At 44.5% G+C, this 72,089-nt stretch overlaps 1 protein-coding gene and 1 long non-coding RNA gene across 2 annotated transcripts; one reads left to right on the forward strand and one right to left on the reverse strand.

Moving 5' to 3' along the window:
• The first annotated feature begins 14,290 nt into the window (after positions 1 to 14,290).
• ARRDC4 (arrestin domain containing 4) lies at positions 14,291 to 23,298 on the forward strand. The gene is made up of 8 exons (XM_056499927.1): positions 14,291 to 14,688; positions 15,709 to 15,775; positions 16,050 to 16,197; positions 17,993 to 18,095; positions 18,795 to 19,051; positions 19,707 to 19,869; positions 20,349 to 20,503; positions 20,626 to 23,298. The coding sequence occupies exons 1-8, from the start codon at positions 14,343 to 14,345 to the stop codon at positions 20,680 to 20,682; spliced, it is 1,296 nt and encodes a 431-aa protein (XP_056355902.1). The 5' UTR covers positions 14,291 to 14,342; the 3' UTR covers positions 20,683 to 23,298.
• On the reverse strand, positions 22,902 to 33,562 carry LOC130257431 (uncharacterized). Its single transcript, XR_008841325.1, has 3 exons — positions 33,473 to 33,562; positions 25,763 to 25,943; positions 22,902 to 23,851 (listed from the first exon to the last, which is right to left on the reverse strand). It is a non-coding gene; the product is annotated as an uncharacterized LOC130257431 (long non-coding RNA).
• Positions 33,563 to 72,089: the final 38,527 nt, after the last annotated feature.

Below are 72,089 nucleotides of genomic sequence, written 5' to 3' on the forward strand. Positions count from 1 at the left end.
TGTGGTGCAGCTGCAGGGTGAGCCCTCCTGGTGCAAAGAGACCACAATGTTGTGACTTTAGAGGTTATGAAATCTCTGTCTGGACCTCTTAGACCCAACAACCTAACCTGATAAAAAGTAGTACAGAAATTCTGAAGGAAATGCTGCTAGATCTTTGACCTCCTTTCACTCCTGCTTCTCCTGACGTCAGCTGTAGTCGGCCACTGGAGGCAAAATGAGGCCTCTAGGGTTTTATGTCTCATCTAGAAGAGCCATATTCCAGAAAAACAAACCCATTAGCCCAAGCACCTTCCAAAAGAAGTATTTTATTATATGGAACAGCTCAGGGATTCAGCCTTCACCGAGGACTGTGCTTCGATCACAGATGGGATCTTGGGAACTGCACTAAATCACAGATGGTATATTTCTTCCTATAATTCACAAAATGGGCTATTTCCACTGCTTGCTGGGTTTTTTTTTTCCCTTCTCTGATTTTTATATTTTGCACATGGCAATTGCAAACATGGCTACAATTTTTTAAAAGGGCCCTTGAAAACATTTTATTTTAATGATGCCTGCAATCTTTTCCTGTTCAGTAAATCTAACACCAAAATATCAATCTTTTCAGAAATTAAAACATACTTAATTTTAATAGGATTGCATTTATGCTTTATATGCCTTGCTTATTTATCTTCTGTGTCATTTCTGTTTTCTTGGATAAGCTTGACATTCCCTTGTTATCTCTTGAAATACTGCATCAGGCACAAGCTACTGCCTAGACTGAGACAGAGCAGCTCCTGCTGCTGCCCACTCATGGGCCACAGACAACTGCTGGATTCCTACTCCTTACAGCCTGTGATATCTTAATCCTGATCCAGAGCCAGCTAAAGATAGCAGCATTGCCCAAATTCAACCCATCTCTTCTTGTGCTTGGCTGGGGTGATGTACTCCAGCACTTTCTAAAATCCCTGTGCAGTCAGGAAGAGGATGGAAGGAGGGAAGGGGGAGAAGGAGAGAAAGGAGCATCCCCTGGCACATCACATTCTTTGGAGAAACCTCCCTCTCTCTCTCTGGTATCTATGTAGGGAGCCTAAGGCAGGCAGGTACCTCACCAAAGTTGGAAAAGGAAAAGGAATTTGGACATCCTCCAAACAACTCAGTCTTAAAACAACAGATGGAAACAGAGAAATATGGGGGTCCACGAGCAGTCAATGGCATTGTGAGAGGAGTTTGCATAATGCATGCCCAGCTCTGCACATCAGTGCATCTCCTCTTTCTAGAGGCTAAGTGACAGCAAAAAAAAGCTAAAATTACATCTAATACTTTTCTGAAATTGCTTCATTGCTTTTCCATGCAAAGTGCTGCTGTAGCTGGCACAGTTTTTATTTGTTTGCTGGTAGGAGAGGAGGACAGCCTGTACAATCTGAGCAAAGGAAAAGGCAGCTGTAAGTAAACCTCTCTGTTCAGCCACGACCTAAAAAGACTTAGAGCTCCACATATTGATATCAGTACAGTAACAACTGGGCTCCTACCAGCATCACACTGAGATCCAACCTCTGAGGATCCTCTTCTACACCCATTTAACTTCTCCACCTCATTTGCTATCACAAGATGCTCAAATGCTGTTGTCATTTTGTTTCTGTTTTGTATTTACTGATGTTATCAAATATTACACTTCACTGGAGGGTAATCTAGAGAGCTTTGAATGCCCTCTTCAGTACTGAGCTGCTCAAACACTCATGTGCCAGCCGTGAAGCCAAACAGCAAATCAAACCAAGATTCCACACAAGACAAGGGAAATCTTTCTGAATCAGCCTTTTCAGGAGTATTTTTAATTCACACTAAATCAGGATTTAATAATCCTTCAGCACTGGTAAGAGATGGGGATGGCAATGACACCTAATCACACTCTGGCTGAGTAGGTGTTTGTGCCCTCTAGACTGTCAGTGTCTTGTGCCATCTTCCTGACCCTCAGGGAATGCCCCAGAAATCCCCTGGGATCTCAGATTATGACTTTGACCCAAACAAGAGCAGCTCCAAATCCCACCATCAACACTTGCACCTCAGACATGACCACACTTATTAGTATGATCTAGTTGTGCAAAATTCACAACCTCACTCCTCGCCAACACTCCCAGTGCATCTCAGTGAGTCTCTCACTGCCTTTTTCAGGGGAAAATTCATGTTTAACACAAGGTCCTGGAGGGGCGAGGCCATTTCAGATCCTGCAGCACTCACCCACACAAGCTCACAACACAACAAAAACCAACAAGGTCCCACCATGCAGGCTGGAGCAAAGACCCAGTGGCCCATCTTTGATGGATCCAGACAACTCATGAGTTCTCCTGCTTTCTATCAATCAGAAACAGGGACTACTTGGATTAGGAGCTGCCTCTGGATGAGCATGTTTTGTGGTCAGATCATCTTCCCTCCCCTCCCTTTGCTCCTCATTTAACATATTTCTCTTGTTTGCCTCAATTTTTTCCACAGCCTTCCACAGCTTGTTCTACTATTTAAATATACATGGTATGAAATAACATTTATTTGTGACAGGGTTTTTTGGACTCCATTGTATCCTGCTAAAGTGTCCCCTTCCCAAGTCTCCCTCAGGTAGAAGTGCTGCTGGACTACCAATCTGGTTGCCTTTTGGGTAACAAGGTGAGAAAAGACAGGAAGGTGCCCAGGCATCTCAATTTCCCACAGATCCAAGAGGAAAAGTTGCCAGTGAAAAGTGGTGGTGAATGGTATTCTTGTGACTCCATCTCTGAAACCTCCCCACAAGGGAGCTCCACAGCTGGAGTGGATACTGCTCTCAGAATTTAATGCCCAAACCCTCTCCCATTCAGCCTTTATGAGGGTGAAGTGGTTATGAGTCTAAATGTTTTAGATGCAGTGAGTTTGTAGTCATGCCACACATGATTTAGTGAATAACTGATGCAAGGCAAAAAGATGGCAGAGCTCTGGGATCTAACAGCTGTGCAAACAGGCTAGAGAATTTAAAATTCAGGAAGCTGTATCTCCAGGAAAGCATTTAAAGGAAAAAAAATCCCTAGTGCCACATCTGGTGGCATCAAATTGTCATTATGACATGGTATTTAAGATGATTTAATGGGTTTATTGCTGAGTAAGAACCTTGGAGTTTGCTTAAACTACTGTGCATTAAAAGGATGTAACTCTTTAAATGATATTCTGACAAAGTACTGCCTAAAGAGTTCATTATGTTTCAGGAACTCACTTGTATGTACATCAGTGTGTGTGTGTGTGTGGAAATAAAGAGATCAGTAGACAGAAATTTGATCAAGAGCTGCATATCTCTACCCATGTGTATTTCATGATACTCTACACAGCCTCACGTGTTGTGAGAGATATCTTAAAAAATTCATTCACCCCTTCTCTGCCTCTATCTCCTACACATCATACATCCATAGAGCAGGCAAGATTACTTCTCACTTAAGGCACTGAATCAATGGGTGTTTTTGAAACAAAGGATTCAGCTACTAAAAACAGCCTGGGAAAGTGCCTGGGAAAGGTTACCGATTATAGACAGCTTCTAAGAAAAAGTGTCCAGAAAAAGAAAAGGTATCTCTGTTCTTGCTGAATATTTTTTTATGTGACTTAGTGTTTCTCTCACCTTTAGTTCCCAGAACAGTTCTCATTTCCTCTGAATGTTCTGACTTCTTATCTCAAACCCCTTCAGCTTGTTGATTTTAAATTCACTCTGGTTAATTCAGATTCAGGGCACATTGCTCCTGAAGTCTTTCACCATTTCAGATTGCACAGAGTGGGGCTGTTAATGCTATGGGGGTCTGTCAGCCAGGAACAGTGCAAACCTCCTTTGACACTTCTTCCTTTCATGTTAGACTGACACCACACATCCTGGGCCAGTCAGGCCATCCTGTGTTGGGTGTCTTTGGCAGGGGGTTCTCTCTCCACTGAATCACAGAACCATAGAATGGTTTGGGTTCAAGGGGCCTTAGAGAGCATCCTGCTCCAACCTCCCTGCCATGGGCAGGGACACCTTCCACTATCCCAGGGTGCTCCAAACCCTGTCAAGTCCAGCCTTGGACACTTCCAGGGATGAGGCAGCCACAGCTTCTCTGGGCAACCTGTTCAGATGCCTCAAGTGAACAATGGGGACCAGCCCCTGTGAAATCGTATGATGGAGAACCTTTGTCCAATCAGACAAATTCTTGAATAATTCCATCAAGTCACCATGAGCTTTGCCATCATCTGTGGCAATTTTTAATCATCAGTGCATTTGTCTCTTTACACATGAGTAAACTGTCCAAGCACAGTTCTGCCTCTGGTAGTCAGCCCCACTATGTGCATGGAACAGGGAAATAAAAAAGGGCAGTTTTGCTCTGTTCCAGGCTGAATTCACTCTTTAGGCAGCAAAAGTGGCCCAGACAAAGTGACATCAGAGCTCTGCAGTGACCTGTGCTGCTGAGGAAGAGATGTCTCTGCTTCAAGGGAGGCTTCTGCTGCTGATCCCCTCCCTGTGACACCCCCAACAGATCAGGGCTCACCACTGCCAACAATGTGCCCTGTAACACTTGGCTACCTGTTCACAAATCTGGCTCCTATTTCTCTGTATCTATAACAACTTATCTTTATTTCTCTTTCTTTTTTTCCCTAGCAAAATCCACAAAGCAGGAGGGAAGCTGAAGTTTGTTCCATCTGAAAGCAAGTCAGTTTCCATTCAAAATCAGAAGGGGTCTTCAGCGGTCAAAGGGTCATTTTTTCTTGGGGTTTTTTTTTTTTTTTCAGGAAGAGTTTGATGGTGAATAATTGGAAGAGGAAAAAAATCACCTCAGGTTGTATATTGCCACTTCCTCTTGCATCGTGGTTAATGCAAACCTTTGATTAGCCTGCTGAAGAGACCACACATTCAATAATTTGAAGCAAAAGGTTAATGGTGTTATTACAACTATTATCCCTTTTAAAATCATTATCCTCTTGTTTTTTATGTCTATATTACCTTCACCTTTCCATGAACCCACTTTACCAGCTGTTTCCCTCCGTCATAAAGTTTGCTGAACATCATCCTAGGAATAGGATAAATGCCATGTTTTATCAATCAAGCCTAAGGGAATTCTCATCTTCTCATAACCCAAACTGTAAAGGAAGATTATTACAAAGTTTCTATTTTGATTTTTAAATTGGCCATGAGTGAAATACACGCTTAATGTCAAGGTGCACAGTGTTGCAGTTATGACACCATTTTTCTTGGGAAGTTTTACACATCAGCAAAGTACGACAACTGAAGACTTAGAAGCAACTAATCAATTATAATTAATTTTAAAAAGGTTTTTCACTTGAAGGACAAATAGTCTCTAGCAAAATATACAGAATGACTAAAACATAGATAATGAAAACATGATGGAGGTGATAACCAGCCTTATTTCTAAAGCATCTTCCCAACTCAGCACCAAAATCCTACTGACTTTCAGGCAGACTTTTATCCCACAAAGTGGAAAATGTGAATTCACTTCCTAAAAATTTTAGAGTGAGATTGATTTCTAAATCCATGGCAGTGTCTCAAACATATCTAAAAATTCTCCTTTTTTCTCCAGAGACACCAAGAGGATCCAGACTGCCTAACTTCAGTCTCCTCAAGTCAGTTGCTCCCTCAGCATCAGAACTAAATCTTTGCTCCCTCTAAGTGACTTCTTGGTGCAGCTGTTTTACAGCTGGTACCTCCTGTCTTATCCATTTCTCCATTTTCCAGATCCTGTGGGCACCAACAGTCAGTGTCCCCACGAGTTAGACACCAAGCCCAGGTGGGAACACTGGGCCTGGAAGAACTTCTATAAACAGAAGAAATTTCTAGTGAACCTAATTAAGTTTAAAAAAACGAAGTGTGTAGGAAAATTAAAGGCAGGCCTTAAAACAATCAAATTTTGTAACTGCTCAGACTTCATTATGGCAAATAAAATCATCACACTCTTCCTGGAATTTGTAAAGAATCTGTTAATGATAATGCCTCTACATGAAAATACATTCTTTACAGAATGGCAACAGTGCAGCAGTTACTGATCTCTTAGTAAAATAAATGAAGAGCTCTGTGATTGCATCCTTTGAACACAGGAAAACACAGGAAAACACAGGAAAACACAGGTAGTGTATACTGATGTTTTCCAATCATAGTGTCTATCAGAGAAAAACTGTGATCTATGCAGATATTTAAGCAGAACAAAATGTAGGTTCTGCCTATGCCATTTTTATAATCATGGATGCACAGCAGTTGTTAATGCCTGTATAACTTAGATCATTGGTGGAAGCACAAGCGAGACATTTTCTTTTTCTCTTTTTAAAATTTGGAACATTTTTGCAACCAACTTCTGAGAAGTAATTCGTGACAAAGAAAGGGGGAAATTTCCCACAAGAAAGATGTAATAAGAAGAAAATTCCTGCCACAAAAGTCCTGTGATTGACATGGTCTTGTCATTATCATTGAAAATAATCTTCTGGTGTGCTATAATGACAAGAGGATGTGTAATGTTATTCTGATACAAGAAAAGCCTGTGTACATTCATTGATCCAAAGAATTCTAATTCACCCCGCAGAGGAAGATAAGAATCACAACAGCAGGCAGTTAAATTCCATCTAGCCCCATATGCTGGCTCTGACAATGCCTAATATTTCATAATTCAGAAGAAACTGTAAAAATAGCTGCTTCATTGTGTGCATGTCTAAAAATGAACAGTATTAATGGTGTCTTCTTATCTCTCAGGCTTTTCACAGCCAGATGACCACTGGAGGCTTTCACAACAACAATTACCATGGCAAGTGAGTTTGATGTGTTCTTTTTTTCTTTTATACACTTATATTTATGCATATATGTATAGGTGCATGGGTATAACACACTGATGCATTCAATAACTGAAATTATAAAGTCCTAACCTTTTCTGACATCTAAGGATATGCTGTGTACTTCACTTCAAAAGGAAATACAGTTTTAATGAGCCATGACAAGTTCAGTTTTTTCATTTCTGTTTTAATCACAGCTTGAACTGGTTACTGAAACACTTCTCCAAGAAAGGTTGAAATACTTTTAAGTGTGGTTAAACCACTGTTTTAAAAAGTCACCATTTTAATCACAGACTCCTCTCCTGAGTTTTGGGAAATTGGCCTCATGATATGAGGTATAAAAGATTCCAGTTCTTCAGCTTATCAAAGGAAGGGTTGAGAGAGTGATAACTCTTGACAAGCATCTAGCAAAATTCTGTAGAGGGAATGATTCAACCACATATGAAGTAGCAAAAAAAAAAAAAAAAAAAAAAATACTATTTAGAAAATTTCTACCTTGAATGAAGACACCATTGCCTTGAGGTAAGATGGAAAACAACAGTAGGGACAAGAGACAATGTGTTGCCATGTCTTGGCACCTTTAGGGCAAGATTCTATATCTTTCTAGGATGCTCTGCTTCAGTGTTTGCGAGAGCCTTTGCTTTTAGGCACGTGAAGGAGGAGCAAGATGTGACTCAAAGAGTCCTGGTCTCCACAAGGCCAATGAAAAGATTTGAGAGAGATTCAGTTTCACTTCCACCGTGGCACACGCTCATGGAAGGTGCAGTTCTACCCTAAGACAATCCTTATAACCAGACCCTGTGCCTTGAAGCATCAGCTGTTTACCCATAAATGTAAGAGGATTTTTTCCACCCCACAGATGTGTCAGTGCCATCACTGGGGGTGTTCTACCTCCCCCCAAAGAACTGGAGCCAGGAGCTCCATGTCCTCTCTTGAACACCAAGAATTTCTTTGGTTGATCCAATTACAGGCCTTGCTTATGGGTCCAAGCTTATTCTGGTCACCAAATTTTAGGGAAAGGTTGTTAAAAAAGCAGGATTGTTTTGGGGTAGCCACACTTTTCCGCCTTCTTCTGCCATGCAGGGTTAATTTCCCTCTCCACACCCCTCAGCAGTGACAGTGCCCTGCTTTACTTGTTCCCTTCCTGTGCCAAGCACTGCTTATAATGGCTACAATACTGTCTTGTGGTTTGAGCTTGAGAAAAAGCATGCAAGGAAATCTAGTAGTTGTAGCAGCAGCTTGTCATCCTGGGTTAGCTTAACTAGATGGATTTAACTAAGCAGTTACTATGAAACTCCAAACCCTCTCACAGTGTTATGAGGAAAAGGATTCCACATCCTGGAGCGACTTTGGCTACTCCAGGCATAGGAGGTGCAGTATTTGAATGCATTTGTACAATTTCCCTAACATTTCCCTTTCTTTTCTTTATATCCCACAATCGGACATCAGGTTGGAGCACCTGACAACACACAGATCATAAGGACAGAATCACACTGTGACTACATCTCAAATCATGCTGAAATAGCAGTAAAAGCCAAATAACCCTGTTCCAAGTAAAAGCACACATTCCCATCAGCAAAGCTCCACTGCTGATCCTAAGCTGCTCTCAGTCCTGCCCATCACACGTGTTATCTCAGGCTGCTGACTCCACTTTCCATCCATTGTAGCTCTGCCTTTAAATTCCCTTTTGGCATAAAGCACTCCATTATCTCCATTTTCTGCTGAGGTAATACCTCTCCTAAGCCTGGGCAACAACAACAGCCCAGGTTGTGGAAAAAGGGCTTCATGTGGAGCACCTCTGCATCTGCAATTGCTGTGCTGCTGAACCATGTCACAAAGGTGATGGCTTCACCCAGATGCTTCCAGTAAATATCTCACTTGGAACAATCTTTACAAAGATCCTGGATATGCCACCTGTGTTTTCCCAGAGTTATGATCCACGTCATTGCTTGGTGTGAACTTGTATGGCTGAAGTGGCACCACAAGGTTCACATTCCTGTTTACAGGAATCCTCTGCCAAAAGGTGAGTTCAGATCCAGGCATGCATTTCCCTTCAGTGTGAGGTTTCCTGGTATGAGATTCAAGTTCATTCCAAGTTCAAATTTTTTCAGTTTAAATTTTTTCAAAAAAGTGCTTCACAAAGGCCTCAAACCCTCAAATTACAGCCCATACAAAGAACCAGCTAAAGCAGCACATAACTAAGAACCCAAATGAGTCTGTTAATTCCCCTTTTCCTTTCTGGCTTCATTCCCTTGAGCTGGAATACCAAACCACAATTCCCACATGAATAATGCAGCAGCTGTTTAAAAGTTGATTCAACAACAAAATTCGCATCCTCTCTCCATGTCAGATATTTACAGGAATATTCCTGACCACCTTGCTTTGAAGTCACTGAAATGCAGAGGGGTACATGATACAATTGTAGGAAGCTCTTCCTCCAGAGGAGCACTTCCAGGGGGCTACTTTAATTGTGCAGCAGCCACAACCCCAATAAATCTTTCTGTCCTCAGGGGACAGAAGAATGAAGAGATGTTCTAACCACATCCATTATTTTTCTCTACTCACACTCCTTGCAAAACCTATAGCAGCTGTAAACATCCAAAACCACCCTGGAGCAGTCCTCTGGTGCCCAGCTGAGGGCTGGATTTAGATCACTTTTATGTGCAGGAACAGGCTGTAACAGATCCTGCACTCTGAATCACTGTATAAATATTTAAGTAAACAACAGGTCACTCAAGTGTTTTCTCTGCCAGTGCATGAAACAACACAATGGTCCATCATGTGCTGGGATGCAATCCTAGAGCACAGAGCTGGCACACTGGGGACGTTTATCCTGAGAGCCAGCTTGGTGGCCATGAGGTGACAGAGAAGGTCCTGGCTCTGTGCTGCCACTGGAAGTAGAAAGGATGCCCTGCAGTTGGCACCAGCACCTCTCCCTCTGCCCCAGCCTCGTGAGGCAAGGGTGAGACACATCTCTCCCAGCCCTCTGAAGGTGAGGGTGGGATGTGTGGCAGCTCTGTGAGCCAATGACTCAGTGCACCAGCCTTGATGGTTTGGTTCTCTGTCATCAGCCCCGTGCAACCTACTCTGTCTTTCCTCTGCCTCAAATTTCTACACAGGCTCGATTTTCCATTTTCTAGACAAAAACCTTGAATTCAGATTGATCTTTTGGCCTTCAAAGCAATTGTGCCTTGTCAATCCAAGCTGTGTGAACTAACATCTGCCCAGATGCAAGTATCTCAGAATTTGTTTTTCTCGTTGTACCACATACAGCACATCCCTTAAAAACATCCATCCTGGTGTTTTACACACTGGCTGCAGAGACGTATCAGACTAGCTGGGCAGCATCACTTAGAAAAGCATCTCTGGCTGCTCTCATTCTCCCCTCTGTAAATGTCACTTAATTGTCTCAGAAAAATTTGGCTGACCTTTCAATTACTGGTAATAGAATAAAAGCAATAAAAGACTGTCCATGACAGCAAGTGTCACCAGCACCCATTCACTGCCTTCTCGTGCTGATTGGGAGGCCAGGGAGAATTCATGCTCCACTCAGGGCTGCATTTCTGGCACAGTGCTGATAAAGAAACTGCTGGTAAAAGGCCAGGAACTAGGGAAAGAAAGGAATTGTCTCTCATCCCTCCCTGTCCTGACTCCATAAACAACTCCAGAATGAGGATTTCTGGGTATCTGGGGGAAAAAAAGCCTTACATTCTGAGGGCTTTTGTGGAACTGCAGAGCCTGTAGTATCTGCTTTGAGAGGTAAACATTGCTCTCAGCCAACTGCTTCCTAACATCTGTGAGAACCACCGAGATAGTTGAAATTCCTTACAGATAAAGGAGGAGGTAAATGGACACATCCCCCCCTCCCATGCAGAAAAGTCAGGATGGGGTTTGCACACTGTTAACTCACACACATACTGGCTCATGGCTCTTCCACTGAACTCAGCTGAGCTCAGACACTGGGGTTTTGCCTGTTGAGTTTGCACTGCCTAAGAAAGATGCTTGAATGGATGTTATAGCACAACAATCTCAAATAAGAACTCCAATTTGTAAATTAGCTGTTAGCAGCTCTCATAAACACTTCCCCAAGTCCTCCTCCAGCAGCAGAAATAGCTCTTCACTCTCTAAACTGCCAGGCTATTAAGAACAGAAAGGCTTAGTTGGCAAACTCCTGGTGCCTGACTCATGATGAAGAGCTGTGTCTCAGCTCCCTTCAAGAAGGAAGAGGACAGCAAATACTCATCAAGTTTCTCACTTCCTTCCCAGTTACAGCTTGGATTCTTGGAAAACAGAAACCTTCTTGGCACAAAAAGCTGTTACTGAGACCATTTCTTATGTTACATCTTCCACCAAAACAAAGAATAAAAGGGTTATTTTACATATTGTGTGTCCATCCTGTTATGGAAAGTTGGAATTGACTCCATACTTTCCAAAACTCTTCTGGCATGTTCGAGCCCTTATAGCCCTATTTTCAACACGTGCACTAAAATTAGTTAAAATATAATTACTGCATGTAGAATCTATCCATCTAAATTCAGTGACCTGGCCACAGCAGTCATTTCTAAATTAACCAGCCAGGATATTACCAGTTACTGTAGGAAGACTTTTTCCTACTTCCTTTCCCTTCATGATAAGTCTGATTATTGCTAGAGCTGTTCACAACTTTGTGGATACTCTCCAATGAGACCTGTCTTTGTGTATTCTTTTCTCTTACAAGCTACTTTTTGCATTATCTAAGTTGTTCAGGCACCTCTTTCTTACACAGTCCTGAACAAAGCAGCAAAATGAGTGGAATGAAAATATAACCAAGCATGTTAATATATCTCTTGCTCTTTCACACCTACTCCCACCCTCAGATACCCAGTCACACACAAACACCCACACTGTGAGTGTTCATCTCCTCTTCCTTCCTCTGGCTTGCCAGAGACTAAAATAATGTGGTGGTTTCCACCATTCCTGCTACAACGTCACTGTTAAAATGCCTCAAACACCAGAAAGATGGGTAGATGAGAAAACCAATCGCTCCATAATTATAACAAGTCCTGGTTTTTGATTCTTGATGGGAAAAATGTATATATATTAAAGGGCAAACAAACATCTGGAACAAGTATCACCTGACTGTGACAGAATGTGCCTATTAACTGTGTCCTCTACAGGCTAATTGCTTGAGTTACTGAAGCCTCCCAGCTCTCTCTAATTCTGGGTAATGTTTTGTTTCATAAGCAATTTGCCATGTTTATTCATTTCCCTATCCAGCTCATTTGCACTTGCAAAGAATGAAAAGGAGGCAATGTTTGAATGGTCGCTCAAACCCATAAGAGAATTAATTACTTTATGCAGGATCTAATTCATGCAGGAAAAAGGGAGTTGGGGGATTTTATTATTTTTTTTTCCTCTATATCATACTTTCAAAATCAGTCTGCACACACACATATTGTACCTCATGAAATTCATCAAATAAGCAAATATTCAGTCTGCACATCCATGTCTCTTGGCTGACTATGAAACTAACCTGATACTTGTCCATGTGAAAAACTGCGTACAAGTAAAAGACTGATGCAAAACTAGCCATATCTGAGTTTAAATGAACTTTAAAAAATACCAAAATAGCACAATTTTATACACGACAATTCCCAACTGCAATGCAACATTTACAGTTTCTGTAAAGAGTTATTTCAGATGCACAAAGGGATGTGAATAGCTAACAATTTGTTAAATATTCAACCAACCATTATCATAACAGAGTTATTTTCTTTACATAATTCTCATCATGAGCTGGAGAATGCATGGCCAAAGGTTGAAATAAAGTCCATGAGCTCACCCCACCTGTAAGCACATTCCTTCTCCCCAGGTCACTATCGATTAACATGGATATGTGTATGAACCTGCAGCCAACAAAAGGGGTTCCAAAGGCCTACCTGGCTCTTGGCAGGCCCCTCACAGAAGGAACTCTCAACACAAGGCTACATTTCATGGGACACACAGGAGTTCCTGAGAAAACCTGGATTTATCTCATTGGTTATTTATTTAAAAGCCAAGGCTCTGAAGACAATTTAGCTAATTTCAGCAATTAACTGAGTCAGCTGGGAAGCCGGTGAAGCACCAGGCTGGTGTTTTGCAGCGCCCCAGAGGGATGGAGGAATGCAGGAAGATGTCAGAAGCTTCACACAGGGAGGTGACTCGGAGCGGGAAATGACTCCTCGGTCACCCGTGGAAATGCCAGCACATCCTCCAGCACAGCACACACCTGCTGGAGGATGCCCTGCTGCCATCACACACCACGGCAGGGCCAAGAGCAGCGTTAACTGCAGTACGTGTGCAGTGCAATCAAAGCACTTTGCTCTGCAGCACGTCTTGGGTCGGCTGTCGCAGCCTCAGCGCTGTGGGAATGATGATTCCGGCCCACCATCCACTCAGACATACTCACAACTCTCCCACTTTGCTGGGGTTTCCTAAGCTTCTGCTTCTAAACGTAACAGCAAAACTCTGCACTTATTGTTTAGTCTATCTCCCAAGCACTACCTACGGATGATGTGCTCAGGTTGACAGCACGCAGCGGGGTGAGCCCATTTCGCTGCCCAGGTACAAAATGGGGATGTAAGAGCAACTTCTTGAGCCAGGGCGCTTTTTTGTTTTACAAGGCACAGAAACGCACAATATCTGTGTGGACACGAGCTTTCCGCGCTTCCAGGATCTCTTATTTACAGCTAAACCCCTTCACCTCCTGCTCTTCAGTGGGGCGAGAAAGGGCTTCACACAGGCAAAGCGGGGGGTGAACAGCAGCACCACATCGTTTTTCCATATTTAAGAGTCCCAGCAAGCACGGCTGTCAGCGGGACAGGCTGAGACCGACCCAGCACGGCGCTGCCTCCCTCTCTCCCGCGGCAGCACCCAAGGGACACGACAGACAAGATTTGCTCTCAGCGCGGGGACACCGAGGGCACATGGCTTCCGCACAGCGCTGGGGACATGGGGAGGCGGCAAAGCGAGCACAGGAACCCCGAGCCGCCGCCGCCCGGGGACCCTCACGGAGGGGCGTGCGGAACTGGGGGCGTGCGGGGCTGAGGGGGCGTGCGGGGTTTAGGGGCGTGCGGGGCTGAGGGGGCGTGCGGGATTTAGGGGCGTGCGGAGCTGAGAGGCGTGCGGGGTTTAGGGGCGTGCGGAGCTGAGGGTGAAGGCCCCGCCCCCGGGCCCGCCCCGCTCCCTGTTTACCCACAGGCTGTGCACGTGGTGGCCGCGCCGCGCCATTGGCCCGCGCGCCGGGGCCCTGCCGCCGCCCCGCCAATCGCCGCGCTGTCCACGCGCGCTCGGCCGCCCGCGATTGGCCCCGCCGCGGCGATCACGCAGCGTGACGCACTCCGGGCGTGCGCCCGCCGAGTACCAATGAGGCGGGGGCGCAGGGGCGGCCCGCGGCGAATGGCGGCGCGCGGAGCCGCGGGGCGGCCAATGGGCAGCGCGCGGGGGCGGGACGCGGCGCCGCGGGCGCTGGCGGAGACGGGCGGGTTTAAAGCGCTCGGCGAGGGCGGGCGCGGTTCCCCCGCGGCCGGGGAGCGATGGCGGCGGCCGGGCCGGGCCCCGGGGCCGGCGGCGCGGTGAAGACGCTGGCCCTGGTGCTGGAGGACGAGGCCCGGCGCGGCGGAGGCGGCGGCGGCGGCTACTGCAGCGGGGACACAGTGTCCGGGCAGGTGCTGCTGGAGCTGGCGGGGCCGCTGCCGCTCCGCGGGCTGCGCCTGGAGGCCGCGGGCCGGGCGCGCGTCGCTTGGAGCGAGAGCCCCGGCGCGGTGGCCGGGGCGGGCACGTGGGGGGTGGCGGTGCGGGCCCCGGGGCCGGGGCCGCGGCGGGAGGCCGAGGTGCGGTACCTGGACATCCGGCAGAGCCTCCTGCGGGAGCCGCCCGAAGGTGAGGGCAGCGCGGGCCCGGCCGCTCCCGCAGCCGCGGCGGGGGTGGGACCGGGGCAGCGGCGCTGCGGGAGCGGGGCAGGGCCGCGGGGAAGCGCCCACGGCCGGCAGCGAGGGCAGGCGGAGGGGGGAGCGCTGCGGGTGGAAATGGGAGCCGGGACCCAAGAAACAGGCACGGCCGGGGTGGGTGCGGGGGCACGGGCGGGACAGCGCTGCCGCAGCCCTGGCCCCGCCGTTCCCTGTGGGGTGGCTGAGAAACGCGGAGCGGGGCTGGAATTAAACCCGCAGCCCGGCTCCCTGCGCTGTGCGGGTTTCCTGCGGAGGTTCGGCCCAGCTCTGGATCCCATCCGTGCCCTACGCGCTGGGTGTGCTCTACAAGCAGCTCCTGGGAGCTGCCGTGGAAGAGCCTGCAAGCAGTCAGGCTCATCCAGTGGATTACGGAGGCAGAGGAAGCTCGCTGTTGCAGAGCTCTGCCACACAGACACTGCAGCACTATGGCAGCGATGGAAAATTAAAGCTAGAACAACGACATTTAGTTCTGTAAGGGTGAAACGCAGCTCAGGCTGCTGATCTGTACAGAAAGCAGATTTAGGCCTTGTTAACTGTGTAACAGTAGGCCTGATATTAATACACTGGGAGCTCATATGTTTATAGTATTTCTTCATGCTGGCCTTAAATTGCAGTTTTTTCAGCATATAAATTAGTTTGTTAATTGAAAAGTAGATTAATTGCTGCCCTGATAAAAAGAAATTTACTTTATGATTTGCAGAAGCCATTTTGGATTAGAAATTGGCCAGAGTCCTGAACTGAATCTCAAGGTCTCCCATGTTTCCTTGATTTTTGTTTTTCATTGAAATCTCATCACAGCATAAATAAAGCATGGGCCACAGTCCAGAACCCACTGGGATCAATAAGAACTTCTTGCATCTGGGTGTTTTGTATGCATAAATAATTTATAAAAGTGTCTGCTTTGTTCTATTTCTGGAATAACTAAAACATACTATTCATTCTTATCCTACAGGTGAGGAAAACTTAATTCTTCTAGATGGAAGACATGAATTTCCGTTCAGCTTTCAGCTCCCTCAAGAGTAAGTTCAATAATCCAACCTGAAGGGATTGTGCTGGATGCTGCTTGTAGTGGAACATTAACTTAATGTAATTTGACTTGTGTTTTTTTTAGTATCAGCTTTATATATTTGTCTTAATAAAGCACTGCACAGACAGGCCTTGTTTGCTTCAGCTGCCCCAAGCCCCTAAAAGTACAAGCTGTAAATTGGGAAATGTTTACGTACGCAGAAAGTGTTAATGTTTGGAGCTGCATTATTAATTGAGGGTAATCGTTTTATGACTGCGTTTTTTCAGACCTCTGGTGACCTCTTTTACTGGGAAATATGGCAGTATCCAGTACTATGTGAAAGCAGTTCTGGAGAGGCCTGCTGTGCCTGACCAGAGTGTGCAGACAGAGCTCCAGATCATCAGCCATATCGACGTCAGCTCACCAGCTCTCTTGGTAAGAGGTCCCCCACTCCTCCTCCCCCCTGTAAAGCCAGCTGCAAATAAACCATTTCCAAGCAGCGTTCACATCCAGCCATAACCCTTCCCATGTTATTCCAGAGAGTCATTTTCTGACTTCTGAAAGCATGTAAGCTCCCTAAGCTTTTCTCTATAAATAGATGATCTTAGGTTGTGTGAATAGCAAACAGAGTGGCTTTTTTAATACCATTGATTATATCCCTGCTGGCAGAGATGCTCCTGCCAAAAAGTTAGGCAGCCTTCAGATGCATAAATAAGGCTTAATAATAGTAATGCACGAGTGCAGAGTAGTTACTCTTACCAGAGCAACTACATTCACAGGGCTGCAGTGTCCTAAACTCTACAATAATAGTAGGTTGAGGAACAGTAATTAGGGAAGAGTATTAATCATGCCCAGCCTGTCATTTAGGCTCTGGCCATTATGTTACGTATCCCTGCATTTTGCATGTCGTTTTCTAACATGAAGTGTGTGCACGCAGCTGCTCCAGAGATCCTTTCAGTTATTTCCCTATGACAGATTTGGCCGCATTAAAGCATTGAGTTTTTAATAATCACTGGAAATACTGTAGAGTAATAAGAAAGATCAGGCATTAAGTAATGAGTAAATAGGCAAGATGGAAGCTAATGAGCTGGATTCTTTTATCTCAACCCATATTATGAAAATAATATAAAATTATACCTTGCACTTTCATGATAGCAACTGGATCTAAATGGTTATTCATTTAAATATGAATGAGTAATTTCTATTTTGTTTTAAATGGTAGGATAATTTTAACATCATGACGTGAACGTAGAAAAGAGATGTTTTGAGCAGGCTTTTTTTCCCCCCTCATTACATGCTTACATTTTAATCCATTCTAGAGAGAACTTAGGGTATTTTGGCAGTGACATCTGTAAGCAGAATAGTCTTTATATTCAGCAGTTAGGAGTTTGAAGGCATCATACCCACATTCTGTAAGAACAGAGCAGACCACAGGTTATTGCACAGAGGAGTCCTGTGAGACACATCAGGAAGGCAGTGCCAGTCTTAATGGATTCCAAGGCTACCACCAAAAGTGCAAAACAACAGGGCTTTTTCACTGCAATAAAGAAAATACAAAACCAATTTGCATTATTGTACTGACTGGGTGCCACTGCCCAGTAAATCATTTTGAGTAGCTTTGATCCTGGCTTGGACCCTTGACAGTGTGTGCTTGTGAGTTTATTCTAAAGAAAATGTTACAGGCAGTGTAAATGTTACCCAATGCAACATCCTTCAATAATTAAGATGTTTTTTGTCTTGCCTGTACATTTCTGGGGAGGTTTTGTGGCTTGCAAGCAATGAAGGTGCATCCCCTTAGTCCAGTGTCTATATATGTTTTATCTTTTCTTAAAGATACAAAAGTTAAAAAAAATTACCTGCTTCACTGTTAGGTGTTTTCAGATAAAATGAATTCTGCACTAAGAAACATGGAGATAAACACCACAGTACTCCATGAAGCCTTTGAAAAGTTCATTTTGAAGACAAAGCACATGCAAAGACATATTTGTCGGTGTTGCTTAGTACAGTTTAAATACAGATTGGGATTTCAAAAGAGAAATGTTCACATTGCCAAACTTGGTTCCATTTCACACGGCAATGTCATGGCAAAACTAGAGTTGCACTGAGCAGTTCAAGGATTCAGGTCATGTGGATTTTAGAGCTGGGTTTCAATGACTGATATGCACAGCACTAAACTGCAAGTGATTGAGAGCTTAATCCCATAAAATGAAAAATACTCTATATTTTATAGACACCTGTTCTAAGAAGTCAGGAGAAGATGGTTGGCTGTTGGTTTTTCACCTCTGGGCCAGTGTCTCTCAGTGCCAAAATTGAGAGGAAGGGATACTGTAATGGTAAGAGTAGTTATCTTAAAAATTTAAATATTAAGCATCTAATAGGTTGGGTTTTGTTTCTTTAATCTCAGTGAAGCAAACACTTTGCAGTTCAAAGAATACTTCTGTTTAATAGAAGTAAATTAAGATCCATATGAATTTAAATTTTTAAAAAATCATTTTGCCTTTCCCTTTGGGACTACAAATTGAAAGGAAGTCCTCTTAATAATCTTACAGAAAATCCACATACATTTGAGTGTAAAGAACAAAATGTTTTTATCTGGGATAAAATACTTAGTTGGGATGTAATTAGGTTTTTGCATCCTATTTGTATAGGTTTACTCTTTGGTAAGAATGAGCTTTAGCAGCTTCTTCATCTTGATAACATTAGATACATGGAGAAAACAAAATAAAACATCCTGAAATTCATTTAGCCCTATATAAAAGGAAGATTGGGGCATAATTTGCAAATAAAGCTTTTATAGCTTGTTCATTATGCTTAATGTTTCTAAATGAATCATTGTTTATGTGTAAAACATAGTAGGTGGCTATAATTTTGCCTGGATACCACTCTGGAAAAAATAAACTGGCTGGAGGAAACTTAACAAGTATTGTTCTCATAACACTGCAGATGATGTACGTGCTGTGTAACATGCTTTGATACTCCCAGAGGAAAGTTGGTAAATACAAATTATTCATTGGACTTTTTCTGTCTCTAAGGGGAAGCCATCCCAATCTATGCAGAAATTGAGAACTGCTCTTCTCGTTTGATTGTTCCAAAAGCTGCCATTTTCCAAACACAAACTTACCTGGCCAGTGGGAAGACAAAAACCTTCCGTCAGATGGTTGCCAATGTCCGAGGAAACCACATTGCCTCTGGGAGTACAGATACCTGGAATGGGAAAACTCTGAAAATCCCACCTGTATCCCCATCTATACTTGACTGCTGCATTATTAGAGTAGAATATTCATTAGCTGTAAGTATTGGGTTTTCAAATGTACAAACTTCAGATACTGCGTTCAGTTGGGGACAGAATTTTCTGAGTAGCTGTTAGGTTTTTAACTTGGGAACTACAATAAATACAAATCTAGGAAAAGGTGTCCCAGCCCATGGCAGGGAGTTAGACCTAGATGGTCTTTAAGGTCCCTTCTAACCCAAACCATTCTGTGACTCTGAAAAATAAATATCATGAACCACATACTTGAGAGACTGAAGGTCATGAAGAGATTCTGAGATGGAAAGATGGGAATAATGTGGAAAAGGGAAAAATGTTTCTGAGGAAGAAGCAGCTTAGTTTCAGACATGTAGGGATTATTCTGGGAAAGCATTTCAGGCTGAATGGGGTCCTCAAGTGATCCTTTCCAGAAATGGGAAGATAAGACTGAAAGTCAAGTGTGTAATTATGTTTGTCAAGATGGTTTTTATTTTTTAATGCCACTTAGAGACAAGATACAGAAAGAAGGAAGCTGCTGAAAAATAAGGAAAGCTGCCAGGGTATCAGCTAAGAATATCTGGAATGACAAAGCTCTTAATTTTTAAATTTGCAGAGTAGGGAGTAGGGCAGCTTTTAAGAGCAGCATTCAATGGGGTCTCATGATGTTTTTTTCTTCTGTTTGGGGGTTGTCACATAGGTGTATATCCATATTCCTGGTGCTAAGAAATTGATGATTGAAATGCCTCTGGTGATTGGCACTATTCCATGTATTGGATTTTCAAGCAGAAACTCCAGCATTACCAGCCAGTTTAGTATGGATATGAGTTGGCTGGCATTGACCATGCCTGAACACCCTGAAGGTAATAAATACATATTGAACTCTCTCTAATCCAGCACAGCACTGTCTGCAGCAGATGGGTGCAGTGCCAGTTTAAGGGCACTGCCAGGGATCTAGGCAATGGAAGAAGGACTCAAAAAGTTTTAAATTGAGCTCCAAAATAATTGGTGAGGTTACCCCAACCCCAGCCTTCCTGAAGTCTCTCTGTACCCCATCTGACTGAAACAAGTAGCTTCTGATGGTGGGAATATTCTCCTCATTACTGAATGTATTTTGATACAGCACAGGTTTGCTGCTGGAGTTGTCCTAAAAGCACAGCACTCTCTGTATTCCTGCTGAATCACCTGAGTTTACTGAGAACATAATTTTAGCTACAGTGTTTATGAGTTCAGTGCACTTCCAGTACAGTTTTTGTGGTCCTGGCTATACTGTAATGCAGATGTTCTTGCTGTGAGTGAGTGAATAGTTTGAAATATGACAGAAGCATCTCTTGTGTTTCAGCACCACCAAATTATGCTGATGTAGTGTCTGAGGAAGAGTTTTCCAGACATGTTCCTGCTTATCCGCCACCCATTGACTGTGAGGAACAGTTGTGTTGTCCTGTCTTTGCTTACATACAAGAGTTCCGGTTTCAGCCTCCACCTCTTTATTCAGAGGTAAGAAAATAAATAGCAGGTGGTGTTTTTATTGTCAGATAGCAAAAAAAAAAAAAAAAAAGCCAAACATACCTAAATGCAGGAATTGCAGGCAGTAATAGTTGTGTTTCTTCTCTCCTTAGATTGATCCACATCCAACTGATGTAGAAGAAGTTCAGCCTGTTTCATTCATGATCTGAAGAGGATCTGTAACAAGCATCATTGTGATGAATGTCTTAATCTTTCTGCTGCTTAAGCTGGTAGTGCAGCTAAAAAGGAAACAGTTTTCTTTTTCAAAACTTCAGTCTGTGTACAAGAAAGGCAAAGGAAAATGGCGAAGGAGGTATGAGCACGTTTGGTGATAAAAGAGAACCTGCTGGATTAGTCTGCACAGAGGATAACAGGGGAGCAGCTAAACTTGGGATACTTGAGAAGTACCTGAAACTAAAATGCATCAAGGAAATACTGAATGCTTTCCAAAAAGTGGATACACTACACAAAGTACAAGGAGGAGATGTGTGGATCTTCTGAAAAGAAAAGAATTTCTATTTTGTTTGCAACACTCTGGAAGCATGTACATAGTGATGTGGAGAACTCCTGTAGTAGAACAGAATGTGGGGTAAGAAAACATTTCCAAAAGATTCCAGTGTTCAAGGGGCTTCAGCTTTGCACTGTCTGCATCTAAAAAAGGAACACTACTGCTACTCAGAGCAAAGTCTTTACTTCATATTTGATGGGAACCTGCCCTTCTCACGACTGCCACGTGGTACTATTGCCTCATCCATCATGATCCTGAGGACACCGTGGATGACAGAATGGCTGTTACGCAATATTGTAAAGGCAACCATTTCCTGAATGCAAGGCACAAGTGTGAAACAGAGCACTGAACTTTGAGATGAGCTTATGCACTATGCTTTCTTTCAAGGGATTCTTAAGGGAATTATTCTAACCTCTTCTACTGTGAGTTCTTCTTCTGCATCTTAAGCCTATGGATAGCATGATAAGGGGAAGCATGGCAAGGGAGAAGCCTTTTGCCAGCAGCAAAGGTATACTTAGCAAAATGGACAATATTTATTTATTCAAAAGCCTTTATAAGCCTACCTCTGTTTTGGATATTTACTTATGGTCAGATTTGAGACCAAAAAAAAGTCTTGTTAAAGCTCCAGTATACTTCAAGGTTCTAAAAGGGACCCTAAATGGTTTCTGTGGTTAGTGAATGAGATATGAGGTGTAGGGAGAGGTGTAAATATACCCAGAATAGACATAGCTTATAACTGAAGTGAAAGCAGACATCAGGGGAACAAAGTCCTCTGGTAATGGCACAAAGCTTTTCATTACTCCTGCATTTTTGTCTAAAGATCTATTGTCAGGGGCTGCACTGGTCATTTGCTATCCATACTATATTTGTTGGTGTGTTTCCTTGTTTGTTTTTTCTGTTTAATTTTGTTTTGGTGCAATATTTTAATGTTTTCTTCCTCAGGTCATTTAGAACAGTGAGAGTTTGTTGCTGCTAAGAGTGAAGGCACAGCATTTACTTGCCCTTCTGCTGCCTTCTTTAAAAAGTAGAATGTTTGCTTCCTGCCAGCCATCAATTGGGATCAGTAAACAATCACCAACAGATCACTTACAGGAGCAGAAAACAGCATTGTCAACATGCATGTTTACAGTCCTGTCTGAAATACAGGGGATTTTGGACTACTAGAAACACTCCATATGTCTTACAAAAGGGTTTGGGGTTAAACCCCGGTGCTTCATGTGGTAAAACAGTGTACTTTCTGATAACTACAGACATAGTAATTGAGTTTCCTTCATTTCATCAATAACTGCAGTTTAAACAAAGTCTAAATGGTTTTTTATGAAATCTGTCTTCACTTAAGAAGAAGGGATTTTTCTACAGGCATACATGGATATATATTTTTAGTCTTCTTTTAGTATAACTTCCTTACATTGTCTAATTTTCTAGCACTTCACCTCCAATCACTTTTGCATCAGTGATTGACATTTCCAAACTGCAGTTACTACTTTCATTTGCAACATTTAGTATTGTCTTCTATAGCAAATGCAACTTTAACCAAAATTTGAGTGCATGAATTAGAAAAGACATTCCAAAAGTTATTATTTAAGTCTCAAGGTGTGGCTCTCATGCCTTTTTATTTAAGTGAGGGCCTGCCCATACAATCAATGCAGGATTTTCATTCACATCATCTGGAAAGGGAACAAGAATCTTTTCCTTAAACAGATACCATTATAGTTACTTGAAAAATAATTTGGTCATGTGTTAACTTTCATGGTAATAATTCAAAATATTAGCTTAAAGAACATTAGGTGCTTTTTTGGACTGTAATACCTGACAGGTGATGTGTGCTACCTGGGTATAATCATGGTCAAGCAAACAGCAGTATGAAGGGTAAAGATGTGCTTTTTTTTTTTTTTTTTTTTTTTTTTTTTTTATTTCCTAAAATCTTTTGAGTTGTTTTTTATTCTTTGCAGATAAACTGTGGCCTTAGATTGTTTGCTGCAAAAAAAAGTCAACTATCATGTGTTTCTTAGGAAGCACACATGGCCCTTCAAAGGAAGGGTGAAAGCAAGATTAAGTTCTGCTCTCTGGCACTTGACTTAGTGCAGAAATTGATCCTTAAAAATAATTACTGTTTGCACAATAATAAGTTCAATATGCAGGGGCTTTGTTTTGATAACTGTGAAACAGTTTAAAAGAGACAAAATAAAAAAAGCTGTTTAACATACAGGAACATGATTGTATTTTGTACTAATGAATGAGCCCCATGGGTTCTTTGTTAATAAAAGTGTCAAATCTACATTGTGCTGTTCATCTCTGGTTTGGTGCTGTGTCAAAAAATACCTGTATCTACCCTACAGATCTCTAATTCTTCTCTGATCTGGGAATTATGTCACCATTTTAGTTTCCTGAACTATTCACAATCAGGGACTGGAACAAATTGATCAAACAGGGCCTACTCCCACCCATAGTTATTATGTAATAGAGGCTCTTACCCATAAGGATTGAAGGATGTGAGCTCTAATTGGATTTCTCATCTCATGTATTAATCTTAGAGGATATTTTATTGTTTCCTTTAGACAAGATTAGAGCAACAAGCTGAAGATAAATGCATCAGAACAACCTTGGAACCAGAGTGCAGAATGATTAAGCAGAGACCATGCTGCTGTGGGGAAAGAGGTGACAAACTACCTGCCCCACTGCTCACCTGAGCCAGGAGTGAGATGCTCAGTCTCACTGAGGTCCTGCCTCCCAAGGTTTTGAGGAACAGCAGCCAACAGTTGATTCCTTCTCCTCTTTCCACTTTTGAGGGAAGATGGCAAATTTCTCCATGGAAAGTTGAGGTGAAGATGCTGTTCAGAATCGTGGAATCACAGAATAGTTTGGGATGGGAAGGACCTTAAAGCCCCCTTCCATCCCACCTCCTGCCAGGGATACTTTCCACTATCCCAGGTGCTCCAAGTCCTGTCCAACCTGGCCCTGGACACAGGGATGGGGCAGCCACAGCTTCTCTGGGCCACCTGTGCCAGGGAGGAATTTCTTCTTGCACCTTGATAGCTAGCAGAGAACTAGCAGAGGAGTCATCATTCATGAAAAGAAAAATTCAAAACCTCAAATTCTGGTCTTAGATTATTTTAAAAGCTCTCTCACTAAATGATACTTAAATATCTTGCCACTAATTTCACAGTAGCAATTCCACTTCATCTACTGTTTGCTTTTATAGGGGAGCATGTCTGCTTGTGTGGAAGAAAGTGATCCTTATTGCTGAACTAATTAGACTAATCAATGCACAAATTATACAAGCTGCAATTGTCTATTAAAATATGTCTGGTGTTTAAACAGGTAGTAAAAAGCCAGGCAGAGATAGAGCAGATCCTGCAGGCTCATGTTTGCAGCTCTGACTCTTCTGATGTTTGCATGGAAACGCTCAGTTTACGTACAGAGCAAGAGAGATCATTTAATCAACTCCTGGGGCATGTTCCAAATTATCAAAATAGCATGTTCCATGACTTCACCACCCAATTTGGACAGCAAAAGGGAACATCTAACTAATTTTGTAAAATCTCTGCTGTTAAATAAAAACATGTTTGGAGAGCACAGTTTGCAAACAATGTTGATTTGGAGATAAACAGTTGTTCTACAACTCCTTACAAAACCCAGGCATTTGTGCTCTGTTTTCTAGTCAAATTCTGCTGATTTTCAGTGCTCTCCTCAGAGTGGTGACTTAGCACAGGGACACAGAGCCTGGCCTTCAGACTGCTGCCTTTTCTAAAGCTGATTATATAATATGTTAACATCAATATGGACAGTACAGGCTGCTGCACAAAGTAGATTCTCCAAAGAACTAATTAGGTCTAGGATGAGCCCAGTTCACTTTTAGTATTAACATTTTATATATGGCATAGACAAGGTGACAGTCTTGTTCCAAATTATGCTGTCATTATTTCTAAGCAATTAATAGGAAATTACAGAAAAGCTCTGCTAGAATATCACTGCGTTATTGACATTTAGAACAAGTGACTAATAATAATTTTCAGTAAAAAAAAACTGAAGGGTGGTTTTATGTGGAATGGAAAATGGCAACTCAGGTGGAACTTCACTGGAGTGAGGCTGTGGGCCTCTTTAGCCACACAGGGCAGATTCAGCTGTGCTACTGATAAATCTCCAAACACCCATCCCTTCAAAAAAAGGAGGAGATCCTTTTTAGTTTTGGCTTACATTCAGCCACCTGGCTGCCTGTAGGGTGAGGAGAAAAATGAAAGACAAGGTGAAAGTTGGAGCCAGCAGCCAGTTTTTGTCAGTGAAAAACTGATTATTTCACAGCACCTTGGAGCAGCATCAGCCTCCCCAAAAATGAGGTGCTGGGCACTGATAGAGGTGAGAACAGAAGCACAGGCAAAAGGGTAGTGTTTTGCAAGGTTTTAAACAGAATTGTTGCACACTCAGAAAGATCCCAAGTCTCTGTATAGGCCAGTCCTATTTGATGTCATGACTGGATTCAGGTTATGTTGGTCACAATTTGCCAGACCCCAGCTTGATTCTTACTGCTGAACTAATCAGACTAATCAATGCACAAAAGAGAGCACAAGTGACAAAAGTTAAAATTTCATTTATAAATTTAAAGCCTGAAGTGCTTTTTTCCTATGCCTTAATGAAATGTGACCAACTCAGTAGCCTTTACAAATTAGAAAGACACTAAGAAAGGAAATATTCTGGTGTCCTGAGTGTAAAATGAGAGCAGAAAGGGAAGAGCATCGACTGACCTGACAGATTCTCTTTCTACAGTGTCCTGGAGGTGTCTGAGAGGATTTAGTGTCCACACAGGCTGGTGAAGTTTGGCACACTGTGCCCCAAAAGTGGCATTTTGGTGTGAGCACATCTGCCCCTCGCTCAGGTCCTGGAGCAGGTTGGCCTCAGCCAGTACCTGCCACGCAGCACTCAGACCTGCTTAGCACAAGGGAGCAAGATCAGAAAGGCTGAAAGGAATTCCAAGGAGCCCTCCCAAGCTGCAGCCAGAGCTTCTCCCGTGTCAGGGCTGGAGCAGCTGTGCTGTCACCTGCAGGGATGTGAGTGACACAGGGAGCTCCTCCGGCCAGTCTCACGCCTCGGGGCAGAGGCTGGCGGTGCTGTTTGCAGAGTGTGAAATGGAAAGGTCTCCAGGAAGGGCAGCTCTGCAGACTTTCCCTCATGTGATCCCACCTGCCGTCGCTGCGAGAGGACTTTACTCTCATCCAAACAAATTAACAATTCATTTCCAACCCTGACATGAAGATTAACCCTGCCAATTAATTCCTTAATCTCTTGCTGCTGACAAGGCTCGCAGTTGCCATGTGGATGCTCGTCCACTGGGGCCTGGAGCAGGGCCATTCTGTTTAATTAATGCTGCATCCAGGAGACTGTGGAGCTGATGCTCAAACATATTCCAGCAGTACAAACCAGAGCTGCACCTCACACACCCCCAGCAGCCTGTGATGGGGACCTGCACAAGGGCAGGCACCATCTCACTGTGGCAGATTTTGCTGCATAAGGGGTGCTTTAACCAATCCAGAGATGTTTAGCCATGGTTTACTTGTCGAAAAATGCTTCTTGGTCATCTTTTTTGCACATTTCTGTTAGCAGCAGGGAAAACAACAACCCACAGAGCAATGTCAGTCTCCTTGCTCCTGCCTCAGACAGCTGACAAGATGTTGGGTTTGGGCTTGGGGCTGCAGGGAGGAGGGGCAGCCACGCTGAGGCTGCTTCAGAGGGACAGGTTAGATGAGAACTGAACTGACATGGGCTTGGAAATGTGTGAAGAACAGTAAAAAGGAAAAGTGATGCTCAGTCACCTTAGAGAGTCTTTGTAAACCTGCTGTAACAAATTGGGTCAATTTTCCTTTGTTTTTCCTAGGTTTTGCCATATATAATTAAATATACACTGCCCATTAAGGTGCTTTACAAAGTGAACTAATACTCAGTAAAATCTATGAATAATATTAAATTAAAGACTAAAACCTCTGGACATACAAACCAGGAAATTGCAGGTGTATAAACTAAGCAAGCAACAAAACCCCCATAATTTAGTGCTTGTTACAACTAGCCCGGTGGGTGGAAGGAGTGAAGGGATCCCAGAACTGCAGGGAACACATGGATTGTATAAACACACACGTAAATGGTGTTTACAGAGAAGTACAAGGAAAGAGGCAGGATGATACACTGGACAGGACACTCTGCTCCACATTGAAGTTGGGTAATGTCTGCCTGGGGGTTTTGTTGTTATTGTTGTTGTTTTTCATGGATTTGGGCTCAATGCTCAATATACACTGAGCTCCCTTCACCCCTTTGCAATGGCCAACCAGACAGAGGCAAGAAAACCTGGATTTTCCTGCGGATTTCTGCCCACCTGCTCCTGACAGGGCAAAGGAAACATCTGCTGTTGGGGAGTTACGAAAGGGGAAACAACATTCGATGCAAAAATTGCATCTACCTGCTTGGAACAAGCTGTGCAGGTATCTGTCACTGGTCACACTGGAGAGGTGTTGCCTTCTTCATCCTTTTTTTGAGGTGTGCAGCAAAGCCAAGAGCAGTTTGAGGACTGACAGGGATCAGTATTTCTGCAGTTTAGGCATATTCCCAGACTCCATGTGTGCCATGACACTGGAGAGCCAGCTCATCCTGTCCTCAGGGCTTGTTTCCATGGGACTTGACAGAAGGACAAAAACCTCATGGGCTGTTGCTCATGACATGGCATTTCTGCAGGAATCTGAAGCTGTCCTTGTTGATTCTTTGCCGCATTTCCTTCACAAAGTCACTTGGTACCAATCCTCACCAGGACTTGGGGCTCTGGGCATGCGTGGCCCGGGGTTAATTTGCTGCTCGCTGCAGGATGATTTGGCAATTCCTTGTTTTCTGAAGTTGTCACACTGTCTTCTAGGAGCTCCTGCTATAAATAGCTCTTGGGTGGGTGCCAGGGATGTATTTTTTCCAGGCAAAAGCCCAAACCTAGCAGTGAAACATTTGACTACCCAACACAGCACACCAGGGCAGGGACACGGGCAGAGAGGGGATCTGCTGGTTGTGCATTGTGTGAGTTGGTAGGGAAGCCCAAGCAGCGCTTAGAGCACCATCCTTCCCTCTTGCACTCGATTTATGCTTAAAGTCATTTATCAAATGCAACTTTGTGCAATCCACAGCAAACACTCTGAGCAGAGCTCAGTCCTGCTCAAGACATACCCAGATATTTTGCTTCCATGCTCAGCTGAGCTGGTCTGTCACCCCCTGATGTATTTGGCACATCACAGGCTGTATTCTCCCTCTAGCCCACTCCAGCCCCTGCCTCAGGCCACTCCAAAGCAGAGAATTTCCATGAGCCTCCCACTTCTGCTTGCACAGGCTTCACCCAGCAATCTCAGCAATCATTTGCATCTCCTGTCATTAAGCCGCCTGTTTGATCCCAGCCAAACTGTCCTTATGGGGATCTGGCACACACTTGGGATCCAGGCACGTTGGGATAATGACTTCAAGGCTGTTTAGAGAGGTTCCCATGCCTACAACAGTTCACAGCTCAAGGAGAGCCCCATCTCTGCCTGCAGCACTCACTGTTACACATGCTGCTGGAAAATCTTCCTTTGGGGAGGGAAAAGCATGACAGAGAATGGCCTGACATGGAGTTCAACAGCATCAGCCTTGGCATGTTTTAATTCAGTGCAAGATGGAAATCCAGGATGGACCAGGCTTGGCTGTTTACCATCCCCTCTTGCTCTCCCCCACCCACTCTCTCCATCCATTTACAGTGGTGCCACTTTTCCCAGGCATAAGCCATCACCCACAGGCCTGAGCAGGCAGCGATTCCTCCCACTCCTTCAACTGCACCCTAACTACTCCCTTCTTCCCAGACAAGGGCACGCCAATCACTGTTATCTTGGCTGCATCACAGCTCCAATCCCTGAGCAAAGACAGGCTATTCTATTGCCAGGCCTCAGCTGTTCAACCCTTCCCCCTCACACCTCAATCACATGGATCCTAAAATCCCTGCCCAGGGCAGGGGGTGGCAGAGGAAGGCAGGAGCAGGGCTTGCTGTTCTCTTGCTGTCACAGCTTGCTTGCCAGCTCAGCTGAGTGAGACCATCAAGGCTGTGCCCCAGCCTCTGCTGTGCCATTGGGAAGCAATCCTGCCATGGCTGGCACGTGTTCCTGGCTCTCTGGCTGGCAGGGCTGTGGGAGGCATTCTAGGATGCCAGGAGGTGCCCCTTCTTGGGAGACCCACCATTCCAGGAGCAGCAGGGCAGTTCTCCTGCCCTGGTCTGGCACCAGGACACGGCTCACACACCATGGGACGGCTCCCGTGCCAGCGCTTGTTCAAATAATGACATTTCAGGCTGACACCTGCAGAGATGTTTGCATTTTGCTCTCTTGCACCTCAGTGTTTTCTTTTAATTGATCTCACAGCCTGAGATTTTCCTAAAATATTCAGTGGTTTCATGGCGTTGCTTCCAGGAGCATTTTGCTCCCAACAGGCTGCAGTGCTCAGTGATGTGTCACTCGTTCTCTCCATGATCTTGGGCTTTCTGGGCTCTGGAGATCCAGCTGCTGGCTTTCCTGCCCTCATCCCTTGGCTCCTTTTCCTGCTCTCATCTCTTGGCAAAGAAATGAAACCAATTTGCAAGGAAATCTACTGCAGACATTGTTGTCTTCGGCAGAGTGGAAACTCCCAGATGCTTTTGCTGTTGCTGGCTTAGGAACATTTGTGGTTTCTGGCTTGTCCTTGACAGGTACGAAACTTGTACAACTGCTGAGTCATGAGCTGTGCTGGGAGTGACACAACACACCCCACAGTCAACTTCCAGAGGTGGCCTTTGGCTGAAAATTCACTGGGAGGAGGGAGAGGTGAGCACCAAAAACATCTGTGGGGATGGTGTGGGCCCCAGGCCTGCAGCAGCCGGGAAGAGGTGGCCCAAACCAGAAAGGGGTGTGTGGCTTCCACAGCCTCCTGGAGCATTAGGCAGAGCTCCTGGGCAGGACAGCTCACTTGGAATACTGCTCCTCCCCTGAGTATGGCTGTGAAGGGAGTAAATGGTGTCACATCTGCCTGAGAGCCAACAGCAGAGACAACTCTCACTCCTACCTACCCAAATATACACATGGCATCCCGTTCTCTCATCCCATGCACCCCAGGTCACTTCTGGCAGATTATTAAGGAATGTAATTACAAACACTATGAAGAAAAAAGGGTGACAAATATTTAGTCACCGTCAAGGACACACTTGGAAGGAATTTGTTTTTCTGCATCGATTCTCTGATAGCCAAAGGACTCGCTGTATGGAAAGCATCCAAAATCCACAGCGGGAAGTATGAGTTCCTTCCCTCTGTCTTGTAAAGCAGAAGGGAAGGAATGGCTCTGTAGAGACCCTGCCACTGCTGGGCAGCACAGAAACAGCCTGGGCAGCTCCTCTGTGGAGAGGCACATCTGAGATGGAATGGGCCAGGCTGGAAAGGATGGAGGTGCAACACAAAACCATCAGCGCCACACGGACCTGGTGGCCACGGTGATCTGCTGGTGAGGGACCACAAGCACATGGTGCAGTTTGTTGAGGATAAACAGGCAGCTCAGTAAATTTATCTAGGGTTAGTCATGCCAATAGGAGCCACAGCCTATTGTAACATTACCAGAATTCATTAGGTGCTTCCCTGCCATCCAGATGAGTAATAATAATAACAACGATTAATACTTCAGACATGAACAAGTTAATCCTGCTCTTTTAAAAGCAAAAATATTGCTGCCCTTATTTTAAGGGTGGGAACCTGAGATAAGCAAGGAGGGTGACCTAATCGTTGTTGTTCTGTGGAGTACCCGATCACTTACGGTGTTTTGGCGCCTGGCTCATTAAGGTAATTATTTTGGTGATCCACCCATAAGTAGAACAAGTGGCAAAGGTTTGGAAATGGAGAACAGACCGTGCTGCTTTGTAGGATACTGGATAGTCTTCTCATTACTTCTGACTGGAGGCAACAGATACAGGAGTTTTGGGGAAGAAAAGCAGGATATGGTGGAGGATGCTCCCTGCTTAGACCTTGGCTCCTGGCGAGCACCACAAGATTGATGCACGTTTGCACTCTGCCCCAAAGCAGAGTGGTGTCAGGGACAGGCACAAAAAGGGGACAAAGATTTTAACATCTGTCTGGAATTCATCCTTCTGGGTCCAGAACCAGACCTGGTTTCAACTAGGCTGGATTCAGCACAATGTAGAAAGGACAGAGGGTCACCCACCTCTGTTCCCACAACCAGCATGTGAAAATATTTCCCATTTGACCAGTCAGACTCAAAGTTGTAGTTACCAATCACTCTCTACTTCTAATGAGCTTGTCCTGGAAAACTCTCCAAATACTACTGACCAATCAGTCTTTACTACATCCTGCTTTTTGTGATGAATTCAAGGAGCATATAAACCTGCTACCACTTTTACCTACCTCATAGCTGTTTATTTCAGATAGCAGAAACTTCTGCTTTTAAGCTTCAAACACTCAATCCCTTTATAAGAATAAAAAATTTAAGCCTTCATACCAAAATCTCCAAATAAGCACTACTCGATAAGCACTACAGTAATCCCCATAATACATATCCATCAGTCCTACAGTCAGCCCACAATCTGTACACATCAGAGCAGTTTTCCTGGGGGATTCAGGAGTCAGTGGACTCCTAAATCCCTGCCTTGCCCTCTAAGAGCAGAGGTGACAGGGGACAGGCCAGGAGCTGCAGTAGTTTCTGTGTAGTCAAGGAGCCATTTCACCCTGTGCCTACCTCAGGCACACTTCAGGAACATTGGAAGCTATAAAGCTGGAGAAAACCTCAGTGAAGGAGGCACTCAGAAAGCTTATGACTTAAACCAGCTTACTCCTGACTCTGCTGGAATGGCCCCCTCAGCACACCCAGACCTGAGCCAGGGTCCCACCAGAGCAAGAGGATGCAGCTCATGGGGATATTTCTCACATTGATAGTTTCATCCTCATGCTAAACCAGTCCTTCTCAAAAGTGTCTTGTTTTCAGCTGGGATAGGGTTAACTTTCTTGTTATTAGCTGGTACAGTGACATGTTTTGGATTTAGCATGGGAATAATGTTGATAACAGCCTGATGTTTTAGTTGTTATTTACAAGTGCTTACTCCAAATCAAGGACTTTCAGTTTCCCATGCTCTGCCAGTGAGCAGGTGCACAAGAAACAGGGGGAAGCACAGCCAAGAGAACTGACCAAAGGGATATTCTGTGCTACAGAATCTCAGGTTCACCATATAAACTGGGGGGAATGGGCTGGGAGCTGCCTGGGGACAGGCTGGGCATCAGTCAGCACATGGTGATCAATTGTATTGGGTTTTACTCCTCTCTCTCCCTCCTTGTCCTTACAATTCCTATTATTACAATTAGCATGAATAAAATACATTTTATTTCAATTAATAAACGGTTCTTATCTCAACCCACAAGTTTCACTTTTCTTTCTGATGCTCCTCCTCACAGAGGAAAGAATGAGCGAGTGGGTGTGCTGTGCTTGGCTGCCAGCTGGGGCTAAACCATGACAAAAGGTGACAAAAAGCAGAAACACGGTGGTGCACAGCAGAGAGAGACAGTCACCAGTTCCTGGGAAAATCCACCCTGTCCCAGTGTGCACTTTTTCCCACTGACACCTCTGCCTGGGGCAGGCACAGTTGCTGCTCAGTTTATCTAAACTGGTGGCACAGGCAGCAGAACGACTGAGTTTGGCACATGCTGCTCTGAGATTTGTGCAATCCTATCCAGCAGTTTCCAAAGCTTTGGGATTTTGCAAAGGAGTCTGAAAAGCAGCAAGAGACCTTTGAGAATAGCAGCCCTTGAAAAATCAGCTCAACCACGTCCCTGTTACTTCCTGGCAAAAAAAAACCAAAATGTCACCTCGATCACACGCTGAACAGTGGAAAAAACCAGGCTGTTTTCTTCATCTTCCTGCCCTGCTAACCACAACCTGAGAGATGTGAGGAGGATCATGTGCTCTCCTGCAGGTTGGGGCCGGTGGAGAGAGCTAGGGAGGATGGTGGAATTTCAGATTGGGTTTGGGCATGCAGCCTCACAATGCCAAGTCAAGAAATCTCATTGGGTTTGAGCAATGAACACGTCTGACAGGAGAAAGGGAAACCCCAAAAGGAAAAGGAACATAAACTCCGTGAGACTGGTGGAGTCCTTTTCCAGAATCCAACAGTCACTGGTCCCAAAGCTCTTCCCACCCTGACCCTCTCCTCATTACTCCTCAATGATTTGCCCCATTGTGCTTTTCCTGAGCCAGGGGCTCTGGAACAAAGGTGGGAGGCCATAAATGCATCTGAGTGCCACGTCTTCCCAGGGAGCCCACAAGCCTGACACATCCCCAAAGCATTACCAACCTCACCCAATTCCCAGAAAGGATTTTCCAATGAAATGGCAGATGCAGCTTCTGTCTACCACACTCAGGTCCCTTAATTCAGACTGCTGTACCTCCCTCCTTTCTGTTTTCTCTCTTTCCAGTCCAGAATCCATCAGTAAGGGGTTAGACAGCAAGAAGCAGTGTGGCACATCATAAAGGAGAGTGGAATCAGTTTCCATCCCAAAGCCCAGTCCCCACCCTGACACTCGTGACCTTGTTCAGCTGTGACTGATGCCTGGCTGAACTGCACCTCCCACCAGACTCACTAAACCAATCCTTTTAGGGGGATTTCTATTTCCAGTTTCACTCTGAAACAGTCCATTATTTGCAGAACTGGGGTGACCAAGGGGTCAAATGAACCTTTCCAGCACCCAGACAACAAAGCATTCATTTGATATATAAAGTTATCATTGCACTGCCTCACATATTCTGTTCTCAGGCTGAAGGGGTCCCTTTTCTCCCCAGCAGCTCTGGTCAACACCAGAGCTCTGTGCTCAGCCCCTGCCCTGGTTTTGGCACAGGGGGAGGTTGATAATCCTCTCTGCTCCACACACACGACCTGCTTGGCTCTGCCTTGGACACCAGCTGCATCAAGCTGTGGTTTTGCCACCTACGTGATATAAAAGAGCAACCCTGTACAGAGGACTCTGATGGATCAGATTGAAATAGCAAACTAATGCTGGCCTATCCAGGCCACTAAGAATCAGAAATCAGATTACAGAGAAGTCACTTACTGCACTGTCCTCCAAACAGGAATTATTCAGGGGATATAATGGAAGGGGAAAGACTATTAGAAATGAAATGAAATGAAATGGCCAAACAATGCTCAAGCACAGGGTGAAGTCTCCACCCACTGAGGCACATTGAGCAAAGGGGACATGTGCAGAGGACTGAGAGCAGCAGCTTTGAATTACCCCCAGACATGGCACTCCATTGCTCTCTTCAGCTACTGGAGCTGGCCAGGGTGGACACCAGGCTCCTTAAGGGTTCAGAAAATATTGATTTTAAGTAGTTGGGAACATAATAGTAAGGACTTTGCCATTCTGCACATCAAGATCACATTCCCACATGTTCAACCCATGGCTAACTTGACTGCTCCCAGTCCTACTGGCCAGGAGACTCCTCTCTCCATCTCAGAGGGATGAGGATCATCTGAAGCTCTCTGTTGGAACAGGAGCTGCCTTCCTGCAGGAGGGCTTTGCCCTTGTATCAAATGATCAGAGAATGCAGATATTCACTGGCTGTGTGTTGTTCTACCCCAGCTGCCAGCACTGGGGCACCCAGGGGTGTCACAAGAGCTGACTCAGCAACCAGCCAGCCTGGAGCCAGCAGCCTCAGATTGGAAAGCATCAAAAAAAACAGACTATGTCCCAAACACAGCAGTTCTCACTGCATATAAACAGCTGAACTCCAAGATAATCCAAAAATCAAATGAACCCTCAAAGTTCTCCCTTTACCACCAGCTACACTTCGTCTTTGTGCCCAGGACACCACAAAGCTGATGACTGGAGGGAATAAAACTGTGCTCTTGATCAAAATTCAATCCTATTCTTTTCCAGCTTGTGGAACAGAGACAAAACAACATTTAAGTGTCTGTCATTTGCCAGTGACCTTGGAGCAGAAATGTCCCGACAGCCCTTTGTGTTTCCATCGCGATGAGCTGCGTCCCCGCTGTGTGCTGCCAGCACAGGGAGGGCTGAGCCCAGGGGGTTCACTTCTGCAGCCACCCCAACCCTCAGGTACTTCAAATATCCTTCAACTGCCCTGTTAATGCTTCCAGAGTCACACAGGCTAGCTGAGAAGACACAGATATTTCACGGGCTGAAATTCTGCTGCTCTGCACGAAGCAAAGAGATCCAGGGATCCCTTTTGGTCTCACAGAGTGTGACCCTGGCAGAATTAATACCCCCAAGTGCCAAAAACACCTTTAAAAACAAGAAACTCTTCCCAAGTCATTAATAATTATTATTATTATTATTATTATTGTTATTGTTATTGTTATTATTGTTATTAATGTTATTAATGTTATTATTGTTATTATGGACTGCACCCAGATTTGACAGGGCTACATACAAAGCCTTTTCTGACTGACTGAAAATGCTGAGCTGAGGTTTTTTGAAATGTTGAAATAAGACTGTTTGATGCAGAGGTTGTTTGGAATTTATATACAAATGAGCAGTATAACATTTTGTAGAACACTTCTGAATAGTATAAAATTCATCAAATATAATCCTAAAGAAATATTTATGTCTTAAATTCTCCTTTGTAGTTTTAGTTATTCTGTTAAAAAAAACAACAAAACTCACAAGAATTTCAATGTTAAATAAAGTGTTAAAATAAGACTGAGCCTCTGATTTTGAGCAATTTTAAGAGATTTTCCTGAAAGCAAATTTGAACCCCTGATCCTGTGCTACTTGGTATTGGTCTCAAATAGTTCTCATTAATGGTTTCACTTGTGAGGCTGCAGTAACTCGAGACTTTGTGAAAAAAAAACCAAAAAAACTCATTAAAAAAGGGAAGAAGAATTGCAGCAAGCCCCACAGTGAGGCTCAGAGATGTAGAAAGCCACAAGTGTTTGCATCAACCTCACATGTTGAGGTTGCCCATCCATTCACTCTGTGCCTGTGTGTGTGCTCTCGGACACGTGGCCAGCACCTCCAGTGGCCACCAGCCCTCTTGGCCATCCTGCAAGCCTGGGGGCATCAGGGATGTCACACAACCTCATACAGTGCCCACAGCAGTGACAAAGCAAAATGGGAACCAGGGATGATTCTTGGAAAAAAAGCATTTCCTTCTCACAAGGCCCATCTGTGAGGTCACTTCCCAGAAGAGATTTTCTGGGCAGTATCTTGGCCAGCCCCAGCAAGACAAATATCTCAGTCATTGCAAGTAAAAGCCTGACTTCTGGAAAATCCAATGTTTTCACTCCTGGAAAGAGCTAGGACATGTAAGACATCCACAGCAGCACAGTGTGAATCCCCTCCTTTCCAAGCCCACTGGCCACTTGGAGATACACACACCTGAGCTCAGACAGCATCCCAGAAACACCAACATGGCTCTTCTCAAATAAAGCAGATCAAAGACTCAGGTCAGACTGTCCCTGGGAAGCCTGAGGTACACTCAGCTCTTTTTGGGCTTTCTGCTTCCAGCAGGAATGGCAAGGGCAACACTCCTGCACAGACTGCCCATCCTCCTCCTGATACAGCCTGTGAGCCCCATCCCTTGTCCCTTCTCTTCACCCCATCTGTGTAAGACTCTCAGAGCCTTCAGGCTTCCCAGGGGAGCACAGGAAAGGAGGTTTCTGCTCCCAGTGCTGTGCCAAGGTGTGTGCCAGGGTTACTACAGCTCTAACATCACTAAAGAGCAGCTGTGAAAACTGTCCCTGGACTGTTTTTCCAAAGCCCTGTACTGGTACATGGGGTATTTTCTACCTTTACTTATTTTCCTTCCCTCTCCCCCATCTCTAAAGTGTTTTCCTCAAAATCCCAAGACACTTGCCCAGTGTGTCACAGAATGAATTGTGTTCAGATGGATGATGGGTCATTTTTCATCATATCCACTGTGGCAATGCAGGGCAGATGCCCAGAGCTCTGGTTGCAGTTCAGACACACTAATCAGCAGGATCTGTGAAGAAACTAATAGTCTTTCAAAACATTCACATGATTTCTACCAACAGATTATATTGCAACAGGACTCTGTGGTTTTGTGTTTCTTCATACTATGACACTGCTGGAATAAAAACATTTAATGACCCCAGGATTAAGGGGGGAGGATCTTACAAAAACTACAACAAACAAATGTCACAACTCCTCCCCTATGCTGTGGGATCCTCCTCCCCCTGCTCTTTTTTCCACTTTCAGTATTTGTACATATTTTGAGCTCAGGTCTCTGGTGAGCTCAGGCATTGCAGTACCAGCTTGGTAAAGCCTCATTTGCACCTAAATACTGATCCAGCTGTGAGTGGGCATGAGGGCCACTGCCCAGGATGGCCATGGACCCTGGTAAAGAGCTGCTTTACACATGCTAAATTTAAAAAAAGAGCTGAACTTCTGTGGCTCTGCTACCACAGCGTATCTACAAAGCCAGAAGAAATCTTCCTGCTTCCTGGCACCAGAAAAGACAGAGCCATATCCAAAAAGGACTTGTTTTCTCAGAGTTCTCAGCAGAGCAGCTCTCTGGGGCTCTCATCCAGGCTGCATGGCTGTGATCACATTTTGCCAACACTCCTGAGAAGCCCTGAGCCAGTGCTGGAGGGTTACAGCACGTTTTATGCCTTGCATTATTTTTGAGCAGCAGTGCACAAGCTCACAAATCTCCAGGTTTCACTCAGGAGCGCTGGCTTGTGAACCACAGCCCCAAAAAGCTGCAGAGTGATAAACTTTCATGTCTGCTCCTGGGAGTCCCACAGCTATGGGTTTGTCACATGGAATGGAGCAGCATTCCAGTTTGTTTATGGCTTCATAGGCAAAGACCAGACCCAGGGACAGGACAGAAGTGAGGAGTAAAAAAGGGATGGCAGATCTGAGGGATGCACATGTGCTGACCTGGAGCTACTGACTCTTACCCATCCTACAGCACAGCACAGTGGCAAGGCAGTGTCACTTTGAAATTTTCAGATAGCATTTAAGACACACTTTCCCTACAGGATAAATGGAATTTTGTGTTCCAAAAATGTATTAGTGAAACATTTCTGCCAGTCCATCTCTTGTTCTCGGAGTAGGAAGTTGTCTTAGACTGATTTGCTGACAACTCACACTGAAACACAGCAGGAAACCAACAGATTTCTCCTTCTGGTTCTACCTGTATGGAAGGAATTTCTTTGCTGCCATCACTCTGCTTTCCAGTGCCGCTATTTTAGAATCCCAAGCATCTCTCTCCTGCAGCCACTGTCACAGGTGAACACCAGAAAAGGGCAGAGAATGACTGACTGCTTCAGAATCCGGAAGTTCCCAAGTCTCTCTTGGTGAGTTTCTCCACGATTAGTGAGCCCTTGCAGGAAGCACATCTCGACCTGGACACTGGGACTAAATTGAACTGGCAGGAAGAGAAGGGAAGGGAACAGTGCTTTGAGCACACGGAGTATTGGAGACAGGAATGTGACTCAGCAGGCACTCATGGTGGGTGCAGGAAAAAGCAGAGAGGGATGAGGAGAGAAAACACATCCCTGAACACTCTTACTCACAAATACAGTCCTTACTTGCCTGAGAAAATGATTCAATCTTGCCAACCGTATGAGGATTAGAAGGAGCTTCCACGCTTTCCTTTACACAGAAGTATTTACATGTAGCATTATCCTCCATATTGCACTAAGACTATCATGCATTTTCCCAAAAGATTCAGAACTATCAATAAAACTTAGGGTTCCAAAGCACAAAACCAATCCACTTTGTCTTTCCTTTCTGTAGATGTCCAGTGCCCCGATCCTGGCAAATGACCTAGATTCCTAGGAGAAGAAATTTAATCACTGGCAGGGAGCTGATGCTGAAAAGATCACAATATTTGTTCTCTGATCCAGTCACAAAGACGTCATCAAGCTTACAGCACTCCAGCTCCTCATGCATAATCTGCACAGAAATATCATCCAGGAAGCTCTTTACAGAGAAGGGGAATGTGCAAACACTGTGCCGAGGTTTTCAGCTCCGTGGGCATGTGACACTCTTTTAATTTTATGTTCAGTGTCCCAGCCAGAAATCTCATGTGGCAGCTAGTCTCCAGAATTCTGTAATATGATAATTAAATGTCTGCCTATAAACAAGTGTTTGTATTTCAAGTGCTTTCCCATGGTATTTATCTGTGCAGCAGGAATCTGAGGCAGGCACAGAGGCAGTAGCAGTTTTTCTTGGGTCTAAGCAAGTCTCTTAACCCAAGAGAAATAGAATAGCACAGTCCTAGCAATAAAATAATTAGTTCTATCACATTTATATGGGATATGTATCTTTTATTCCAAAGAATTCTCAAAGCTATTTACTACCTGCATATCTATCTCAGCATATGAGATTGCTGCTCCATCATGGGCTTATTGCAACCACAAAATTTCATGGGGAGTTTGCAGGGTCTCTGGCTCTTCTTTGGAAAGGAATGCAATGGTTGGTATCAAAACTTCTGGAAGGACGGGGGGAAAAAATCCCATGCCATTAAATCCAGACACTTCTGAAACACAGCTGTGCACAGAAACTTAAGAGTCCAGGACAGATCATGAGAAAAAGTGCCCCAGGCAGCTGGAAGCGCATTTTGAATTCAGGTGGCTGGGAAAGCACCTCCTCCCAAGCAGAATCCACACAAGAGACTGATCCAAGGAGTGACCCCACTGTCCTGTACGCACCAGCTTGCACAGGAACCTACCTGCAATTTCTGACTATGTAGGTGCTGAAAGGTTGGGACAAGCCTGACACCAAGAAGCAGAACAGGGACTCTGGCTGCCAGCTGTGACCATGTCCTCCCTCACTCACTTCCCTGGACTCTCTCATGTGGGCTGGACACTACTCCTGGGCTGACACACCTTTTTCCAAACCAGCAGGGGAGTGCAGAGGATCCAAATGGCTCCCAGCAATTCCCTGTCCTGGCTGACTGAGCTGATGTTGAGCCTGAGCTGAGCCAGACCAAGGATGTAGTTGTGCTCACATAACCTCTCATGTGAGCCAACACACCCTGATGGACAGGAGCACTGACTGTAACTCAAATAATCAGGGCCCTGACTCTGAGCTATGGACACCAACCTTGTCCCAGCTACTGAGCAGTGCCACTGGTTTCTACTGAAATCCTGCCAAGGTCAGACCAGTTCAGAAAAGTCCAGGTGTAATTTTGCCTGCTGAAGGCAGGACTGCATTTTAAGAGAACAGATTTAATTAGTGCTTTTTAAATGTGATGAGTTAAAGAATTAGGAAAGGGGGGAAATAAAGCAGACAAAGCTCCAACAAGTAAAAATTTTCACCTCCCCACTGCGAGCTTAAAAAATGTGAGAGAGTTGAGGAAGAGAAGAGAAATTGCCAAAGGGAAATAATGTTTCTCCTAACAAGATGTCCTGTATTAACCACAACACAAGATAATGCAGGGTTTGGGAAATAAAACCAAACAGAAAACGCCTGGAGTTAAGAGCCCTGCTGCTTAAAGGCAGCCCTGAATTCCCATCACTGCAGGTTCTGCTGGAGTGGTTCTGCTTTGCTTTGTATTTAACACTCCACATTTCACTCCTGCTCCCGCAGAAAGCCAGGTTTGGATGTGGGATATGGAGCAGTGGCTGATGACCACATTATCCATCTGGTCTCCTGCAGGTCTGAGCACAACTCCAGGCTCTTTCTGAGCCAAGAGTCATTGGCTGAATGAGGTGACACTCCTGATTTTGTGTCAGACCGTCCCCACTGCTGAGCCGCGCTCAGACCTGCGGGGAGGAAACTCCAGCCCGGCCCAGCTGCTGATGGCTCACCTGGCAGAGCTGCTGCCTGGCCAAGGCTGCCCTTGCCAAGCCCAGGCATGGCTGGTGATGAATGGAGAGCACATGCAACAAGTCTGGCTGCAGCTGAACAGCCCCAGCCCCCTGGATGGGAGCCAGCAGATGCAGCTCCACTCGTTTTATGACACACAGGGAGCATCCTGCATCCCCAGCAACATCTTCTCGAGAGATTCTCAGCATCTCTTCTCCCTTATTTATGGAAAGCTGCTCTGCCCAAGGTTCATGCTCCAAAGAGTTAAATATCCACTGACATAAACCCCCAGTGGTACCTGGAATTAGACTGAAGCACATTCTAGTAATTTGCAGCAGGGCAGGAATTTTATCTGCTGTAGATGGGAGCAAAAGGGAATGAAGCAGTTCCAGGCAGATCTGCTGTGCAGCAGAAATGCCTTAAATGCCCAGAGGAGCCCAGTATAAAAATGGAAACAGCCTGATATAAAACCTCTGACGTCAGAGGGGCTGTTTCCTCCAGCCTCAGCCAGCTCTAATAAAAATCCACTGAGAAGTTCCAGAAGCAGCATTTGCTTTGGAGTCCAAAAGACTTATTTGGAGTCTGCTATAAAAAGAATTTTGAGAACTTATTTATGGGAGCTGGTGGTCACCCTGGTGTGCTTCCCAGTGCCTCCTGCTGCTGCAGGCAGACCCACAGCCATGGATGGCTGCCCAGCCCGTGGTACCCAGCCATCAGCTTGTGCTTGCTCTCAGTCCCCTGCTCGTGGGGGAAAAGCAACAGAATAAATTAATAATGTGCGTTTCCTGGAGGCTGCAGTAATAATTTCTTTCCCTCAGAACTGCAGTAGGTAAATCCCCCATACAAGGGCTGTTTCTGTCTTGTCACATCACCCTGCAGAGAGTCACAGTCCCCTTCCATGTGTCCTTTGTGCATGTCCCCAGGCAGATTCAGTGACACACGGGCTGTTACATCTCACAGCTCACCCTGTTAGTCACAATCCTGGCTGTTTTCCTCATCTTTACATCCCCAGTGCTTCTCTGAAAGACTCAGCTTGCTTACATCCAACCCAGGTCTGAACATTCTCCTCCCCACCTCAGGGAAGGACACCCACTGGGGGACAGATGAGCTATGTAATGGCCTCCTGACATTTTTGTAAGGCAGTTTGAAAGGTGAAAAAGTAAATAAAACCTTCCTGCCCGGGGATGTTTCTCTCTGTGGTGGTTTGCACTGCCTGGCTGATGCAGGCTCTGTACCAGGGAGGAGCTCCCTGCAGAGCACACGTGTGCACACACCCAGCCTGCACCGTGCCACAGCCCTCCACAAGAAACCAGGCCAACTTCCAGGGTATTTATAGATCTTGAAAAAGAGCCAGAACCCTCTCTCCAGGAGGATGCACAATTTAACATTGTGCAAAGTCATTAAGCCTCCCAACACCGACTGCACAGCCCTGGTGTGGTAATGGGAATGGCAGCTCCTCACCAGACTTCATTGGATTAGTTCATATAATTGCAGGCACCCTAAAATACCTGTGAAATCCCACTGATCCTAAACACAGAACAAAACAATTGCTGGCAATGAAAGAGCCATAAATGTACTTTTAAAGTTTAGCACAGGCCTCTGCTGATGGCAAAGAATCCAGTGGCAGACATGAATTTACATTACCATCACACAGCAGTTCTCTGCTCCCCCCTTTATCTGAAGGAAATATTTTACAGTTTCTCATTTTAATTTTAATTCCATTCTGAAGGAGTTCCAGCCCTCTGACACATGCTATCCCACAGGCAGAAGGCCTTTGCAGACAGCCCCAGCAGTTAATGGGGATGAGGTTGATGGTCTAAATCAGAATAGTTCTCTTTTACCCTTGGACTTCCTTTAGCCTGTCTGACAGAGGAGATTAAGGAAGTAAAAGTTCAAGGGATTGCCACAGGTTAGCTTTTATTTAAAGCTTTCTCAAGCATCTTATCTTGCTGGGCTTTAAAGCTGAACAGTCACCTTGGCACCCACATCTGCTTCCTGAAGTGTAGTTATAAAAATGGCTGGGGAGGCCACTTGAGCTGCCAGGACACTGACAGCCTGTGACACTGCTGGGCTGAGGGCAGATATCAGCAGGCAGTGAGGCAGCCACAGCCAGGCTGAAATGGAAGGTCTGTGCACTACAGTCCTGCTTCCAGGAGCCACAGGCACCAGATCCAGCAGATCCCAAATTTTCAGCTACCCAAAAGTGGCTTTTTCAGTCTTTAGACTGGAACATAACCTTGAAATATGAAGAAAATATACCAAGAAACATCTCCTTGGCTCTGCCAAGAGCCTGTTAGAAGCTTCACATCCTGAATTCCTTTAAGCCCCTCCTCAGCAGCACTGCATCCTGTCCCATGGGACTGTGTGCAGCACCATGGGGGATCTTTAAAATTTGACCAACTATTTGCCCACTATTTGCACTCTCTTTCCCCACTCCATTTCCATGCACATGTTTGAAAAGTTTCTGGATGAAGTGCATTATTTCAGTTCCAAGGATTATTACTGCTGGTTAGGTTAGATAGAGTGTCACTGGACTCACTGAAGCTCTACCAGAGAAAAATCTCACCTGAAATCACCCATCTGGGCATCTGAGCAAAGCCAATAATTCAGCCAGACCGTGGGCATCCAACTCCAGGCCCTCTATTGCACACTAAAGGCTTAAGGGACCTCTGTGAAGGACTGACAAAAAGCCATGCCAAAACCTGCCAGCATGGTAAGGGAGCAACTCCTAAGCAGACCAGGTTAGCTCTGTAACAAATGCTGTTTGTTCCTTCCCTTAACATCTTCACTGCAGCCTCAGCAGACTGCATTTCATCACTGCCACTACAGCTTTAACAAAACAAGTTCTTTTAATTAAAAAGTGGCTACAAAGCCTGAAACCCTAAGTGATGGACAGACAGACAGACAGACAGACATTCTGACTGAAGGCTCCTCAGTTTCATTGCTGTGCCACTTTCTGACTCTGTAGCAAAGATCTGTCTCCTGAGTGGCAAGCAGCAAGATTCATTTGATGTCTGGAGTTATCTGCCACTCAGATTCCAAATGATTCCCAGTACCACACTCTGGAGCTCTTTCCCTGCCACCAGGGGCTGTGTGCATCCCATCTCCACACATTTCCAGTGTGTAACAGGAGCTGTCTGGTAATGCTCTACATATGGGCTTGAAAGAACATTATTGACAGCATATTGCTAAAACTGGGTGAGCAGCTACTCCTCAACCTGTTTTCAACCTCATAATTCAGCAGTGTCCAAATTAATTTTATGATAATCTCATGCATCAATAAATTCAACTCACAGGTGGCTGACAGAACCCAAGATTTTGAAAATTATGTGCATTCCCCTTCAGGGAACAGACATGGGCAGAAGCAAAGGCTTGATTGCAGCCTGTGTATTTTTAGACACGTTAATTAAATCTGCCACATCATTTTAGATAGATGGCTCTGCAACTTTAATCCCAAGGTGCTGCCTTTCAGAGGGATTCCTGCGGGAGTCAATTATATTTTGTTTGCATAGTGTTAACAGGTGGTACCTGCAACTCTAAACTCTGGGCATGGAAATGAAAATCCAAAGAGCAAATTCCATTCACTTTGCTAAAACAACTGTAATTGCAAGCAAACATCCAAAAGCCTCCTTGGGATAAATTACCTTTCCCAAACTCTTCAGAAATATAGTTTTCTCTTTATCCAACTGCTGGTCAAGCAGTTAAAGAAAACTAGGATTGTTTCCCCATTTTCCCCCCAAACCTCCCTGCTTTTGGTTTCTTATAGAATCAGACTGGTTTGGGTTGGAAGGGACCTTACAGACCATCTTGTTCCACCCCCCTGCCATGGGCACTGACCCCTTCCACTGACCCCTTCCACTGCCCCAGGTTGCTCCAAGTCCTGTCCAGCCTGGCCTTGGACACTTCCAGGGATCCAGGGACAGCCACAGCTGCTCTGGAAAATCTGTCTGCCAACATCCAAGCCTTCCCCCAGAGCTCAGGGAAACTGCTGAATTATCTGAGTCAGCAAAACTTTAGTGAAGCTGAGGAAACTTTAAAACAGAGATGGACATCACAGGCATGACATTTTATACACCTCATTGAAGCTCTGGATCCACTAAGCTGGAATATAGGCCTGGCAACCAAAATTACAATTGAAAGAGGTATTTGTGCATTGGTTGGGATTTTTGTCTTCTTCCACAGAGGCCCCCCAAAGGTCACAGAGTCCCTCATGGCCATGGACTGCCCCAGGTACCACACAGCCCCTTTGTGGTTATTGCATTAAAGTTTCCACGTTGCTTTCCCACTGACACAGAAAGAATCAGGTGACAGAATGCTGGTGACAGGATCACTACCCACAGACGCCTCTTGCTCTCCAGAACTCTCTTTTTACCATCCAAAGGTTTTTAGCATATCAGCTCTATCAGAAAGCTGGCCAGGGGTCACTCTTATCAGCAAGTCATCTGGGCTGATTTATAAATGATGACAAGCAACCCTTTCAGACCCAGAGTCCAAATACCCCAAGAGGATGTTTGAGGAAGGGAAAGGAGATTTGGAACACAGGAATCATTATCTTATCAGCTCTGTTGTAATTCTGCTAAGCTTCCTTTCTTAGGGTTTATTTTACCAAGATTTCCCCATACTGAGACCTCAGTTCTGCATCATTTTGGTTGCATATCAAAGGGTGAGTCAAAAGCTTCATCAAGTGGGAAGAGAGGTGCATACGTGCAAAAACAAATGTCAAGTCCTCTGTACTTCACTGACTTTGGGATCTGAGGGGCATGGAAAAAACAGAACAAAACTGTGGGAGTAAAGCATCCAGCCAGATCACATCTGTCTTCACACTAAGACTCCCACAGGGAAACCTGAAAACCCCAGGAAAGATGTCATCCAAATTTAAATCTTAAAAAGAAGAATGAGAATGAAACTGCAAGTCTATTTCACCCACAGTGTGATTCCAGGCCAGTTCCTGGCTCTTATTTATTATCAACACTGAAGAATGAGACCCAAAGAATTGAGGTTCACTCCACTGAATATATTTTTATTCCCATTTCACACAGCATCTGGAGCTGGGTTTGATTCATTAGAAACAGGAGACCTGGCTTAGATTTTAAGGACTGAGCCACTTCTCTGTTCTGCACCTTAACTGAAACAGGAATATCATCTGGAAGATGCTCCTTGGAATTGCTTTCTCTGTGTCTGGTGGAAGGGCACACACTCTATTGACAGATGGAGCTTATTTAATTTAATAATGGCTGATTTTAATCAGACTTAGAGTTCATAGCAATTAACAATGAAGTCCTCAGTTTCTGCAGAGGTTGTCAGTGGTGTCTCTCACAGAGAGCTGGGTGAGATGTGGGGGGTGCAGCCAACCCACCCTGGCCTGTGAGCCTGGATCAGAGAGCACCTCTCACTCCCTGCACCCTGTTTGATGACAGCAAGCCTCAGAAATGCTCAATGCAGTGAAAAGTGCTGCCCTCACCCAAAAACAGCCTGCACTGGGGTGGCTTCCTGAGCACACACTCCTGACAACCCACACAGGAAACTGAGGTAGAATCTCTGCAGTGAAAATGAAACTTCCCAAGTGCTTGTGAGCTTTAGATGTTTGTGTGTTTACACACAGCATCCTGCACCCAGGTTTATGCTTCAGAGTCAATGGACACCTGAGGCCACACTTAACCTGACAGCACAGCTAGAGACAGAATCAGGAAAAGGAAGCATCAGAGTCACATTCTGCACTGAAAAATTCCAGCAGGCTTTGTGGAACTGCTAAAAAAACCAAAAAAACCCACAAGCTACAGGTGTTTTCAGAAGCTGAGCAACTCAAAGCCAGAGGTTGATTTCTTAGATGTCTTGGCAGCAGTGACCTGCCTAAATCATCACATCAGTTATTGTCCTGCCTGGCCCCTGACACTCACTTCTCTCTGCTTTGAATAACTTCCCTGTTACAGTCATTGAAAAAAACCCCATCAAAATTCAAGTCCAAGGAGGCAGCTTTTGAAATAACAAATGACAGAAATTAGTGAGACTATGTCCCAAAGAGAATATGACAAAAACCAACAGTGAGGACTGTACATACCATAAATTTGCTCCCTGTTTTCCCACTACATCAATAATGTTAAGATTAATGTCCACAAATCTGAGTATTTCAAATGCCTGAGAATGAGGGAGATGTAAAGCTGGCCTGTATCTTTGCCAAGTCTTTGATTCCTGCATTATGCTTCCAATAGCTTATGAAAAATGCAATGCAAAGCTCTAGATGGCAAGCTGCATTCTATTTTTCCAGCATTCAACACAACTCAAAGCATAAAAACAAAGCACAAGGTGGCATTTTCCCCTAAAAGAGCAGCAAAAGGAAATCTTATTTCTGCTGCCTTGCTCCCCTTCTGGGAAGACAAGGAGGGGCTGTTGTCCCATTAAGCTGTGTGTCCACCTTCTCAGATAAGGGCAGCTCTCCTCTTGAATTTGCATGTGAAAATTACCCTGCTCAGCCCTGGGAATGATGCTCGTAGGTGTAAAGAGAGGAGATTTGCTGCTTTGAAGTTTGCAAGGCAGTGAGGATGAAGGCAGGAATTAACTCAATACTGATTACAGCTGCTGGTCTCCTCCACCTCAGGCTTTTGAACGTGGCACACAAACACACTGAACAGCCAGGTTACACTTCTCTCTGCCTCCAAAGCCCTCAGAGAGAGGAGACGAAAGCTCTGTTTGTTCCTGGAGCCCAGCCTTTCCTCTGAGCTGTCTGTTACTGACTCAGCCTTGTGTTGGAAGAACACATCTTCAGAGAAGTGCCAACATCAAACACAGCAGAGATTTTACAGGTACACACACTGAGGCCTCTCTGAAGTGCTGTTTCCCAGAGAAAGCAAGACCAAGGAAAGCACTGGAATATTTTAATAGTTAGAGGGGAACTCACATTCTTCTCTGGGCTGCTATAAAATATGGGCTAACCTTTCTCTTTTTGATTTTCTGTTGCTAATGGCTTCTTAATTACCATCACAAAGTTGTAACTTGGATCCTCCACCAGGAAATCACTTAAGAGTGCACTTAACTCCTTCTTCATTTAAACAAGCAAATAAACAAAAAGGCTTTGCTTCACACTATTACTGCAGTAGCTAGTTATGGTCTTCCCCAAAGAGAGGATCCAGTGCCAAAACCAACCCTGAAATCCACCTCTGGAGCAAAAGGCCCCAGCTAAAGGCACAGCAGCTCTGGGCAGCAGAGAGGAGGGAAGCACATCCCCATGGCATGGGCTGGATTCACTCTCATGGTGGGCAGCTGTCAGGGGAGCCTTGTTGGTCCCCCAGCCCAACCCACACTCTTCTGCAAGGCTCAGAAACTTAATATAGAACCCTGGCCAGGATGCACCTCACTTTCTGAATTTGCTGTCTTATTTTCTTGAGGACCTCTGCTTTTCTCCAGAATGGATATCAGTCTTCTGGTGTTCTCACTGCTTGATAAATGCCACTCAAATAAGACCACCTAAAAAACAGCTCAGAAAGGATTTGATATTTTTCTCTCCCAGACCCCCAGTGCTCAGGGCACCTTCAGCTGTGATTTATAAACACACAAACAATTATGTCTCAAGCAGATGAGAAAATGAAACCATGCAGAAGGAAAACAAAATTATTCCTCAGTATTTTTATAATGCTCAAAGGAAAAATGTGCTGAAACACTGCTCAAAATCAGGAATTATTGCCATAAACTGACCCTTGCTGCCTTCTGCTTTGCTCAGTGTTTGCTCTAATCCATCCCAAGGTCCTCTCTAAAGGCTCTTTTGGAATATCATTCCTGGAGGATTAGATGGCTTCTTGCTGACAGCCCACCCTTCTTCTTGGCCATTATTTGCCTATTTGTTCTCATGTTTACCTTTGATGTGCTCCTGACAGCAGCCAGAGTCAGGCCCAAATGTTGATGAGCTCAAGGAGATGAGCTCTTTGATCTTCCCATGCAGGCTTAGCAATTCCTGCCAGATAAGGACTTTGAAGGTGGCACCAGGATGGATTGAAGCCTGTGCCTCACCCAGATGTGTCTCTCACAGCCCCCAGCCACACCAGCAGAGTATTTGGGTCATGGGTTTGTGGAGACTTGTGACCACTCACCCTCTGAGTCCTGACTCTGCTATCTAAGTTAGTGACCACCTATCAGCAGTGATCCTCAATCAGGGTGTGGAAATAGGAGGTTAAACTGAACCAAGGGCTGATAACAGAACAGGACCATGGTAAATTCACAAAGAATAGTCAGGCTGAGCATCCAGCTTAAAATCGACACTGACACCTACTGAAACTTTGACAGCAGACAGCCTTTTCCCTTTGCTTGCAGAATGGCACATGTTCAGAGAGCTCTCAAGGCCAAAATTCACTTCAGATTGGCTAATTTGAGTTAGCCCATTAAGTATTCCTGAAACAGCCTTAGATAGTCAATTGTAATCTAGAAATGTTCTGTAGATAGGGCTCCAGCAGGAATCCTTGAAATAAACTGCAGTAAAAAGAGAAAATGATCGTCCATAATAGAGTCACTCCATTCAACATAATAGAAAATAAAGCATAATCAGAGATGTGGAGAGTGACACACTGTACTAAGCACCACGCATTACTCATTCTCCTCAAGTGATCAAAATTGCCAGGATTCTCTCATGTCTAGAGACCAAACAACCCCATAAAGAAACTGCTAAATATCAAGAGGGAGATTTTTTCTCTACTAAGAAAAACACCTTGGCAGCATTAGAGTCTTGCAGCCTGAATCTTAAGGGCTGCAGGCAATATTCAGAGGAACAATTTTCGATTTGATGATGGCCACGAGTGAGTCCCATTACACCTCTAAGGCAGCTTCCCAGCCTCCAGGCCTCACCAGAGGAGCATTTCTGGAGCACAAGAGAATGAGGAGCATTAAGCTCAGAGTGAGAGTAAATCTACCTGATGTATTGTTAAACTTGCCAAGCCCTTGTGACGAATCCCCGGAACCTGACCCCGAGCGCGTCGCCGCTGTCACAGAGCAGCTCTGGTGGCAGAGTTTGCTCTCCCTGCCTCTAGCATAGTGCACACATAAATCTTGTTAGTGAACTAAGCATAACTAATGCTTTGTGTAAGCACTTGGGTGTGTGATTGGAGTGTTTAGGAATTCAACCTCCCGAAACAAACTGGCTTTCACATGTACCCGTGGCAGCTACTTAGCCAAGCTAGCAGTGGCTAAGCAGTGTTGGGATGTCAGGTTTAAAAGGAGAATTCCCCTGATGTCATGAAGTGACCTTCAGTAATAAAATGCAAAAAGAGGTACCATTATTCCTCAATGCTTCACACTCCAAGCTTTGCAGGCTTGCAGTTGTTGTCCCAAACAGTCAGACCCTGATGTGTTCACCTGTGAGGAAGCATGCAGAGGGCTGGCGGTCCTAGGAAGCTGTTTAAAGATGGTTGTGAAAGAAGCAGCAAGGAAAAATCCCCCTTCTCCTCCTCCTCCTCCTGAGAGCAAATCAAACATCTAACAGAGAGAGCATCCTGGAGCACCTGGGTCCCTTCAGTGTTGAGCAAGAGCTTATTCCAACCTCAAAGTGACTGTGTATGAGCCAGCCATTGATGTTCCTGTTCCTTAAAGAACTGTAAGCAGCAAGCAACAGGGGATATGAGAAAGTCTACAGAACCTCTGATATAATCCATGGGAATCTGCAGGATTTACTGTCAGAGATAACTTAGGGCCTGATTTTCCCACTGTATGGATGCCTTCAGCAGCCTCAGCCATCAGCACAGCTCCACAGTTTCTTCTCAGTAGAATAAATATTTTTTCAGCACATGTGAAAACTTGCACTGGAAAGACTTTGTTATGCTGTTAGAGTAAAACTTGAAAGGCTTAAAGGTCCTGCCAAAACTGAGGAGAACAGACAGATTTTCAAGCCAAAGAGGAATTTCTCCCAGAGCTTTGGTAACAGTGGCAGCAAAGACACAAGGGTTGTTGATGTGTTAGAAACCACAGACATGCCTGAGAATGGTCACAGAGGAATTAAAGATTCCTCCCCCCAAAAAAGGTGATGAGATCAATAGCCCAGTTGAAGATGAATAGCCCAGTGCAGGCAGTGTGGGCAGAAAACATGAGGAGCTGGAGAATTCTTACTAACTTAGCAGATACCTGAAAATACAGCACAGAGAGAGGAAACAGCTCAGTTTTGGGGCCCTCATTGCAAGAAAGGCATTGGGGTGCTGGAGGGTATCCAGAGAAGGGCAACAGAGATGGGGAAGAGTTTATTTGGACTTGAGAAAGAGAAAGAGGGAGACCTTAGCACACTGAAAGAAGATTGTAGCCAGATGGGGACTGGCCTCTCCTCCCAGGTAAAGAGGGACAGAAGAAGTGGCCTCAAACTATGCCAGGGAAGGTTTAGATTGGATATTAGTTGCCAAGCATTGGAACAGACTCCCCAAGGCAGTGTTGGAATGACCACTCCTGGAGGGATTTAAAAGATGCGTCCAAGTCACCTGTACAAATTACCCCCAAATCTGAGCATCTGAGAGTCTTTAACACATGAACTGTCAAACATTTCTGTAAGGTAGGGAAATGATGGTTTGCTAACAAAAAAAGGAGGCACAGAGATGATCATTGCAATACTTTCAAGAAAATTTAGCAATGCAAGTCTGCCAAAAGACAGGGAGAAGCAAAATTCTATTAGTTCCCTCAGCTAGTCCTCAAACAAGAGACTGTTATTGCTCCCATCTGGAAAATAAGATGGATTATTTATGCAGAGTTGCATTTATTTGTTGTGAGGTCAGAAGCTGACAACAAAACACAGATTAAAACCCAAAGCTGTTCCTCTTCTGCTCTTCCACCTCCTCAGCACCAGAGTCCCCTGCTCTGCCTGTGCTGTGACACCTGAGGGGCCAGAACCCCTCTTTGTGATTGAGCTGGAGGAGGGGTGCTCATGTTTTACATCAGGCTGCTGAAATGAATCCCTGCCTCCTCATCCCCCGGTGCAGCACAGAGCTCTCGGATCGATTGGCTGCTCCCCGGCCGGGAGCAGGAACATGTTCCCAGTTCCGCTTGGCTGTGCACCACTCTGCACTGAACAGGAGCCTGTCACCCTCTTGTCATGTTCACAGAATAATATCATTTAATCTTCCCAGGCAGTTTAAATGAAGCTGCTCTACCCTGAAATAGATACATGGGTGTAGAGCATGCAAAAGACAGATCCTTCAATAAACACGTTGCCCATGTCTGTCACACAGGGGTACTGGGATGGCCAGGGCTCTGTTCCCCCAGCACAGAAAGCTGCCACCTCGTATGACAGGGACCAAAATGCTGTTTGTTTGTGCCACTTTGGGAGGCCAGACTGATCTGCAGATTTCCATTTCAAAGCCCTTCCTTTGGCAGAGGCCATTGAACACGACTGCCCTGTCACTTCCTCACAGAGGACAGATTATTCCCCTTCTCTCCATGCCCTCAATGAGATATTTTCCACCTTCAACTTCCTCCTGCACATAATGCCAGCCATCTCAAACTCTTTCCATTGGAGTACTTCCACTTATTTAAACACAGGAGAAATTTTCTGGTCTGCTCTCATCCCATGGTGACTCCTCATCCTAATTCTGTCTGATCATCCCTGTCCCCCCTCGCTGTCTGCTGTGCTGGGAACTGGGAGCACAGCATCACCATGAGGGCAAGAATGCTCACAGTGAGAAATCATTTCTAGTAGAGGCATAAAATATTAGTTCACAAGAATCTGGAGTTCAGAAGGATTAGATTCATACTTGGTACATGACTTCACACAAATTAAATAAACTGAGCAATCCACCTTTGCTACCCTGCACCTGTTATGCAAACTTAATTTCTGTAATTAAGAGTACCCACACCTATCACAGAAAAACCAGCTGCTGTGTAGAACCCCTGGCCTGTCCCCCATGCCAGTGGGCTGAGGCTCCCAGTGGGAAAGCAGGATTTTGCAGAGTTAGTGAGCTCTGACCATCCCTTGCAAGGACAAGCCCTTGCAAGCCCCCCTTTCTGGGGGCCTTCTAAAGGTATCATTCAAATGCCAATAAAAAACCCTTACTGCAATTTCCTCCCACTTCAGCTTATAGCCAGAAAACACACTTGTCCTCTCCTGAGGATGAAACAGAGCTGCAATCAGTTTGAAAAACCCTACTTATTTCTGTGTTGGGAAGTGTAATCCCCCTTTAAACAAATACCTCTTCTCCACTACTCTAACATACACTTGGTGACAACACTTAGATTTGGAAACAAACTCCCCTTGCCACCTGAGACATGTAGTTTGTGAATTTGGTTACAACAGGCCAACAAATGGTGGGTTTTCAATGCCAGAGAGACCCTTGGAGCAATCAGTGGCTTGTAAAAGAGTGTTTCTACCTGGTGCTCAGTGGTTTGGGGGCTTTTATACAATTGTAAGTGATTTTTGCATTTGTGGTCTTGTGGGACAAATAACACTGCTGGAACCAAGCAGCATGACTAAGTACAACACAAACTTCTTTGCAAGTCTCTCTGGCACAGCTGAAAATTCACCTCCATCAGGCAGTGTTACACAGAGCCCTTGGGCAGCTCTGGAATGAAGGCCAGGCACAGGCTCAGCTGCAAGAGCTGAAGTATGAGAGTAAATAATCTCTCTGGGGATTAAAACAGATTGCTAACTGCAGAGAGCCTCCCAGGCAGTTTTAGGGACAAGTGACCAGGGTAATTGCCCAGAGCCATAGCCAATGAGAAGTGTGACAAAGTGCTGGGCACTCAGGGGTGGTACCTGCCATCCCCACAGCCCAGCATCACTTCAAGCCTACAGACAACTCCACCTAATTAAAACCCATTTTCTTCTAGTGGGTGTTTCCTGATTACGGGCAGGACAAAACCCACACCCAACAGTGACAGAAGTACCTGCTAGAAGAGTGACACTTGCACTGCTTCTCTCTCTTGTGGAGTGCAAGCACTGAAGCCCACAGCAGACCATTAGAGCATTTACTCTGGTATCCTGTATATCATCACCTCCTAAAAAAACTCACAAATCTTGTGTGGGAGCCAAAGCCTGTACCTGGGAAAGCTCCTCTGTAAGAGCAGCCCCAAATATTACAACTCCCATTCACTGCTGACATTTGACAGGCTCAGAAGTGACTCAAGGGGGTGGCTGTGGAGAGAAGGGTCTGCTGAAGTGGGTCCTGATCTCACTCCTTTGAAGAATGAACAGTGACAGCAACACTACATTAACAGCTTAGCAAGTGTCTTGGGCTCTGCCCTGCACAGCCTGGGAGCTGCAGGTGTGGAGCACATCAAGTCCTGGGACACACAGTCCCCAATGGAGGGTGCAGAAACCTGAGCCCACATCTCTGCCCCACACTGTGAGAGACAACTGGGGGGAAAGAAAAGCAAAGAACAAAAGAAAAAGTGCTCCTCTGGAGCTGCCAGTCCTTTTGGGGTTGCAATAGGTGGGAGCAAATGTTTCAGGTGCAAACTGCGTGGAGATTCACAACCTCAGAGGCTCCAGCACAGCCCTGTGCTATTGCATGAGCTGTGCAATAGTCATGGCCATGTTCAAACATGCTTTCTCTGCTCAGCTATCAGCGTGTTTACAAGCAACAGAGCAGGAATTCAGGCCATGGCCCAGCTGAAGGGGACTGTGAGCCAGCCCAGTGCTCAAGAGAAGGTCGTGGAGTCGAGGGTGAATGAACTGCAGCAGCTCTGTGCTTCTCCATCCATCAGCAGATGGCCTCAGCTGCTGAGCTGTGCCTCAGCCTGCCCTGGTCACACAGGGAGCTCTGTTAGCTAAACCTCAATAAAGAGATTCTCAGAAAACACAGCAAACCCTGTTCCAGCTCCAGAGCATGATGAGGACAGTCAGCTCCCAACACAGAAGATGCTTCATGACTTTCTGGTATTCATTAAATTGTCACCCAAAGCAATTGGTCAGAAATTTTCAGGCAACACACCATGACAGTGGAAGATTCTCCTTGGCTGAAATTTCCTGTAAACTTCTAACACATCACAGGGGGTCTGTAGGCATGGATTCCAACAGCACTACTGTTCTCTTCAGGCTTTGCCAGCAGAGCTGGGCTTCCAGGACCTCTGGGGGAAGGCTGAGTATGTGAAATAGCAGGAGCACACAGGACTGAGAGCCTCCAGCTGTGACCATAGTGGAGCCATGTGGCACAGACCATCCCTGGGCATCCCATGGCCTTTTATCTCACAGTTATCATCTTCCAAAAGTTCTGGTTGTTTCTCCCTCAATCCCAACATTTTTGGGTTTGAGACATTTCTAAACTTTTGGCTTCGTTTTGTGATACAAATCAGCTTTCAGAAGAAGCAGGTGAATGTGTCAGCAAGGAAAGCAGGACAGTTGTAAGGTTTCCATTGGACTTAGAGGTAAGCATTGGTGCTGGACTTCTCAAAGGAGAAGGAATTCTGTATTTCAGACAGTCCAAGGCAGAGGACTCGACCCCAAAAGATTTTGTAGGCATTAAAGAAAAAAAGTGAGCAGAGTTAATGATTGATAGAGCTGATGAGATATTGATTTTCAGAAGGAAAAATATTTCCAATTCTCTAGCCTCATCCTGCTGACATACAAGAAGCTGTATTAATTCTCAGTAAAATTAAGAAAATAATGAGGTGCCTTTTATATGAAAAAGCCTGTAACTACAATAGATACTGACCATGAATATAAATGGGAACATATACAAAATTAGGCCAGGCAAATTAGCCAGTGCTAAAAGCCTGGATATAGCCTGCACATGCCAAATATGACTCTGGAGAAATCTTGTAATTGCTTTAAGGACAGCCTTAAGATACTGTAAGTAAAAGCCATTGAATATGCCAGCAAAGTACCAGCAGGCAACTACAGAAATATCATTGTGCAGAAAATGCTTCTTTCCATCTCCATCTAGTGGGTCTGATGAGCCACTGCTTTATCCAGGATGCTCTTGCAGCAGCACATGAAGAGATTTAACCTCCTTATGTAACAAGCCTTTCGGTCCCCTAATTCTTTCCCTGTGGCTTTCTGCTGTTCCCCCAGCTGCATCTCTCTCCCTGTCTCTCTTTTCATCACAAAAGAGTGATTCCCTAAGTTTCTCTGTTTTGCTTAGTAGAATTCACTGCACATTTAGGGCCATTTTACAGTGAGATTTACAGCAGTGTCACCAATAGAGAATATTGTTGTAAAATAACGGTGGACAGTGTTATAAAGTAGCAATAAAATCAGCAATAATGCACAGCTGTGTATTTATGTCTGCCACCTGTTCACTTCACTTTCCTTTTTTAAGCCACCTCTAATCAGATCAACCAGTTCAGCAAAGGAATGATCTGGTCATGTCACACTGGAAAGCAGAGGTCCAAATTTCACACAGACAGGCACAAAGAGCATTCACTGTGCCCACATGTACAGGCACAGACAGAGATCATCATCACCCACATTACTCAGGAGTCATGTACCAAACAACCATCTCTACATCTAATATGTGCACAAAAACACACATCCCCACAGACACACAGTGCAAACATATCTGAGCACACACTGTGTGCACATCTATCCCTCCATACATCCTAATCCCCAGCTCCCAGACTGCAACCTTTAGATCTCACGTGGGACACGTATTTCTTGGCTGTGATCTGCAGAAAGCTGGCTGGTCACTGGGATAATTCCACAGTGTAAGAAGGAAAAAGAAGATGTCAGCTCAGTATCCAAGCCCTGAATTGTCAGTCTGTGACAGGGGGCTCAGCATATCCCCACCACTGAGTGATAACCAGTGGCCAAAGTGGCTCCAGCCCAGCAGCCCTTGTGCTGGCTGCCAAAGGCTGGTGGATGTGCAAACAGCAAGGCTGAAAGAGATTATTTTGTCCTTTAGTCAATTTGGACCATCCATGATGGGCAGCACTTAATATTTCAGCTCCAAATATGTCTTCTGCTTAGTGCTGGATGGCTTGCCAAGAGCATCCTCCTCCTTGAGCAAGTGAGAGTGGACTGAGACAGCCACTACTTGCAGAGAGCAGATTTTGCACAATTTGCTTTCCACCTCTGGCAAACATTTCTACATGCAGCACTCCAAAATAATTGCTGTGGGATCTGTGAACAGCCTGGTGCATTTAGATATCCCAATTTGCTTTATGGATCATTTTGTGATGAACAAGGGCAGAACAGCCGCCTTGGGTAACATCCAACCAACAGTGATAAAAGGCAGCCCTGCGTGCTGTGCCACCTAGGAGGGATGTGTGAAAGGGTCTGTCAAAAAACATTTGGATAAACTATCAATAACCCTTCTTGTGCAGCCCACAAAACTCTCTGGAATGGAAAGTGCATGGGCTGAATTTTAAATTCAGCTCCCTCCTGACAGAGCCAGCACTGTGGCAAAGCACTGATGGTGACACTTGGGGCAGTTTTGTTTGGGCTCTGCCTGTGAGTGAAGCTGGTTGGTAAGCTCAGCTTTAATGATCACCTCAGAACTGGGAGGCATTTCTGCCTGCAGTGTGCTATTGCAGCAGCTCCCCAGAGGGAAGGGAATGGGAGAACACTGTGCCTGGGTTGCAGCTCTTCTGAACTTCCTTTAAGAATCCAAACATTTTGGTTTCCTTCTAAATATTTGGTATATTTTCATTTTTATCAGAAAACTTCAAGTTGTCCAAGTTTAGCAAAACCCAACCTCTTCCAGCCAAGAGGCACAGAACAATTCTTAGTGAAACAAAAATGATCTCATCACACAGCAGAACACTGCACAAAAGAACTGCTTGAAGCCATATCACCCTGATTTTATTCATCACTGAGTCACTCACAGAGTGAGAATTAGCAAACACTTTCCTTTCTCTGCTCCTCAATTCTCCCACCCCTGCCCTGGGCATAATGAAGTTTTCTCTAACTCTGAAGCTTCAAGGCTAAGTACATTAAGAGTTGTAAAACGTTCTTCCCTCAGCAGATAGATGGAAAGGATGTAGAAATTAAAACAATGTATACAAGATTATTACAATGGGGATGATATGAATCCCCTTGTGAAAGCACTGAAAAGCCATCGGATAAAGTCATTCAGTGGTGACCCTAAAGCTATAACGAGCTTCTCATCTCTCTCAGCTTCTGCAAGGAAAATAATGTGACAGGGAAAAAAAGGAATTTCAGGCTTTTGTGGACCGAAGCCTGAAGGCAAATCTCTCCTTATCACAAGTTCTGCAGGTCAAAATGGGATCAAGAATCTTCGTCACTCGCAAGCAAATAATTACCCCGAAGGTGAAGACAAGTAACTGAGGACCCATCCAAATTACACAGAGCCAGAGCAGCACAAAGCAAAGGATTTCTAATGTGGTGATCTTTCTCATGGTTATTTGTCACAAGTATCCCTTTATCTGATGGTTTCTGAGGAAAAGAGAAGGATCAATTCTGGCTAAGAAATCTCTACCCTGCAGTTGAATTTTCAAAGCTCTGATAGATCATATGGACATTGTGCAGAAATGAAAAGGAGGTCAGGAAACACGTGCAGCCAAGCAGTTCGTGTTGCATTTGAGATGCACGAAGGATCAAGCAAGGATAAGCTGGATACTGCCTAGAAGTTAACAGGAAAGTACACAAAGCAATAATGAAGCACCCACTTCAAAAGCACAACCCCATTCCTGCCCACAGAGGCACTCAGATCCAAACTTAAGTTTGCATAAAGCTTGTGAGAAGTGTACATGGGTGAGAAGGGGGATATGGAAATTTAAACCAACCAATTTCTACTATTTAAATGTCATCATTCAAATATCTGTAGGAGAAAAAAATTAATCCACCTTGCTGCTCCTAACAAGAGCTTCCTTAATGCAAAAAGCTTGATTTTAAAATTTTGTTTTCAAATTTGAAAGTATTATAGATTCAGCCATCTCTTTTCTGCACCAAGTTAGCCCACCAGTGCTGGAGATGTTCAAAGGTACATTAAAAAAAAAAAAAAATCAATGAAATTCATTTTTCCATAATCCCTAATCTTTAAACACCATTCCTTAGACAGACAGCAAGTGACCTGACCAATTTCAATGTTTCAATGTACTTGACTCCTGCTCGCTGGGGTTGCCTCTTGTGCACATCAGACCCCATGAGATGCACAGCACTGGGGATGGGCAGGGCATCTGAAGATGGCTAAACCATCCACAAAGCAGATGATAAAAGGAAATTTAATGTTGAGTTCCATAGCTGCTGGCACCTGTGACACAGCACAGCTTGTGACAAGATGCTGCTCCAAGTTAGAAAGTCACAGGATTGTCACTATTTTATTTGGCTGCTGCAGAGGCAGCTTTTCAAAGCTGAGGTCGATACCAGTCACCTTTAGAAGCAACATCACCGTGAAGAAGAGCAGCTTCAGCTGCAAACTCAGCTCTTGGAGTCAGGCCATGAACACACTTCTCCAGCCACACACCCAAAAGTGGAGGCACGGCTACAGCTGGAACATGGGGCCCAGGTGTTCATTTCCCCCAAGTCTCCCAAATTATTTACTGACTCTAGAAGATGGACTGGCCAAGAACAGATGAGCAAATGTTGCACCCTGGGCGTTTTGTCATTCCAATCATGTTCTGAATGAGTGTGACATCATTCCTTGCCAGGGCAGGTGAGACCCTGAGGGAAGGAAAGAACAAACAGCTCTCACACGCCAGGGACCTGATTCACCCTTGCTTTGCACCAGCTTTCTGTGCCACTGCACTTCAGTCAAAACCTGTGTGAATCAGGCCTGTGATTTTTATCAGGGACCTAGCTGGCTGGCTATGTCTCAAATAAAATAAAACATGGAGTTTATAATCATGCTCCTGTCATCATGGATGAAAACTCAGAGGTGTCTTCAGGAACTGATCTCTCCTGGTGCAGTCCATGCTGCTGAAGGTGATGGAGTCTGGATCTGCCTTAGGGACTCCAGAGATCCCTTAACTCAGTCCCCTTCACCCCACTCTTTAGGTCCTTCTCCACTACAGGTTTTCCTACCTTGTCAAAAGCTACAGATTTTGTCTTGCAAGCACAAACCAAAGGTCACAACTTCCTGCATAGATTCAGCCACTGCAAAAAAACATTGTGAGGGTTTCCTTTTCTCTCCCTCTAGTAATTTCTCAGCACACACTGGGTTGTCTCCAAGACCCTCTGCTGTCCTTTGAGCCGTGTCAGAAACACAAGAAACACCTGAAACCATCCCAGGGCAACAAGGAGGAACCTGACAGATTTCAATGAACCTGAAGAATTCCCATTCCAGGCTTGCAGTAGGAGCACAAAAGCCCCCAAAAAGTAAAACTTACAGAAACTTGGGTGTAACCCACGTCTAAGAAACAAAGAAAAAGGGCAAGGGACAGGACTACCCAGCAAAGAGAAGGGAACATTTATCTGAGAACTGCTACCAAAAGCCACACACACCCTGAAATGCACCACATGCACCAAGATGTCACCCAGTAGCATGGGCTTGCTGTCATTCCCCTCCCAGCAGTAACTGGAGCTGTGACTCTCAGAAGTCCCTCTCTTCCTTTTCCCATTCATTGGGAATCTCAGGCACAGGGAGATCTTGGCCTGATTTGCAGTGTTTAGCTAAGATCTGTCTGCAAGTGCTATGTCAGGGTATTTGCTGTAGGTATTAGGCAGTTAGTCATCTCTGCTGCTGAGCCTGCAGCAATATTTCTACAACTTCAAAGCCCTTACAAAGAATAATATCTTTTGGCTAATTAAATCAGGATATAATGTAACAAAGGGTTTTTTTCTTTCCTTCTCTTCCTTGAGTTTCTGCTTTCATAACCTAATCAGGCATTTTACTGGGTGAAACATCTCTATTAAGTCTCATTTCTCAGCCACATGATACAAAAACAGGATGATAATTGAGGCTGCATAATTGATGTTCGCAATGACAGAATATAGAAAAGGGCTCCATTAGCCAGGTCACATCATTAGCATACATTACGTTCAACAAGATTGCTCTCTTCACCTCCTATTTATTAATGGGTTAATCTAGTCCCATCAGCCTGAATACATCATTGTTTAGGTCTTTTCCTGTAAGATAGAGCAGCTCAGTTTGACATTAGGGAAGAATTGCTACCGAGGGCAATGAAATCCTGTAAGTGTCAGTGTTGCAGTGATGCTGTTTGCAGAAGCATTGGCTCCCCAGGAAGCCAAGGGTGTCACCAGGTCTGCAGCACCAACCTGTCCTGGGCAGCTCAGGCCTAAGCAGAGAGGGAGCTGCTTCCAGGACACATGAGCTGTGGCCAGACCAGACCACACACGGACTCCTCAGATGATCCCACTCTAGTCTGTCTTCAATTTCTGTCTGGATTACCGCATTTCTCAGGGAGTTTACTTCATCTCCCACTGTCACTGACATAGAGAGGTATTAGCTGCTGTTTAAAAAGAAACTCAAAGCTAAAATAATATTTAAATCTCATATGAGTTCTGCCTCCCCACAGTGCTGAGGACACCTGGTTACTTCACTGTCTGCCCCTTGGGGTGAACCTGCCCCAAGAGTTTGCTACAGGGTCAACCACAACTACCCAACATCCAAAAATCTCTGAGGAGTTCACATCTGCCAGCACTGATGCAAAGGTAAAAGCCTGGTCTCCCACAGTGCTCTGATAGCCAGTGGAGGGAAATGCTGTTCCTGAAGACAAACAAGAAAAACCTGAAGCTTTCTACTTTAGTTATATCATGATGCTAAAGAAACTGGCCTTACAAATTTGGGATTTATTTAGGTGCCTTACATTAACCTGTATGAACAGCCATGATTTATTTCCTGAGCATGGGTGTCCAAAGAACTGATGACCTTAGTGGAATATTTCAACTGTCACAAACAAAAAATTAAATGAGATCCCTGCTCTAGAGCTCTCCAGACCACTGTCTGCCATTTCCTGCCCTCTGTCTGGTTACAAAGTCCCTTGGGACTTCAAACCTGTCAGTTCAGAGTCAAGTCCTCTGTCATTTCCATGGAGTTGATGTTCAAGCCCTGGAAGTGCTCCAGGCCAGGTTGGGTGGGACCCTGATCTAGTGGGTGGCATCACAACTCATGGTGGGGAGGTGAACCCAAACCATTCTGTGATTTTATAAAGTCTTGGCCAACTGAAATGCTAATTCCTGAACATTCTTTTTGGGAATAATCTATGCAGGTTAAAGTGCTGCCATTTTTAACCTATCCAGTCCATTGGTTTAGCACATGGAGAGATCAGCTGTGCTCAGAATTCCCTCGTGCTAGACATGATATGGGCAGATAAAGAACAGAAGAAAGCAAACATTGTTATTCTCAATTTTACACCTTAATTCAAATAAAAAACCTACATGACTTGTCTAGTCACGTAGGAAGTCTAAAAAGAATCAAACAGGTATTTTTGATGGTAGCCATGCTCCTCACCATGGCAATAATCACCCACTTTCCTCTCCTGGCCTGTCACGCTCCACTCCACCAGAACAGCACAGAACCAGTGAAGCCAGGCTTCACTTGCTGTTCCTTCAGGAAGAACACAGTCATCATAAATTGACATTTTCTAATTCAGGGGATCTGCAGATGGACCTCTTGTGTTGCTTGTCTGAGTGACACCTCTACAACACAGACACTGCTGAGACCCCACAGTTAATCATCACTGCCAAACAGAGCAGCCTGCTCGACTTCACTCCTTGAGGAGAAGCACAAACCCTTCTCATTCTCATACCTCATTCAGAAAATGTCACAAAAGACTCTGTGCTGGAAGCTGGTGATGCATTGATATATTTACCAGCATATCATCATCAGTACTGAGGCTGAGACATGAACATAATCAATCTGCTGCACTGGATCTCTCAGACATGTTAGAGTTATGTTAATAAGACAGCAGGCTGTCAGCTTTTCTAGTGAAGTACCAGAGTTTTTTTTTTTTTTTTTTAACACCTAATAGTAGCAATTCAGAGTTCAGAAGCTCTGGAATAAAATAAATGCTTGTACCTCTTAAATAGCCTTTCACTCATACTCCTTTTCTCAGAGCTGGTGTGGGATACAGCACAAAACAATTACTCTGGAGACTACTAGAGCAAAGCTCTCATAACAACAAGAAAATGGAGCTTTCCACCGACCCAAGATGGTAAATTAAACCATGTAGAGTCCACAGAAGTCCTCAAGTGCCATTGTAAAGTAAAAAGGAATTTTTATAGTCCTGCTTTAAGTGAAGTGGGCATTGTCATTCCAGCTGGTATAAATAAGGGAAGGAAGATCAAACATCCTCTTTGTTGCTGGACCCTCTACCCAAGTTCTCAGTCACAAAATTGATAAAGCTGTTTTTGTACCAAAAATATTCATCTGAGATAAAATTTTTATTTATTTTATATTTAACATGCATCATTGAAATAATTTTCATTCTGGTTTTCATCAAAAACAGTTACTATCCAAAGCCAAATAAATCCTTACTGGAAATATTCTCCCTGTCAAAACTCTCTAATAATCAGACCTGAAATCACAATCAGCATAAAATAGCACTGTCTGATTTCACTCCTCACCCTTTGTGTCTTGATTCAAATCCTGCCTAGGCCAGCTGATGGCCAGGGAACTGCCCCAGGGATACCCAGCACCATCCATGGGTGTCCCCAGCATTCCATTAACACCCAAACTACAGCCCTGCTGTGGCTCAGGACAGGATTACTCAGCAAATTCTGGTTTGTTTGCATGGCAGGAGGCCCAGGGCCTGACTGTGAAAAAATTCATTGTCTGGAGATTTGGCTGGTCCTAGGAAGGGCAGATTGGGGTGCTAAGTGCCAGTGCTGTAAATAAATATTCCTGACAGCCCTGTGTGCAGCAGAGAATCAGGGAGGCTGCATGCACAGCTCCATCTGCCTTCTCCCCTCTTCTGAAAGGCACAAGCAACCAAGAGTATTTATTTCCCCAAGTGCACAAGATCCCCCAGACTCCCAGCCTGGAGATGGCTGTAAGGAGTTAGGGTTTCTTACTGCCACACTGGGTCAGGTTTCAGTCCTAGGAGAGTGGATTGAATCTCTGGTAAGGTCAGCACAGCTTACTGAGAAAAAAAAAAGAGAAAGGAAAGGGCTCTTTTAATTGCATTAATTATGATACATTCTCTTTTGTTTCTGATGACTGTTGCATTTTAGGATCCAGGAATGGTATCACTGAATTTTAATCAGAGATCTGAACAAGCTACTGAAATATGATTAGTTCTTCTATCTGACACTGTGATTACTGCTTAGGAGACATCTGCTGCTGCATAAAATCAAATCTTCCCTTTCTGTCTTCCATTGTGACAATGCCAGAGCTTTTCTCTTTTTTTTCAAGGAGGTGGAGATGATCTCAAGGAACACACCAGGAAAGCAGCACAGCCCAGCCTTTGGCTGAGGAACACTCAGACACACCCTGTGATGGTTTTTGCCCTCTGCCAGACCCCTGGGCTGGCAGATTTCCTATTTTCACAGCAGGGGCACAGCTTTAGTCCCCTCTGTGTGTGTTTAGATGTGGTCCTTCCCTGTACTGCAGTGGGGCTGCCAACCCTTCCCATTGTCCTTGTGATACCTGGTCACAGGAATCACTGGAGCAGCCTCCAGCTGGGTCCCCACTCCTTAAAAAAAAAACAAACAAAAAAAAGGGTCCCTCTCATCTGTGCAGGTGAAAAGGCCTTTTTCAGGATGGCTTCATCAGGGGGCAGATGGTGGCTTTAGGCTACACTTCTAAAGGCTGATGGAGTGAGGTGCTGCTCACAGTCCTGGGTCAGAGCAGCATTCAGCACCTTGCAAAGACACAATCCAGAAACTGAAGGCAATAGCAGAGGGGGAAGAGAGGGAGAGAAGAAAAAAGGAAAAAAAGAAAAACAGAAAAAAAAAAAAAAATCATGGAGGGGGAAAAAAGAGTAATATTTTTCATATCTGACCTCTGCTGGGACTGCTGTGAGGTATTTTTCCCACTCAGGTTAGTCTGCTCTAAAAGACTGTGGGCATCAAAGAGAAAACATTATAAAATATCTGTCTTCCACCCGCCTGCATTTTGCCTGTAATAGGTCTCCCACTTACACTGTTATTTTTTTCCCCCTCATCTCAACATAGAACAGAGGATGGCTGCTCACCAGGCTCATTAATATGCATAAAGTGCAGTATAATTAGTTGCCACAGGTAACCCTTCTATAACTGTGTGAATTGAGCTAATGTGCAAATATACGAAGCACTGCAAGTAGGACGGTGTAAGTAAAAGTCCCCCATTTCATAAAAGGAAATATTTGAATAATATGCAAATGCACTGGATGTTATTAACAGGATGTCAAGGTTTGACAGTCCATGTTATTGTGGAAATAAATGAGTTTTGACACAAATAACTTAGATATGCATTGATTTTTTGAGCAAACGTTGTAATGAGATGTTATGTATTGTAGTGCTAGTTTATACAGATTTTGATGACTATTAGGGGAAAACATAACAGTGGATCAATTATTAATGTATTCATTAATATGCTCCAATGTGTAACAATAATTATTTTCTTTCTTTTCTATCCCCCCCCTTCAAAATGCTGTTCCTCTTGCATTTTTAATATACCTGCTTGAAAGTATATGGAGCAGAGTCAATACAGCATTCAAATCAGAGGCGTCAGGGAAGATGAACTGTACCTAACCACTGCTGACAAACACTACCCAAATGCTCCTTCTACTCTGCACTTCTTCATTACAACTCCCCAGAGGAGGCATTAGCTTCTGTTCTTTCAAGGAACCCAGTTTACACACTGAAGCTCATCATCAGGTCAACAGCTCCTAATGTTGGTCAGTGAGCTTATGTGAATTTCCATTGTGCTGGCATTTGCTCCTGAGCCAGGGGGAACAAGCATCCAGAAAGCATTCACTGCCTAAGGACAAACATCTGCTGAAATGGCTTGCTGGCCAAGTTCACCAACAGGGGAATGTGCAGTTGATCCATTCTGCTGAACCTGCCAGATGTCCCTGTTTTGTGCCATCTCGTCCTGATTTCTAAAAGGATTGTCATCGTGTCCCAGTAGTGCCGCGGAGTCCTGCACGGAAGGACGGTCAGAGCCCTGCTCCCTGTTCCCACTGCCACGCTCCAAGGAGCTCCAGAGGGCACTGCTGCATGGGGGGGACAGGACATCAGCATGGGCAGCCCAGCAGCCAGAAATCCTGAGCTGGAGTGGCACAGACCCAGCTCAGCCCAACTGGGCTTTGCTGCAAGGCTGGACTTGCACCGGTGCAAAGATGGTGCAGGAGGTGTGAGATCCTCCTTCACCACCATGGCTGCAGGAAGGTGTCCCAAAAGGCCAACCCCTTTTTAAGGAGGATGACAAACGATGGAGTATTCATTTCATTAGGATATTAATTGCTCTGTCACTTGGGAAAAAAATAAAAAAAATAATTTAAAAAAAACTTATTTGCGCAGTAAAACTTTCTAATTTGTAGGATCTTCTCTGATATTCTCAGGTTAAGATTTTCTGGCCTTAAAAGGATCACAGAAGGGAAACCATATTATATTTCTGGATGAACCTTCTCCCAATCATTTCATAAACTAATAAAGCAGCAGTTGTTCTGAAAGGTGACTATCTGAAGAGAACTAGTCAAGCCCCTGAGTCTTCTCCTTGGAAATTGCATCAAGAGAAACTGAATTATTTGGGGGGTGTTCAAGAAAGGTTCTTTTCTCAAGTTAATCTGGCAAGTACTGATGAGAGAGTTTGGATTCTTATAAAATATGGACACAATCTACTCCTTGATCTGCCTGAAAATGTACTTTCCAAAACTCCCCAACTTTGCAGGAATACAGGACACAGAAAGCTTGGCCCCTCCAGGAATCTTCCCTGCCACACAGGAGAGACACTCCTTGTACTCAGTATTTTGTTGGAAGGTGCTGGGAGATGCATTCAGGTCTGCAGAGTGGGGAGGCAAGTGAAGATGTTCTCCTGGCTTTTCTCCACAATAGATGGGATTCCTCTCACTTCAGCTCAGCTGGACAGCCTGTCCATGGTGATTCATCCCAAACAATCAAACATGCCTCCAGACAGCCCTGTCCCTCTCCACTGGCAATAAGTGAGGCCTGGATTAATAGCTCCAACTTTCAGACAAGTTTCTTGTGTGGCAGCTGAACTCCATGACCCAGCAACTTCCAAGACCCTTGTGAAATATGGCAAGGAAACATCTCTAATCTTATCACCTTTGATTAAAAAATACTGCACAAGGACCAAAGATAAACTGATCAGTTCATCAGGACCTTTATATTTTTTGCACTTTCTCAGAGTAACCTAAGACAGAAGTTACCCTTGGAACACCAAATGTGCTCACCATGGTGCTACAAGAGCAGCCACACTGCCTATTTAGTGCTGCCCTATGGACACCATGACTAGGTTTAACTGCTTTTAAACTGTGACATGAACAACTAAATGCTGGAGGCAAGAAGGGAAAAGAGTCACAGAGAAGCAATCTAAGCCTGGATACCCCAAGTTGTGAAAGCATAAGAAGAAATACAAGACCAGATTTAAAACTGGCTAGAATCATCAGAAGAATGAAGCAGCACATTTGCTAATTGTGTGGATGTCATAAATACTGGGATAGCTGGAGACTCACTGCTTAAAACACTCATTTTACCCAGCCAATTAGCATGCTGCCTAGACCATTATCTAGCATTACTGTGGGTTTCACAGAGCACAATGAAGAGGTTCCTGTAATTATAACATGATCCAGGTGACCTTCTGTACCACAGGTAATATATTGTGCCTCTTGCACTGCCTAATTCTGGCCAACAGACCCAAGACAACCCTGAGTTGTTAAGCTACAGACAAGATTTCAAAAGTGTTTCCAGCCTTCAGGCATCCAAAATAATAAGTCATTTGAGGTCTTGTGTTTTCGAGAGCAGGTACTGATTTTCAGGGGCAGATTAGATGCCTGAACATTTGAGGCTTTTGCTTTGGAGATAATAACTCTCTGATGGATTTTGCTCACAGTCATCATTGCTGGGTAAGTGAATCTGAAAGCAGCATGAGTGTATAATTGACTGCACACCAGGGTCTGGCTCGGCACAGTGACGTAGCCAAGGAACAGGGAAAAGCTTCGACAGCCAAGGAAAGGGAATATTCTCCTTAGCCCATAAAAAATACAGCCCCCCAAAACTGCAGGTTTAAAACTCAAAGCCAAAATTCTACATATGAATATTAAAGATAACAAATTCCCTGAAAATCATTCCCCTTTTTTCTTAGATACTCTAAAAATTCCAGTGTCACTCTCATATACAGGTGAAAATAAAGCCAGAAATTCCTACTAATACCAATGCCTCTACAGGCACAGCTTTAGAGCTGCAGAACATCTCCTCTCTTTATTATTTGCATTTATTTATTAGGCTGCTGTCTCCCATAGCTGGGTAGCATCACATGTTGCATAATTGTGTAATGCAGCAGAAGAGAATAACTGGAATTCCTGCTAGAAAACCCAGAGAAATCATTTCGTGTTGGTTTTTTCCAAGCCAATAATAATCCTGTACAAAAACACAATACTTTCCCTGCAGCAATATTATGAAGTCTGCAAAAGACCATCTCCTAAAGAACAGACTGACAGCTCAGAATTAACCCAGGCAATGCCAACAAGAATCAGAAAATACTTTTGTAACTCTTTGTAGGATAACCAGGATATTACCAATATTCTACTTATTACTTAACACTTTTTGGAAGGAGATTATCAAGTATTTTCTAAAAGGAGGGGAAATCCTTGCCTGCTCCTGCAGGTGCAGAAATCAAAGCAAGGGGAGATGAAGTGAACTGCCTGTGATCATCCACCTGCAAAACAGGGAGAGATCAAAGTGTTCTGGTGATCTCCACAGTGAGCAGTGAGGTCACAGAGCTACAGAACCCACTCAGCCACCGAGGGCTCCTGGCCAGGATGTTCTAATATTCACGTACCCACATTTCTTCTGTTCAGTGGAAAGCCAAGTGCAGGTGTGGGCAGAAGACCCAAGGAGTGATGCCTGGCTCCTCCTGGCCCTGCACCCAGCCTGGGAGCTCAGGCAGGTCTGGCAGCCCAGAGCTGCCCCATCTCTGCACACTGGGTGATGCCTCTCACCTGCTGCTCCACGATCCTCTAACAAAAGATCCCCTGAGCTGCCTTCTCTGATTTGAAGAGACATCTGACTCACTGTTTGCTTTACCTGAGGCATCTCTCTTGTCATAGTGATATGAAAATCTGGGCTGTTTCCAGCTGGTGATATCACCATCATTTCAGCTCCCTCATGCAGTGAAATAACGTTCCTTCATCTCAGCAAGGACTGGTCCATACGGTTTTTCCTCTGCTGAATCACTCTAATTTGTTTGACTGACTCTGAATGAAGAGCAATGTGATCCCTGCATTTTCAACACTCCAGTCCACCCAGAAGCTCCTCAACTGTTTCAGATCTCAAGTCAAATGAGTTGATTTCTATGAGCTGACCCTCAGTTGTCCCTATGGCTTGTGTCAAGACAAACCAGGGCAGTTCAGTGCTCTCCATGAAGGGTGACAAACTGGCAATGGGATTCCTCCAAGGAGGATTTTCCAGAAGGGAACAGATTCATTCAGAGCATGAAAAAAGTTTACAAACCTCTCCACTGACACCCAGTCCTATTGTAGCTGAATTAAGTAGTTACAATACAGAGCCTTGTAACACAGAAATTATTTGCCTCCTTTTACTCTCTCCTTCCTTAGTTCAGAGTCAAAATCGAGCAGGAAAAAAATGTAAAAATGGGTCCCCCAGAATGGGGACCCAGCGTACAGGAAGAAAAAACAGGAACTGCAAATCAGGCCAGAAAAAAAAAAAAAATGATCTGTTATATTCAACTTTTTTTTTTTTTTTTTTTTTTTTTTTTTAAGTATTTCATGAATAACTTTTAAGTATTCTTAAACTTTATTTTTTTCCTACAAAACTGATTTACCTTTTTAACCTGCTCCACCAGACAAGCAGGCAAATAGCTGCAATCCTCTCCTGAGCAGCTTTGCTCAGGTTCTTGCCCTCTCTAATGTGATTGCCAACACAGACTGACAGCTGGTACCATCTGCAGTGCTGCTTTTCCTGATCTGAGTAACTTCTCACTCTTCCAATGAGACAAACAGGTCATTTCAGATTAGACATCAAACCTCACCAGGTTTTGGTCACTTCTGGCCTGGGTCACATTTGACTACAACCTGTCACTTGCAAGTTATCTATCAACAGGTTGTTCCTACCTCCAAAAACACCATGTTCAATCATTCAAGCAGTAAACCACAGTCTTAGCCCCTGTAGGCTTTAAAATACATATTTAAACAAAGGAGGATATTTAAAGAAAGATTTTAGGGCCCTTTATAATTAGTCAACTACTTCACAAGAAACTTTTTTGTTTTATTTGTGAAGAGGGGTGGATTTGGGAAAAAACAAAGAGTATAAACAAAAGGCAACTATACTAAAATGCTAAAATTCAGCATCAGTCAAAACAACCCATGGTAATGAAATGCTGAAGTGCAGCTCAAACAACCTTTTTTCCCCTTGCCTATGAGATGGAGGGTACATGGCTCTCCATCACAAGTGCTTGCACACACAGACCCCCCAGGTCTTGCCTGCAGCTCATTTAGTCCATGCAAAATGGGGAAATCAAGAACACCAGAGCACCAAAGATGGGGGTTTGCATGCATTTAATGACTGTCCACATAATTAAATTCCTGCACTGAGCCTTCACAAATTTGAGAGCACCACAACAGTGGATTTTTGCAGTTAAAGAATGTTTAGAAGCTGATAAAGACAGAAGACATTGACAGTACAGAAGTAGGATGCCTGCAGTGCCCCAGCACTCATTCATTGCCATGTTAATAAGGCCATAAAAAGTTAGATGATGCTGGAACAGACCTGCCTTGTTTCCATGGCTGTGCCCACCAGATCTCTCCACTTCTGCATCTTTAACATCACACATCACCTTTAACATCACACTCGTGGTCTCACCCTGCTGTTCTGCCTACTTACAGACCATTTTCCCTTCATTTCTAAAATTAAAACTCAGCCATCTGAAGGCACTTCATATGACACTGTTTGCTCAATGATATTTTAAAAGGACTTTAATTGCTTAGGGTAAAGTCTTCAAATCTGTTTCAATACCTCCAATATCAAATCCCACATTCTTTTGTGAACTCAGGTTTAACTCACTTGAAAGCCTGGACTACAAAAGAAGAGAAAGGAGAATGACTGCTTAGGCTTGTATAATGCACAGGGCCCCTCTCTCCCATCCCTAACAGGAAAACACCAAAGAATAAGTGTGTTTTTCAGAAAAGCTTCTTGTCTTGATATGGAGACAAGGGGAAAAACATCACTATTACCATTAACTTGTCAGTGCTTATTTACCCTTGTTGAGATAAACACATGCCTGAGTCATTTCACTTCAGCATCCAAACACTGGTTCTTGTTATAACTTCACAGATAGATTAAAGAACCTCTTACAAAGTAGTGTTTTCCTGCTGTGGAGGCACTTAACACTGAAGACAAGTCATCTCTCAATCTTATTTTTGATGAGTTAAAAAGATTGAGAGTATCTCATGGCAATGCATTTTCCCCAGCACCTCTTTCCTGCCTCCTCTCCAATTTACCAGTATATTTTTCAGAATGGGAGCATGAGAAGAATCCAGATAAAGCAGAGCACCACTGGCTTTCTAAAGACAGGGGTGAAGTTGCCTTCCCCATGGATTTAATCTCCATGGATTAAATATCCATGACTCCTGAATCCTTGCAGGATTAGCACAGGAACAGGGGGACACATCCCTAGGGAAGGAAAGGGAAACTAGAGAGTGCCACATGTTCTCATGGATTAATTTATAGTTATTAAAATCTACATATTCTTGTGGACAGGATCTACTTTGCCCTAATAACCAAGCTGCAGCTCCAAGAAGGAATTTGCCTCATGACTCCCTTTGCTCTGGATGGAAATATTCACTGACTTTTTGCACTGACATTGTTGCAATCCCATTTTTAGCAATGGACCGACAAACATGTATCTCAATCATGTTTTCATGGCTGCTTTTACAGTTTAATGGTGTGTTATAGTTTAAATGGTCACCAATTGAATGGGCCTTGTTGGTTTATGAAATAGCTGTTAATATTAGATTGCACAGTTGGGAATATTACAGCCTGCACTTGTGCATTAAATATTAATTTGTCTGGTGAGAGCTGAGACTATTTGAAGTGTAAGAATTGAAACTTGGGCAGGGCTTCAGTGTGTTGTTGCCAGTGGCTTAATGATGTATGCAGTGTGTGCTGGCCTGGGTCTTTGGGGTACCACAGCCTTCAGTTCAGGCCCTTGGCCTGCATTTTCCATTTTGTCCTTGTCATGATGAATGCTGAAATAAAGACATACAGATTTCTACTGCACATTCCCTCTTTCAGCTATTCCAGGGCTTTTTCCAGATCATCAATTTATCCCTGCTCAAA

This window comes from Oenanthe melanoleuca, chromosome 10, assembly GCF_029582105.1.
Source record: "Oenanthe melanoleuca isolate GR-GAL-2019-014 chromosome 10, OMel1.0, whole genome shotgun sequence".
Lineage (NCBI taxonomy): Eukaryota > Metazoa > Chordata > Aves > Passeriformes > Muscicapidae > Oenanthe > Oenanthe melanoleuca.

Excerpts from the sequence above, each read along its gene's own strand:
- ARRDC4 (XM_056499927.1), top strand. The coding sequence starts at position 14,343 with ATGGCGGCGGCCGGGCCGGGCCCCGGGGCCGGCGGCGCGGTGAAGACG. Across the intron at positions 14,689-15,708 it reads CCTGCGGGAGCCGCCCGAAG|GTGAGGAAAACTTAATTCTT; the intron begins GTGAGGGCAGCG and ends CTTATCCTACAG. Across the intron at positions 16,198-17,992 it reads TCAGCTCACCAGCTCTCTTG|ACACCTGTTCTAAGAAGTCA; the intron begins GTAAGAGGTCCC and ends TATATTTTATAG.